This window comes from Dendrobates tinctorius, unplaced genomic scaffold (genome assembly GCF_039654945.1).
Source record: "Dendrobates tinctorius isolate UK_male_01 unplaced genomic scaffold, ASM3965494v1 ptg000028l, whole genome shotgun sequence".
In the NCBI taxonomy this organism is placed as follows: domain Eukaryota; kingdom Metazoa; phylum Chordata; class Amphibia; order Anura; family Dendrobatidae; genus Dendrobates; species Dendrobates tinctorius.
This window is the reverse complement of record NW_027361696.1, coordinates 13,988,878-14,060,966: the sequence shown is the minus strand read 5'-3', so window position 1 is coordinate 14,060,966 and position 72,089 is coordinate 13,988,878. Positions and strand designations below refer to the sequence as shown.

Here is a 72,089-nt window from a genome sequence, read left to right as displayed (position 1 = left end):
AAGCGATCATATTGAAATGGAAGGAGTATCATACCACTGCAAATCTACCAAGACCCGGCCGTCCCTCTAAACTTTCATCTCAAACAAGGAGAAAACTGATCAGAGATGCAGCTAAGAGGCCCATGATCACTCTGGATGAACTTCAGATATTTACAGCTAAGGTGGGACAGTCTGTCCATAGGATAGCAATCAGTCGTACACTGCACAAATCTGTCCTTTATGGAAGAGTGGCAATAAGAAAGCCATTTCTCAAAGATATCCATAATAAGTGTCGTTTAAAGCCACCTGGGAGACACACCAAATATGTGGAAGAAGGTGCTCTGGTCAGATGAAACCAAAATCGAACTTTTTGGCAACAATGCCAAACGATATATTTGGCGTAAAGGCAACACAGCTCAGCACCCTGAACACACCATCCCCACTGTCAAACATGGTGGTGGCAGCATCATGGTTTGGGCCTGCTTTTCTTCAGCAGGGACAGGGAAGATGGTTAAAATTGATGGGAAGATGGATGGAGCCAAATACAGGACCATTCTTGAAGAACACCTGTTGGAGTCTGCAAAAGACCTGAGACTGGGACGGAGATTTGTCTTCCAAGAAGACAATGATCCCAAACATAAAGCAAAATCTACAATGGAATGGATCACAAATAAACATATCCAAGTGTTAGAATGGCCAAATCAAAGTCCAGACCTGAATCCAATCGAGAATCTGTGGAAAGAGCTGAAAACTGCTGTTCACAAACGATCTCCATCAAACCTCACTGAGCTCGAGCTGTTTTCCAATAAAGAATGGGCAAGAATTTCAGTCTCTTGATGGACAAAACTGATAGAGACATACCCCAAGCGACTTGCAGCTGTAATCACAGAAAAAGGTGGCGCCACAAAGTATTAAGTTAAAGGGGCCGAATAATATTGCACGCCCCACTTTTCAGTTTTTTAATTTCCACAAAAATTTTAAATAACCAATACATTTCGTTCAACTTCACAATTGTGTTCCACTTGTTGATTCTTCACCAAACATTTACATTTGGTATCTTTATGTTTGAAGCATGATATGTGGGAAAAGGTTGAAAGTTCCAGGGGGCCGAATACTTTCTTGTACATAGGGGACAATACAATATTATAGTAGTTATATTCTTGTAAGTAGGGGCAGTATTTTAGTAGTTATATTCTAGTACATAGAGGCAGTACTATAGTAATCATATTCTTGTAGGAACAGTATTAGAGTAGCTATATACTTTTACATAGGAGCAGTACTAAACCAGTTATATTCTTGTATATAGGAGTAGTATTATGGTAGTTATATTGTTGTACATAGAGTACAGTACTATAGTAGTTATATTCTTGTACATAGGGGAGAGTATTAGAATAGTTATATTCTTGTACATGGGAGCAGTATTATAGTAGTTATATACTTTGTGATGCAGTGACCCCTGTGACAGCTAGGGGGCGCTGTATGGGCTGCCCAGGACATGCGTGCAGGAGTTTCCTTTATTTTGATGGGAAAATGGTGAGCGGCATGGTTGTAAATGACCGATATGTATCACAGGGGTGGGTGCCCTGTGATGGAAGCCGGAACGTGTATTAATTAGCAGATTTACTGCTGATGGTCTGGTTTTATACTGGGAGGCTTCCAAGTGACTTGGAGAGATGGGAGGGTCCAGTCACCTACAAACCCACCCAGGGGCGTGTGTCTGAACGCCCAAAGTAAAGCCTGTATGTGTGTGGCTGTGTGTGCAAAAGGACCTGCAGTGAGGTCATGACCATGTGATCCATACCTCACCTGTGGGTGTGGTTACAGACCATATAATGTGACCAGGGTGGGTCACATGGGCAGACTGTGTGAACCTGAATGGTTCAGGCTGCAAGGTCCTGTGAAGGTCTGTGTTGGGAGATCCTGGGAGTAGGATTGGATCCCTGGAACACGTGGTGAGACTTTGGACCTGGAGGACGGTGTTTTGGGAGATCCTGGGAGTAGGATCGAATCCCTGGATGGCACCCGGTGAGGCCCTGGACCTGGTGGCCTGGGTGTTGGAAGAATGTGTCCTGAATAGCACCTGGACAGGCCACATGTCTTTGCGGAGTCTGAAGGCATTGCGTTTGGGGGAGCTACCCTCCATCTGAGGATCTGGACTGTCGGTAGTGCATTGGACACAAGGACAGTGATCCCAGTTCGGCAGATTCCCCATGAACCAGGTCTGATGGGAGGTCAGTCTGTGGAGCAGGAGCTCCTGAGAGTTAACCCCGGACAGGGGGAAATAAGTGTGTGCGCTGTCAATGCTCCGTTACTGAACTGTGCGGTCACCCGGTGACTGGAGAAAGTCAGGTGTGACTAGTAAATGCCTAATAAAGCCTCATGCGATAAGTTATGGACTATGAGTTAGGTCTGTGATGTGCAACGTGAACCAACGGCGTGGTTTATGCTGTATAAAATAAACCGTATGGACTGTTTTATGAGAAAAACCCATATTGGACCATATCAATATCGCAGTGAGTGTCCCCCAACACAAACAGGAGGCACTGCCTTACATATGGTGGAGGATGCGGGCAACGGTGCAGGAGGCATGTGTGAGGTGTTTTGCTGTGACTCGGTGGGGTCACAAAGTTTTTTTTTCTCAAGTCGGCTTGCGGTGGCTAGGTATGGTCACAAAGGTGACAAGCGTCTGGCTGTAACTCGGCAGGGTTACAAAGGTTGCTGTGGATTGGCAGATCCACAAAGACAGCACAGCGGAAGCGTGCACGGACTTGTGGCAGCGGGAGCTGCAGTTGCAAGTTGCAGCAAGAGTTTCTGCAGCAGCAGGAGCGGAGCTACATTGATACCAGCAGCTGCTTGTGAGCGGCAGCCGGAGGTGCCGGTTGTTTGTGGCTACAGCAGGAGCTGTGGCAGTGCCAGTAGGAGCTGGTGTGGTACCCTAAGGACATCAGAGGTTCAGAGTGTGCAACCTCTTAAAGGGCCAGGACCAGCCCCAGAAAGTCATAAGGGATTATGTGAACTCGGACCTGAGCGTGCTGTGGGGGAGTCCACGGAGTTACCCCAGAGAGGGGTGGTGTCCCTAAACAGGGTTTTGTCCCAAAAAGGGGGTGGTAACCCAAAACAGTGATGGGTGCCCAAAAAGGGGTGGAGTCCCAAAAGGGGGCAGTATCCCAAAAGGGAATAGTTGTCCAAAAAGGGGTGGAGTCCCAAAAGAGGGTGGTATCCCAAAAGGGAGTAGTTGCCCAAAAAGAGGTGGAGTCCCGGGGAATTGGGGTGGAACAACCTGAAGTTAAAGGTGTGGCGCAGACAGACAATTGCCTGGGGCAAGGGTACTATGTGTGTCCAGTCTGCTATATAAACTACCCACCCGGCAAGAGGCTACGTGGGTGTGCCCTGCAGATGAATCAGAAGGAAATGTGCGGACTGGTCGATTCTGGGAGCTCGGTGACTCTAGTGAGGGTGGTGTCCCAGGGATTTGTAATACCCAATAGGAAGGTCGGGGTCACTTGCATTCATGGGAGCACTAAGGACTATCCAGTGGCCAGGGTGATCCTTGAGACGGTCTGGGACATTACAGAGCAGGATGTCGCTATAGTCCCGAATTTATCTTGTCTTGTAATCATAGGCCAGAACTCTAAGCTGTTCTCAGACATATGGGAGAAGGGAATTCCTCTACAGCAGGAGGATGGAGGACTCACTCCTGATGGAGCTGCGTATGTGAAGGCAGTAACACATCCCAACACTGACGAGTCAGACGTCTGGGTGACCATAGGACAGGGTACATCTGCCCAACTTACGGACATGATGTCACCTGACGGGTACCACAGGGTGACTGATAGTGATGTGGTAATTAAAAAGAGTGGAGCTGACACCCGAACAGAAAGCAACTTGAACGTTTACCATACTGTGGGGTGTAACACAGGCACCGGGGTTGATTGTGACGTGTTATTGGCATTAGCAACCACTAGGGTGGAGGACAATGTTGTGCAGACAGAAGCTCGGACCCAGTGTAATGACAGTGCTCCACAAGGTGAAGGCAGGATGACGCTTGTAGTCATACCAGAATGTGTGACCGTTGAAGATGGGGAAGCTCCGGGAGGGGTGTCCAACACCGTTAGAAATGGGGACCGCTGCTTACAGGATGACCGATCAGGTGGTGGTGACTCCCGTTCAGACGGTGACGACAGTGGAAAGGAGTGCAGTAAGACTGACTCAGGTCTAAATGGCAAGTCTACCTCCTGTCGCCGGAGACGTAAAGGGCAAAAAGGGGCTGAACAAATGACACCCTCTGAGAAGATAGATAAGGAGGAGACGGGGAAGATGTCCAATTTGACCGCTATCACCCGACAACTAGAGAGTCAGGATGACAAACTGACCAAGGAAATGGACACGTGGAAAGAGTGAGTTGACAGTTTTCACCAGGTAGAAGCGCACGTACGAAACTTGGATAGTGGGCGCGAAGAGATCTGTCAACAGCTGGCGAAGGAATGTTTGAAGGTGGCTAGTATGGAAGTCGCCAACTCCGCGTAGTTGGAGCAGCTGCACCACCTGGAGTCTGAGTTTACAGCAGTCAAGGCCCAGTTTGGAGAGAAGGAAGCACAGGAGTTCCAGGACCTCACTAAGAGGTTGTCTTGTGAGAAGGAAAAGGTGGCAAATTTACAGACCAAACTAAAGACAATTAAAGAACATATCGTACAAGAAAAGGCCCTGAGACAAACGGCTGAGCCCAGAGTGGATGAGCTGGAGAAGGAAGTCTCTGAGTTCAGAGGTCACCTGTCAACATGGCATAGTGTGAATAAGGCCTTAAGGGAAGATGTGGAAGTGCTCAGAGAAACAGTAAGAGGTCTTCTGCAGAAGGAGAAGTTGGTGTTTGAAGACTTACAGTGGCCGTGCCCGAGAGATAACAGGGCGGAACTGCCAATGCCCATCTTGGCAAAGGGTCTTGAAAAGTGTAAATCTCAGGAAGATTGTGAGCTAAGAGTTGAACAAGACAGTCACCCAGTCATGACAGATGGCTTGAGGGAAGTGTCCGAGGTAAACTGGGAGCCATCTGTCCATGAAAAGAGTGAGGCTTCGCGCTTTAAGTGTGTGATGGAGGTACCCGAAGACATGCGAGAAGCATGTGCCAGCGAGGTTTTGCATGAGGCCTTTAAAAAGGCAGTAAAAGCCTAAAGTGTGAACTGGGCACCAGAGACGAACCAGTTGGTGGTACTGGCAGAAACAGAAGTCACAGAGAAAAGGGTGGCTGTCCTGAGGGATATGCACCTACAATGCCTCCGCACGAAACAAAAGATCATGTTAAGTAATAAGGAAGCCGCTTGACATCTGGAGCTTGCGAGGGAAGCTCAAAATCGGCTGGGCTTTGTGGAAGACATCATTCCGGTACCCAGAAATCTGGTGGGGAAAGTCATTGGAAGACTTGAAAAGGTGATGCAGGAGATGGTGAATAGATCCGGTGTGAAGAGAGTGAGGATCCCACCTGATGGTGAAGTCCAGGTAGCTGGTGAAGACGGCATGGTTCCATTCGTTGTTGTTGGCTCAGTGGAAAGCCTTAGGAACATCCGAATGCTCCTGGAATATCGAGTGACGTACCTACGAGAGGTAGATCAGCTGAACAGAGAAAAAATACAGGTTAAAGTACAGCTACATGAGTTGGAAAGAAGAGGGAGACTGCTTCCAGCCCAAGAGATGGAGAAACGAGGGGCTTCTCTGGAGAGTGGCAGTACGCCAGGCCGGACTGGGACTGAAAATCAGCCCTGGCACACCAACCAAAGAAGCCCACGTGCTATAATAATATTATAATATATATATATATATATATATATATATATATATATATATGCACACACACACACACACACACACACACACACACACACACACACATTTTTTTTTTTTAAATGGGAGGGTATCTTCAATACAACCTTTTCTCTACAGTTTGTTAAATCAGAAATATCTGGGAATTCTACAGATCCACAGAAACATATTTTACATAGAACAGACGTCTTTAAAGTATGGTCCCACAGGATAAATTCACAATGCTTTTTTTGGTTGCAAGTTTGCGTGTGCTAATTCTGCTTCATATTGCCTTACTATAAAGGTGGATTGCTCTTACTTGAATCACCACAAAGCTACCATTTGTAATTATATTAGCATTGCGGAAAAACAAGTGGTGGAAAACATACATGTACATCAAATAGTTTAGTACTGTAGCTGGAACTTCCCATCATAACACACGTGTAATAAACTTAACAGGAAGAAGTCATGATAAGAACAATTTTTTTTTTTTATTAAGTTATAGTATTTCCACTACAAAAATTAAATATATAGTGAAAACACAATCTCAAAACATTGAGACAAAGAAAAACATTAACCAAAAAAATCTGTGCAATCTTTGAGCAAACTTTGGTCTGCTGATTGAGGTATTTTACGTTATTAATTCACAAGATGAATAAAACATTCATTATTCATAAAAATGCAGCATGTCAGAAAAGATAAATAACATAAGAAAATTGCAATATACAGTGCCTTGCAAAAGTTTTCGGCCCCCTGGAACTTTTCAACCTTTTCCCACATATCATGCTTCAAACATAAAGATACCAAATGTAAATTTTTGGTGAAGAATCAACAATAAGTGGGACACAATTGTGAAGTTGAATGAAATTTATTGCTTATTTTAAATTTTTGTGGAAATGCAAAAACTGAAAAGTGGGGCATGCAATATTATTCGTCCCCTTTACTTTCAGTGCAGCAAACTCACTCCAGAAGTTCACTTTGGACCTCTGAATGATCCAATGTTGTCCCAAATGACTAATGATGATAAATATAATCCACCTGTGTGTAATCAAGTCTCCGTATAAATGCACCTGCTCTGTGATAGTCTCAGGGTTCTGTTTGATGCACAGAGAGCATCATGAAGACCAAGGAACACAATAGGCAGGTCCGTAACCATAATACTGTTGTGGAGAAGTTTAAAGCCGGATTTGGATGCAAAATGATTTTCAAAACTTTAAACATCCCAAGGAGCACTGTGCAAACGATCATATTGAAATGGAAGGAGTATCATACCACTGCAAATCTACCAAGACCCGGCCGTCCCTCTAAACTTTCATCTCAAACAAGGAGAAGACTTATCAGACATGCAGCCAAGAGGCCCATGATCACTCTGGATGAACTGCAGAGATCTACAGCTGAGGTGGGACAGTCTGTCCACTGGACAACAATCAGTCGTACACTGCACAAATCTGACCTTTATGGAAGAGTGGCAAGAAGAAAGCCATTTCTCAAAGATATCCATAAAAAATGTAATTTAAAGTTTGCAACAAGCCACCTGGGAGACACACCAAACATGTGGAAGAAGGTGCTCTGGTCAGATGAAACCAAAATTGAACATTTGACAACAAAGCCTAACGATATGTTTGGCATAAAAGCAACACAGCTCATCACCCTGAACACACCATCCCCACTGTCAAACATGGTGGTGGCAGCATCATGGTTTAGGCCTGCTTTTCTTCAGCAGGGACAGGGAGAATGGTTAAAATTGATGGGAAGATGCCGGATGGAGCCAAATACATGACCATTCTTGAAGAAAACCTGTTGGAGTCTGCAAAAGACCTGAGACTGGGACGGAGATTTGTCTTCCAACAAGACAATGATCCCAAACAAAGCAAAATCTACAATGGAATGGTTCACAAATAAATGTATCCAGGTGTTAGAATGGCCAAGTCACAGTCCAGACCTGAATCCAATCAAGAATCTGTGGAAAGAGCTGAAAACTGCTGTTCACAAACAATCTCCATCAAACCTCACTGAGCTTGAGCTGTTTGCCAAGGAAGAATGGGCAAGAATTTCAGTCTCTCCATGTACAAAACTGATAGAGACATACCCCAAGCGACCTGCAGCTGTAATCGCAGCAAAAGGTGGAGCAACAAAGTATTAAGTTAAAAGGGCCGAATAATATTGCACGCCCCACTTTTCAGTTTTTGAATTTCCACAAAAATTTAAAATAGCCAATAAATTTAGTTCAACTTCACAATTGTGTCCCACTTGTTGTTGATTCTTCACCACAAATTTACATTTGGTATCTTTATGTTTGAAGCATGATATGTGGGAAAAGGTTGAAAAGTTCCAGAGGGGTGAATACTTTCACAAGGCACTGTACTTTCAAGGGTTATCCAATACTCAGACAACCCTTTCTCAATTATTATATCTCACCATGTAAAATAATAACAGTCTACACTCCTCTCTGGTGCTGCTGCTGTTCCAGCAACATCGCTACTGAGTCTCCTGGGGCTTGCATGACATTATGTCGCATGAGCCTTGCAGTTAATAGGCTGCTTCACACTTACCTACTTTAGAGTAAACTGACATCCAGAAGAAGTGAGAACTGCTGCTGCTGCCCTCTCTGAATGTCAGTTACGTTAAAAAGTAAGAGTTCATTTGCCCATTATCAGCTGCTGACTGGTTGCAGGGCTTATGTGACAAAAGTTTGTTGCAAGCCCCAGGAGACCCAGTGCCGATGTTGCCGATTGGAATGTTGCCAACACCAGAGATGAGTTCAGGCTGTTATTATATTACATGGTGGAATATAGTAATTTAGAAGGGGTTATCTACTAGTCGTCAATGCCTTTAAAAACAAAAGTGCAATGCTTAGTCGTAAACACTCAAAATTATTTAGTCACATTCTTTGTAAACCACCGCCTTTCAGGGCTGATATACAGTATACTATAATGCTGTAGATAAGCCCCCCCATCCGACCTGCAAGATAAGACAAATAAGTTTTATTATACTCACTCAGACACCTGTGCAGGAGCGCGATGCCGGGTAGCCACGAACCAAGCAGGATGGCGACATCGCAAGAAGGGAGGCGCCGGACCTGGAGCTGCGACACCCATCGGACCGGACTGCATCGGACCGCCCCCCCAAACTTATTTTTCTTATCTTGCTGCGGCCAAGAATTCCACTCATTCCATCTGATTAGTTTTTTGATTTTAAACGCCTCCAGTTTCCAGTTCAACTGCTATTTGCAATGTCCATTAACAAGGCTCAGGGACAGTCCTTGAAAGTAGTAGGGATCGATTTGCAATCTCCATGCTTTTCTCATGGTCAACTTTACGTGGTCTGTTCAAGAGTTGGAACTGCCAAAAATCTGTTCATCTTTGCACCGAAAGGAAATAAACAAAAATCTTGAATGAGATGAACATAAAACACTATCAATACTTGGGTAATCAATTAGTTAATTTGTGTTACAAATCTGTAGTGTTGAATATATGATGTGAAATGTTTTTATGAGCAATATAATCATTATAATTTGTTATAACTAACCAGAGTTGGTTACTATGCTCAGGCAACGCCGAGCTCTTCAGCTAGTTTTTAAATAAAAAAGTAAAAGTGTTTTGTTTAATTTATAATAAAGGATTTTTATTTCATATGTATATGGAGGTGCTGGGGCTGATATATACAGGTGCTGGAGTCTGGTGTATATACAGGGGGGGCTGGTGTATACACAAGTGCTGGTGGAGATACATTGCTGGGGCTGGGTATATACAGGTGCTGGGACTGTTGTATATACAGGACTTGTATACACATCAGCCCCAACAACGTATATCCACCAGCACCTGTGAATACACACCAGACCCAGCATCTACATCCCCCCAGACCTTGTATATACATACACATCAGCGCAGGCAGATGGCGGCCCCCAAGTCCCTGTATCTACATCCACACTGGCAGATGACAGCCCCCCCAGCCCTGTATATATATATATATATATATATATATATATATATATATATATATATATCCATATCCATCACATCAGTGCACCCCCCTAGCCTCTTTTAACTCACCCCCGGCCCACAACGCTTTGAATGAACTTCAGCCTGCCCTGAGCCCAGCGCGCGGGGGTAGGAGTGGAGTCACGCACAGCAGCTCCCACTGCCCAGACTCCTCTGGTCCCTGGATAAATTCCTGCTTCCTGGCCTGGGTCAGTGAACGCGGCCGCGGCGACGCCATTGATAGGCCAGTGTCTGTGCCTGGCGCAGGCAGCCAATGACGGAAGAGCATAGCAGAGGCGTGCTCTTTCCGGCTCTCCGGTGCTGATCACTCTCCCTGGTTCTGCGCTGCCTCCCTGCTGCTGCAAAGGATGTTTGCTTACCAGCTGCAGGCTGCAGCAGTGACGTCATGTCTATAGTGCTTGTAACTGTTGCAGCCAATCAATAGACAGGGGAAGCAGTGAATAAACTATGTAGTACGTGTTTCAGACCTCTGTAACACAGTCTTATGAGGAGCGGAAGAAAATGTATGAGGAAATGAAGACGTCCGTGAGGCCGTGAGCCCACTGACTGAGAGATGGGTGGGAAACAATATGGCTCCGGAAAGCTTGCCACCCTGCTTTCCCAGACTCCTGCATGGCAATTATGACTATAAATAATCCTAGTACCCTCCTGGAAAAGCAGAGTAATGCGGCCTTTTTGTAGCAGTATTTTTTATGAGTCACTCACATCACATCATGGGTCGCCCTAAGCTTGCCACGCAGCTTTCCCAGACTCCTGCATGGCAATTATTAATTATGATGTGATGTGAGTGACTCATAAAAAATACTGCTACAAAAAGGCTGCATTACTCTGCTCTACCAGGACAGGAGTCCTGGTAGAGCAGTAATGCAGCCTTTTTGTAGCAGTATTTTTTATGAGGCAGACAGAGTCACTCACTCACATCATGGGCCAGGCCAGGCCAAGCCCAGAGCCAGCCCAGGGCAGTATTTTTTATGAGTCAGACAGAGTCACACTCACATCATCATGGTTCATGGGCCAGGCCCAGTGCCAGCCCAGGGCAGTATTTTTTATCAACAGAGTTACATCATCATGGGCCCGCCAGCGCCAGGCAGCCCAGCCCCAGGGCGACTCCTCGCCAAGTCCGACTCGCCCAGACGCCCACCCACACCAAGCGCTGCCTCATTACAAATGGCCGCGGCTGCCAGGTTTCCTCTGGTCCTGCTGCGGTCCGGGGGCGGGGCCTTGTCAGCGTCACCACATCGCGTCATGTTTTTAACCCCCGCTGCCTGCCGCCTTGCCAGAAAATTTAAAGGGCCGGCGGCAGGAAAAGAGAGGCCGATCCGCCGCCGCCGCCAGCGGCCCATCACCTTTTGAAAATGGCGGCCCAGCGGGAAAATGCCCGGTTGGGTAAGTGGCCAATCCGGGCCTGCAGTACGCAGTCTGAAGCAAAGAAGGTTAGAGGTGGTGACTCCTCTGTTAACTCAGAGCTTAGTAGCATAGGCAGGAGACCCGGTAGTGGACATAGCAACAAAGGGTCAGACTCGGACCAGCCAGTTAGCTCAACTGGACGGGGGTTTCATGACTGCAACAAATGTGGGAGGCGGCCATGGAGAGAAAAGGGTCTGGTGACGCAGATGGACTGTGACTTAAGGGCCAAAGCTCAAGGCTGACATAAGGACCACCGGGGACGGGGGAGGCCTGTATGTGTGTGGCTGTGTGTGTAAAGCCTGTATGTATGTAACCGCAGTTAGGTAATGACCATGTGATCCATACCTCACCTGTGGGTGTGGTTACAGACCATATAGTGTAACCAGGGTTGGTCACATGGGCAGAGTATGTGTACCTGAATGGTTCAAGCTGCAAGGTCCTGTGAAGGTCTGTGTTGGGAGATCCTGAGAGTAGGATTGGATCCTTGGAGCATGTGGTGAGACTTTGGACCTGGAGGCTGGTGTGTTGGGAGATCCTGGGAGTAGGATCGGATCCCTTGATGGCACCCGGTGAGGCCCTGGACCTGGTGGGCTGGGTGTTGGACGAATGTGTCCTGAATAGCACCCAGACAGGCCATGTGTCTTTGCAGAGTCTGAAGGCATTGCGTTTGGGGGAGCTACCCTCCGTCTGAGGATCTGAACTATCGGTAGTGCACTGGACACAAGGACGGTGATCCCAGTTCGGCAGCTTCCCCAGGAACCAGGTCTGACAGGAGATCAGTCTGTGGAGCAGGAGCTCCTGAGAGGTAACCCCGGACAGGGGGAAATAACTGTGTGCACTGTCAATGCTCCGTTACTGAACTGTGCGGTCACCCGGTGACTGGAGAAAGTCAAGTGTGACTAGTAAACACCTAATAAAGCCTTATGTGATAAGTTATGGACTATGAGTTAGGTCTGTGATGTGCAACATGACCTACGGTGCGGTTTATGCTGTATAAAATTAACTGTATGTGTGGTGCCCCTGAGGCTCAGTCGCCACAGAGGTACTGCACCTTCTCCTAAGGTGTGGTGCCCCACCATCCAGGTAAGTTGGGGGCTCCTGACCACGCTCCAACACTCGCACCCTACACAATAGAGTAGTTCAGCAAAACCACATTGCGGCTCATTGCCTAGAGAGAGGCAGAGCACCTTTGGTGGTTCCCTGCTTGGAACACTAAACGTGCTGGGAGGTGGGTGGAGTTTAGAACACATAAAAGAGCGGGATGGTTTAGGATTACAGGTCAGTCAGTCAGAAGGAGAGGGGGAGAGAGGAAGCCACTCGGAGAGGAGTGGGGATCCCTGGAAGAGGGATGGAGGAAGGAGTGCTGCAGCTGCCTCAGTGATCTGAGCCAGCTGGCACGAGAAAGGAAAGAAGGAGAAAGACATTGAACTTAAGCTTGAGCTTCCATAGGAGAGAAAGACAAGTATGGAACGTAGGAGTAAAAGGCAACACAGAGGACGTGGGTTAGAGGAAGAACCCTGCCTAGAAGTTCTAAGCGCAAGGCCGGTGCCCGGTCCCCGGTCCCCGAGGTTGTATGGACACTAATGGTTCTGCAGCAGACACCGGTGGCTGTAAATGCACTACTCCCATCTAAAACTTGAGGGCACAACAGCAACACGGATAGAGAGCCGGGACTCAGGAGTAGAGAGTCCCCGAAGCAGGCTACAGCTGTCTGCCGTGCAAGTAGAGTTCTTGGGAACATCTGTCAGGAGGAACTCCAGTGTAACTCAGTACTAGGAGATCTTCACACTTAAAGGCGCTATAGAGGAGACGTTCAGAAAAGGCACATAAGTTGGCGGAGCGTGGAAGGGAGCATTCCATCTTGCCTGGGGGTTGACTGAGTCCCTGACCCGGAGGACACGGCACAGAAGCGGGCACTACAGACTGTGAGTAAAGCTTTGGAACTACATGCCCTGGTGTCATCCATTCCTTCCTGCGTCCGTCCGCCTGGCACTGCTACATCCCCTGCGCCGGACACTACACCATCTAAGTGTCTCCACATCTACACTGCCCTGGGACAACAGCCCTGCCTGTGGAGGGCTATAACATCATTGCTGCACCACACCATCTGTCCCGGAGGATCTGTCTGCAGCGTCGGCTTAACACCTCCCTTGCCGAACACCACAGGTGTTGTCACGAACTATTCCATTAACTACATTCCACCATTCACAACTTCCCCTATTACTTGGGCGCCCAGGGCCACGGTCCAGGTCACCGCTGCTGTGACACATCCAACTGATACCGGCCCGGTACCGAGTACCCCACAGCCCTGGGAGGGCGACCCATATGGACTGTTTTATAGGAAAAACCCGTGTCTGACCAAATCAATATCGCAGCCAAGTGAGTGTCCCCCAACACAAACAGGAGGTGCTGCCTTACATCTTGTACATAGGGGAAGTATAGCAGTTATATTCTTGTACATAGGAGCAGTATTATAGTAGTTATATTCTTGTAAATAGGGGGCAGTATAAGAGTAGTTATATTTTTGTACATAGGGGACAGTATAAGAGTAGTTATATTCTTGTACATGGTGCAATATTATATTAGTAAGGCCGGGGTCACATTGGCGAGGAATACGGCTGAGTGAGAGGTGCTAAAAGCACGCATTACACACGGACAAATGATTCTCTATGGGGTCTCTCGCACCAGCCGTATATTTCTCATCCGTATTCTACGGTCCGTGCCAATCGCAGCATGCTGCGATTGTCAGCGTACTACGGCCGTAGTACGCCAATGCAAGTCTATGGGTGCGCAAAAAATACGGATTACACACGGACCAGACATGTGACCTGCGAGCAATACGCAGGTCTTTTGGCTGGTGACAGGAAATGGGCCAATCCATCATCAGGAAGCCTAGACATGCAAATGAGCTCAAAAAGCGCTCCAGACATCCAGGAAGTACGCCTCCACGGAGTACAGCAGCATCATGGCGTCCACGTACCTTAATGTGGAAATGTTAATAGTCCTGGTGCAGGAGCGTCCCGAACTATGGGACCAACGTGATGCCCATTATTCCAACCGGGCAAGAAAGGAGGCGTCATGGAGGCGCATCTGTCGCCAGATGTTCCATGACTTTGGTGATCGGCCACGTGAGGAGCAGCATAAAATTCGTAAGTACAAGCCAAAACATGAGTAACCTTAGCGCACAACAAAAAAGGAATATAGAATCAGCACCCCCATTCCTGTGCTTGTACTTTTTTCCTCATGAGGCCGTTAGATTTGGATGTGACCCGTGGATTCACACAGCCATAATTTGGGTTAAGGCCACAAGCTCCTCATCCTCCTAGACAAACAAATTATTAAGTGTAGCTATTTGATACATCAACTAAAGAGACCCTGTGTATCTGCCCAATTAGATATGCCACCATGGGTAGAAAGCACACCCCAGAAGGCCCCATGCCAGGACTACTGGTAGCAAATGTGACCTATCAAATATGTGAATTTGACAATATTTCCTGTCACATTGCAGTGGAAGATGTGATGAGAAGCATCCGGGACCAATACCGCCGGTAACGCCAGTAGCGGTCCAGGAGTGGGGATGCTGGCTACGTGAAAAGAAAATATATCTATTACGACCGTCTCTCCTTCCTCGCCCCAATTCTGGATCTGAGATAGTAAGTAGATACCTCACACCACATTACACAGATACTTTACAGGGCCAAAAATAGGTATTTATTTTTGGCTCTGTTCTATTTCTTCACAGAACTCAGTCCAACCTTACGGACAGAGGCACTGGCTCGGAAACCGAACCCATCATCGATCCTGGGTCTGCAGGGGAAGAGGTGGCTGGCCCATCTTCTCCCCCTACTAGGAGCAGGGGTGAGGAATTAAGTCAGGATGTTCCATTGTCTGCACCCCAAAGCCCACCACCAGGACCATCTGGTGCTGCTGCTGCATCAGCACCAGCAGAGGACCAAGGCAATATCAGCAGCAGCCCAACTGGCCACATCCGGGGCTCCCCTCAGCCTGCTGCCACATCTCGGCGAGGAAGAAGCCGAAGACGGCAAATACCTGCCCCTGATACCCGCACTAATGTGGACACTGGGGTCCTGAATTATTTAGCCAGAGTTAACACTGATGATGGGGAGGAGGCATACTCTCGCAGCCTGGCCAATTATCTCCGTTCCCTTCCCCGTGAGGTCAGGCTCCGTATTAGAGGATGCTTTCAGATCCTGCTTGATGCCTGCACATACCCCAATACGCCCTACGAACTATTTGAATACATTGAGAGGTGGCGGCTTTCACCACGAAATCTCATGCGCCTTAGGCACCCCCCACAAATGCAAGCTCAAGCAGGCTCTGAGGATCCTCAAATACGTGGGCCTACACCTCACCCCCTTCCTCCCACTACCCAACCTTCTATTCAGCAGCCACAAATGTCTGCCTCTAGCCAACCACACCAATATGGCCACTTGTTCCCACCCAGTGTTGGAGGCTGGTCCCAACCTGGTTGGGGACGATATGGCTATCTTGGTGGGTATGAGCCACGTGCCTACCACAGCCAACAAGATGCCCCTCCCCATTATTACTCTGGCCAGTACCCCCAACATTCCCAGGAGGCAGGACAATTCCCACATCATGGGCATCAGTATGGCCCCACACAGGGCGATGTTGGCCACAGTGTCCAGCAGCACCCACAGGCTGCTCTTCCACGTTCCCCTTCCCCAACCTATGAGGATTTATAAGTCTGATGGCCGGAGATGTCCAGTGCGGTTTCACTGGTGCTCCAAATACAAAGGAAAAAAACAGGTGGTCTCCATCACCAAACTTTGTTTAAAAATTGAACATTAAAATTTTTTCACAATGTTTTCAAATCATATTAAGAATCCATCATGACAGGCAAGGCTACCTCACACCTTTCAGACAGATATTACATGTCTGTGCAAAAGAGAATATTTAAACGCGCTATACTGTAAAGTCAAAGGATGAAAATACACTACTCACTTGCTAATGCCTAGGAAAGGCGTGCTGGCCTTAGTGAAGTAGTCACCTTTTTTGCAAGCTATCTATAGTAACAAATCAAGGCGACCAGCCTTCATAATATCACGCTCTCTCTGTCTTAACAAGTGAGTTTTGTTTTTTTATCCTTTCCAGTATAGCATGGTTAAATATTCTCTGTTCTACAGACATCTAATATCTGTCTGAAAGGCGTGAGGTAGCCTTGCCTGTCATGGTGGAATATTAATATGATTGGAAAACATTCAGAAGAAATTTGAGTGTTATCTTTTAGCAATAATTTTGGTGCTGGAGAGCACCTCTTTTTTCCTTTGTATTGAAATATTCTCATGCAGCAATGTTGTTATTGCCTAATGTTTTTTGTGTTATGTTATATAATGTTACTATTCAAAAAATTTTTATAATGCAAAAAGGGCAATTTGGCCCATTGCCAAACTTTTCATATGGCAATATTTGCCTTTAAGAAAAAAAAAGCAAAAAGGCAAAACTAAAAATTTGTCTACTACAGTTAACATCTCTGTGTGATTTCTCAAAAATCATGTCAACATACTAACAATACGCTAACCAATGCAATGAAACAGTCATAGAATCAGAAGGGGTTGAGTTATATATATTTAGACACACTTAAAGAAAAAAATTATAACATAGACACAGCATGCTCTTTCCAAGAAGTTGCCCCCTCAGGTGAGATAAAGTAATTAGTGAAAATATCACGCACTTTGAGGTCAGAGAGCGGTCTACGTTGAGGGTTCATAGGTGGTCTCACCCTGCGCACATTGTCCGGCCTACGCACAACACCAGCAGAGGAGGAACAATCATGTATCCTGGTGAAGTTATGAAGAACCACACAGGCTTTCACAACTTCATTAACATTTTGTTCACTCAACTGAATGGCAGACTGGAGTACCCGCCATTTGGCACAAAGAATGCCAAAGGAACACTCCACCAATCGCCTAGCACGTGATAGCCGCAAGATAAAAATTCTGCGCCTGTGGTCAAGGTTGCGCCGGGGATATGGCCTCATGACATTGCGCGATAACTGAAACGCCTCAACTGCCACAAGGACATAAGGGACAGATTCTTCAGTGGAGCCTGGTAGCTGGCGTGGTGGTGGTAGATCCAACTGGTTGGTGCGTAGCCGCTGAGCCATTATGGAAGTATTGAAGACTCTAGAGTCTCCCGTCCTTCCATAGGCCCCAATGTCAACAATTATAAACTTGTATTGAGGGTCTGCCAGAGCCAACAATACAACAGAAAAGTAGTAATTATATTTATAATTGAAGAATTGGGAGCCAGAGTTCGGCGGCTTACGCACCCGGATATGTTTGCCATCCAGGGCCCCAATACAATTAGGAAACTGGCATTCCTCCTCAAAGTCCCTTGATATCCTCCTGGGCTCGGGCATGACGACTTGATGGAGTCTTGTCCAGATTTCAATACATGTTGACCTCACTATGCCAGAAATGGCAGATCTTCCAATGAGAAACTCATGGTGGAGAGCGGCATAAGACAGGCCAGTGGACAGGAAGCTGAAGAACAACAGAAATGGAAAATGTAAGAATGGCTAAAGTCCAAAAACATCAGTTACATGCCGACCAAACTTGGAAGTAATTGAGATAGAATAACACACACATATTTGGTTGCACAATGACTAGGTGATATGCAGTACATATTAGACCTAACATTCTGGTGTGTAAGTTGAACCATATTTGGACTAAGATGAGGGCATTAAACTTAGTCCAAGAAGGCCAAAGAAAAACCTTTCGCCCACACATTATGACCATAGAGAATGTGGTTGTGTAGTACATACCGTATTGTGAGTAGAAGTCGCTCCTCTGCAGATATCGCTTTGCGCATCCTTGTGTCCTGAAAGGTTATCCCAGGGCGCACTGTCTCCAAGAGTCGATCAAATGTGGAAATGCTCATGCGACAGTATTGGAAAAATTTCACTGGATGCTCCCGCAGAGAAGAATAAAGGTGGTGAAAATGACCTCTTGTGAGTCGTTGCCTCAAAAGTGGATGGACCCACATGCATCTCCTCCTCCACGGATCCACTATCACTGGGTATGGTTGCCCAAAGCGCCGTGACAAAAGCCAGTTGAAGAGAACCTGCTCAGTTGTATTGAAACTCAGACCCTCTGCCATGCTGCACATACAACACCAACACATCTAGTGAAGGTAAGGTCACAAATGGACAGAATGGAGGCAGCCACCTGTTCCTGAGCCAATAAATAGGGTGCAGGCTAATGATTTAAATAGTTTGCAGGCCTCAAAACCGTTAAATGTCCATTTTGCAAGGTTGCGAGAAAATCTTGCAATACGGATTGCATACGGATGCCATACGGAGTACATACGGATGCAGACATGCGCAAAATACGCGACTGCACCTTGCTTACGGATGACATACGGATCACTATTTAGGGGTCATTCATCCGTATTACGCCTGTAAACTACGGACCGTATTTTGCGTCGTTTAGTGTGACCCCGGCCTTATATTCTTGTACATGAGGCAATATTATAGTAGTAATATTCTTGTACATAGAGGCAGTATTCTAGTAGTTATATTCTTGTACATAGGGGAGAGTATTATAGTAGTTATATTCCTGTACATAAGAGCATTATTAGTAGTTATATTCTTGTACATAGGGGGCAGTATAAGAGTAGTTATATTCTTGTACATAGGGGGCAAAATTATAGTAGTAATATTCTTGTACATAGGGGCAGTATTATAGTAATTATATTCTTGTACAGAGGGGGCAGTATTTTAGTATTTATATTCTTATACAGAGGGGCAAACTTTTTCTGTTAAAAACAAGTAGTACATATTACTGTACATTTTGACCATACAAGTCAAAAACATTAACCATTCAACAAAAGCAATACAAGTCCAATAAAATAAAATGTTACAATACAATTAGCTCAAGTGCTTTGGAAAGAGGGAGAAAACAACAAAAAAATAATAATAATAACAACCAACACAATGGTAAATCCACATTAATCCTGATGTACATTCCTCCATAATATTTCGTTGTTCCCATTCTTCCTGATCCCTAGAAATTTTATACACCTCAGTTCTCACATTATCAGGTTCACTGCTGTCATATGATGGAAAGGTTCACTACTGATGGAAACTCGGGTTCTCGTATGCCAGTGATAGTACTTTATGACTGTTAAAATCAGATTCAAGGTCCCCGGGTTGATGTTACTTACAGTAGATGGTACACCTGTAGTAGGGGCCCGGATTGGGGGGTGGTCCACCGCTTACCGCAATCAGACGACACAGACATGAGACGGAGGCAGCTTTTAGTTGTAACGAGGTCCGAGTTTATTGGCCGCCCTCCTGACGACCGTAGCCATACACCGCAGCACCTTTACAGCTCTCCGTATCCAGGCCCAGGTACCTTCACCTTTCTTTCAGTCGTAGTGACGTTCCTCGCGGATCCTTCGCTGGGGCTGTCCTAGACCAATCTACCGCCAGCGCTTCACCTGCCGGAGGTCGTCGTCCAATCAGTACCCCCGGGGCCTCGTCTGTCCTGCGGTCCGTTGTGTCAGGGCCACCCCCTGACTGTCTCTTCCTGTCAGTCCCCTGGTCGAGCTCTTCCACCGTTCTCAGTCTTCTGTACTGAGTCTTCTCCTCCTGAGCTCCTCCCGGGACTAGCCTAGCCTGGAACCCTAACCTGTCCTATTTATCCCCTCTCTCACTGGGAATTTCCCTCCTGGGTTCCTATCTCCCCGCCCCCATGTCTAAGCAGTTTCTGTGGCCATAAGCTGATGTCAAGTCCTGAACTACACTCCCCCTGCCATCTTATGGTCAAATCCCGGTACTGCACTCCCTGTCTTTCCCTGCTGTTACCTTTCTGTCATTGCCAATCTCCGTCTGTAGTGCACAAATCGTCCCCTCCTACTTCCAGTCAAGTCTGTCCGTCAAGTCACCTTCCCCACACACAATAGATGATATCTGGGTATTTTAGGGACTGCAATCTTGGGACTTTTAACTTGCAGGATATTTCTTCCCATATTTTCCTCACGCCCCAGCACTCTGTTATAAAATGTGCTATTGTCTCTTCCTGCTGACAACCCAGAGAACACATTCGATCTGACATACTAAGATACTTCAGGTTACTCCAAACGTAAAACTTCCCATGTAATGACAGCCAGGCGTTGTCAAAAAACTTAGCTGGGAGCCTCACTGCATTGAGAAACCTCAGACTTTCCTGCAAGGTGGCAGTCTCTCGGTGCAGGCTGTACACAAAAGAAAGTCTGGCATATCCTAACATACAGGTCCTTCTTGATCTTATTTTCAATAAAACACTTCTCTGCCCTCCCATTTCTTCAGACACCTGAGACCGTACTCCAGATACTTGGGGAGATAGTCACCTGTCCATCTCCTCCTCTTGAGACTGCCGCCTCACACCCAACGCTCTGCAAAAGGCAATATCCAATCCCTGGTACTATTTACCCACAGGGAACTAGAATCCAGGCTGCCAAAATTAACTTTAAGAAACATGAAATCAAAGAAGATCCTTGGATTCAGCATATCTAGCCGACCCTCTGTCCGCTGCAGGTCAGTAATCCCTCTTTTCACAGGGTTCAACCTATTACCCCTCAAGAACTGGAAGAATAGGCTGAGGAGCCTCGCAGAGAAAGATTCTGGCAAAGGAAAAATGACAGAGACATACAAGAAGACAAGAGCCAGGTAAGTCTTCAACATAGTGAACATTTCTCTGTAGGTCAGCCATCAGTTCTTCGATCACTGAACCTTTGAATTTCCGGTTTCCAACTTTTCCTCCCAATTCAGTTTGGCGTTATCCTCCCTCCTGAATTTAACCTCTAGAATTTTAATATGGGTGAAGGCTTTGGCAAACTGTGGCAGATCAAAACCTAGATCAGAAGCTTGACTCTTCTCAAGGTTGACCAGAGACCCAGAGGATTCTGAGTAACTTCTGATGGCTGCCGATAACATCTGCACCTCATTTGGATTAGATATCACCATTATCGACATTTAGAGGCAGGCAATGGAGGACCGGCACCCCCTGAAAGTCACACTCCTGCAGTGACCTAAAAAATGGGTCTATAGCAAAAACGTACATGAGCAGACTCAGCCTTGTCTCACCCCTGCCTCAACTCCAAAAGTATCAACCTGCCAACCATTAATCAGACGACAGCTCACCGTCTTCCTATACAAAGTCTTTAGCCAGTCCACAAATTTTCCCAGAATACCGTACTTTGACAAACTGGCCCACAGATAATCATGATCAACTCTGTCAAAGGCTTTAGTCTGGTCCAGAATGACAACATATCTCCCACACCTCAGAGCTCTACATCTCTCAAACATTTCCTGTATCGAGATAACTGGTTCAGAGATGTTCCGCCCTTTTACTGTGCCAAACTGAGAGCCTGACAACGGTATCGAGGACAGACACACTAACCTAGAAAACAGGGTATTTGCCAGAATCTTCCTGTCAACATTCAAGAGGGCAATTGGCCTCCAGTTCTTGATGTAACTTGGCTCTTTACCTTTACACAGCAGAATTAATGAAGACACTCTCATGGATGGAGGCATCAGGTGATTTTGTAGACAATTTCTGTAAACATCCACAAGAATTGGAGCCAGGAGGTCTCTGAATTTCTTATAGAATTCTGCTGTTATACCATCTGGACCTGGTGCCTTCTTCAGATGTAACTTATCAATGGCCTCCTTAACTTCCTCCACTGTCAATTCTGCTGTCAAAGGAGAAAAGTCCAGATCATTAGCATCAGGAATTGGAGCTGCTTCCAAGAATTGAGCCATCTTGTCTTTATCCTAAACTTCCCTCTGAAATTAGTCAGTATAATAAGATCTCACGACCCCCAGGATGCCCTTCCGAGATTCCTGCAATACACCCTGGGAGTCGGTGAGACCTGTGACCAATTTATTGGCCACCCGCTCCCTGCAATTCTCAAAGGGATCAGGTGCCCCTAAGGCTTCTTTCACACTTCAGTCTTTTGACGTCAGTCCCAAACCGTCAAAATGTGAAAAAAACGGATCCGTTGCAGATTTGCAAAAAACGGATGCATCGGATCCGTTTTTTGGATGGATCCGCCGCAGCTGCCAGTGTATGAAATTTAAAGGAATAGAACTCTGGAAAAGGAAAGAGAGAAGAGTGAGAGAGAGAGATTTTTTTTTTGTCTGTTCTAGAACGGCTTTAAGGGTTAAATTGTATGAATGGAAAAATCTTCCGGGCATGCTCAGTTTAAAAAAGCGGGTCTGCCGCTGAAAAAAAGTTACTTTTTCCGCCTACTCCAGACAGCGAAGGCTTAAATTCCAACGGATCCATCAAAAAACGGATGCAATGGACGACCATCCGTCACAATCCGCTGCTAATGTTAGTCTATGGGGAAAAAAAATGGATTCCGTCAAAAAAACAAACTGGATCAGTTTTTTTCAAAAAGGGCAGATTTCGACTGACGTCAAAAGAATGAAGTGTAAAAGAGGCCTAAGGTTCCATTATCCTGTTCAAAAACCAGGGAGATATACCTGCTGTACTGATACTGCCTTATCTCAGATTTCAGCCAGTCAATCCTCTCTTTGTCATCCCCGCCCGCCGAATAGAGTGACTCCAATTATGTGCTGGCCATACTTAAGCCCCCGTCGCACACAGCGATCTCGCTAGCGAGATCGCTGCTGAGTCACAAATTTTGTGATGCAACAACGATCTCACCAGCGAGATTGCTGTGTGTGACACTTATCAGCAACCGGCCCCCCTGCCGGGTATCGCTGATCGTGCTCGAATGGCCTGGACATTTTTATGATTGTTGGTCTCTCGTTGGCCAGCACGCATCGCTGCGTGTGGCAGGCGGGAGACCAGCGATCAGCGAGCTAGAGCCTGGTAACCAAGGTAAACATCGGGCTTCTAAGCGCCGCGCGGCCCTTAGAAACCCGATGTTTACGTTAGATACCAGCTCGCTGGTGCAGGGAGCTGGTGACCAAGGTAAACATTGGGTTTCTAAGGGCCGCACGGCCCTTAGAAACCCAATGTTTACCTTGGTTACCAGCTCCCTGCACCAGCGCACTGGTATCTTAATGTACACTGCAGGTAACTAAGCGACGTGCGTCGCTTGTTACCTGCGTGTCGCTGTCCTGATCACTGCTGGGATCTGCCTGTTTGGCAGCTCACCAGCGATCATGTAGCGACACACCAGCGATCCTGACAAGTTCATATTGTTGTCGGAATCGCTGGTGAGTCGCTATGTATGACGGGGCCCTTACTCCTAACCTTATTAACTGACAGTCTCTTCAAGAGGGATCTGATATCATCCTTGACATCCTCCCACCAGTCAGCCATGTTGTCGTAGAATTCCACTCTGTAGATGACCCTGGAAAAGGAAGTGGACAAAACTCCGAAAATGCATGTCATCCAAAAGGCGGGAATTTAGCTTCTACAACCCTCTACCTATGTCAGGACGGTTAGCGGTCCCCAGGCAGGAATACAAAGCAATGTGGTCAGAGTAAGGGACAACCTTCTCGCTCATGGCAATGACAGGTTCAGTAGGACTCACAAAAGCCAAATCTATCCTACTGCTTCTGTTGGAACATGAATAAGTGAATTTTGGCTTCTGACCTCCCTGTGTGAAAGAGTCAGTCAGTCCGGCCTGCAAAATTATGCTATTTAAGACTTTGCCATCCCTGGTCACTGTCCTGCCTGAGGAACTGCTACCAGAAGGCATTATGACATTAAAGTCACCAGCCATTACCACCGGGAGAGAGGTGAAGAGATACGGCTTGACATTATTGAACAGCTGGATCCTGTTAGTCACTGTATGTGGGCCATAGATATTAATAAGCCAGAGCCGTCTACCATGAACTGTGACAGCTAGGACCAGACACCTTCCCATAACCACCTCCATCATCCTATGTACAGTCACATTTTTTGTGTTAAATAGGACAGTGACCCCAGCGTAAGGCTCTACAGCCAGTGACCAGAATGATGGACCAGACCTCCATTCCCTCTCAGCCTCTCTCATTGGCACCTGAGTCGTCAGTCATGTTTCCTGTAGGAAGATGACATCTGTGTCCAGGTATCTAAGATGGTCATATACTGCGTGTCTAGTTCTCCTCACCTTAATGCTGTTCACATTAGTTGGTGTAATTTTAAAAGAAAACCCTGCCATAACAATACATAAGAGAAGCAGAGAAGTAGAACCCATCATCATAATTCAGAATTGTTTTGTCCACCACAGGTCTCCATGTCTGATGCTACATTAGTGTCTATGGGTAAGGGCTGCCACTTTGTAGGTGGATGGTCCTATATATCCCCGTCACATTCTGCTTCTATTCTTTTCAGTTCTTGTTCCAAATTTCCATCTGATTCAAAAAGAACTTCATATCTGTTAGACACAACCATCACACCAACACCGCTGCTGAGTTTTTTTCTGGCATTTTGGTCACTGTCATATCGTTCCTCGGGTTTACGGGAGGATGTGGTTTTTTTTCCTCCTTTTGGTCTGCTTGATGTTACCATTATCAAGTTGTAATGGAGAAACAGATGCACAGGCTTCCTGTCGCCGATTGGGGGGCTTGGGGACATGTTAGCATCCGTGCGGGATTTGCTAGCACAGATGGAGGGAGTTAGAGAGCCATCGGCGCATTTAGCTGCCTGGGTAGGATCGACGGAGCGAGGGGCTGGCTCGTCGGGGGCGGCTATCGGGGTTTCGGTGGGCCGAGCGGACCCCGTATCTGTGTCGGTTCAGACGGAAAAAGAGAAGGAATGTCGGGTCCATTTAGATGATAGGGCCCACGGGGAGGTGTACGTATGTTTTGAGGGCCCGCTGGGAGCTCATTTAAAAAAAGAGGTGCGGGAAAAGATCTGGAAGGATGAGTATGTCGAGATTTTTTCCCTGTTACCGCTAGAAAAGTTCAATTTGGATAAGGGAAGGAAGGACGATAGCAAAAAGTAGGAGGAGGAAAAACGGAGATGGCGTTTGATTCCGCAAACGTTTGCTAATTGGCTCCAGGCGTTTGCAATCCTGGCTAGCGTGATTGGTGAGAAGGCGCCTGAGAATTGTTCTCCTCTTTTTTGTTATTTGGATTCAATTGGGGAGGCATATAGGGTATATGGGGGTCAGGCTTGGCTTCGTTACAGCGAGCAATTTAGGCAGAGAAAAGCGATTCGTCCGGCGATTCGGTGGGATCAGAAGGACATAAGTCTGTGGTTGAAGGTCATGACACAGTCTAAATTTGGCCATTCCTTTCTTGGTGGAGAGGGGGCCGGGGGGGCCAGCTCATCAAATGTGCAAAGCGGTGGTCAAGGGGCAGGCGGTCAGTTGGCCATCCAGAAGCAGGGTCTCTGCTACTGGCAATTTAACGATGGGCAATGCAGATTCGGATCGAACTGCAAATTCAAGCACCTGTGCTCCCATTGCAGAAGATCCTCGCATGGGGCATCCAGATGCTTTAAGAAACAGAAAGGAAGGGTTGAGAGTGGTAATTCGAAAGGGGGAGACGCCAGTGAGAATAGCCGCGATGGCCCCTTATCTAAATAGGTTCCCGGATGGTGAAAAGGCGGCAATATTGGTGTCTGGTTTTACGGATGGTTTTAGAATTCCCGACCCTCCTTTTGAAATACCGTGGGGGCGGAAGAATCTCAGGTCAGCTGACCTGTATGGGGCGGTGGTGTCGGAAAAATTGGCAAAGGAAGTGCGGTTGGGACGGATGTCGGGGCCGTTTAAGGATCCTCCGTTTGAGGATCTGGTTGTTTCGCTCCTGGGGGTGGTGCCGAAAAAAGAGCCAAATAAGGTTAGGCTTAGGCTAAGTGCACACGTACCGGAACTCTCGCGGAAATTACCGCGAGAATTCCGGAATTCCAGTCCGCGGGAAAATCGCATTTTAAATTCCCGCGATTTTCCCGCGGAAAAACTAGCATTTTGCAAGCGTATTTAGCTTGCAAAATGCTAGCGTTCTCCAAGCGATCTGTAGCATCGCTTGGAGAACTGATTGACAGGTTGGTCACACTCGTCAAACATAGTGTTTGACATGTGTGACCAACTTTTTACTACTGAGGCCGCCTATGCGGCATCAATAGTAAAAGATAGAATGTAAAAAAAAATAAAAAATAGTGTTATTCTCACCTTCCGACGTCCCGCGCATCCGTTCCCAGTAATCCTTTGCGAAAATGCCCGCGATGACGTCAGTTCTCGCGGGATCGCGACGTCTCGCGGTAATTCGCGATGACGTCGCGCGAATGACCGCGAGACTTCGCGATCCTGCGAGACTTCGCGATCCCGCGAGAACGGACGCCATCGCGGGCATTTTTGCAAAGGACTACTAGGAACGGGAGCGTGGAGAGAAGCGGGAAGGCTGCGTGGGACGTCGGAGGGTGAGAATAACAATATTTTTTATTTTTAAATTCTATTTTACAGGGATATGGTACCCAAAGCCCGGAGGACAGTCTCCTCTCCTCCAGACCGTGGGTACCATCCGCAATTGTTCTGCTTACTTTCCGCATGGTGTGCACAGCCACATGCGGGAAGTAAGCGGAACAATGCATTCCTATGGGTGCGGGATCGCCGTGATTCCGCAAATTAATGAGCATGCTGCGGTTTTTACCGCGAAGCGATTCCGCCGTGGTAAAAACCGCAGCATTAGTACAGCATTGCGGAATCCCATAGGAATGCATGGGATGCTTATTTTTCGCGTTTTCGCGGCAAAATCGCGCGGTTAAAACCGCTGCGGAAACGCGAAAAAAACGCCACGTGTGAACTCAGCCTTATTCATCACCTATCTTTCCCTCGTGGTAGGTCGGTGAATGATGGCATTGATCTGGAACTGTGCTCGGTGGTGTATACGTCTTTTGATGAGGCGGCGAATTTGGTCCGGAGGTGTGGTAAGGGGGCACTGTTGGCGAAAACGGATATCGAGTCGGCGTTTCGATTGCTCCCGGTTCATCCAGAGAGTGTTAGGTTGTTGGGCTGTTATTGGGAGGGGGAATTTTTTGTTGATAGGTGTTTGCCAATGGGTTGTTCGGTTTCTTGTGCGTTTTTTGAGGCGTTCAGCTCTTTTCTTGAATGGGTTGTCCGGGACGTGTCGGGTTTTGATTCAGTGATTCATTACCTGGATGACTTCTTGTGTATCGGTCCGGGTGACTCAGGCTGTTGTGAGAGGTTGCATAGGGCCGTGGTCTGGGTTGCTGAGCGTTTTGGCGTACCGCTTGCTCCAGGAAAAACTGAAGGGGCCATGTACGTGCCTGTCTTTTTTGGGAATTGTGATTGATTCCGTGGCTTGGGAGTTCCGTTTACCGGACGACAAGGTTGAGGCGTTGCGGGTTGAGGTGGCTTGAGCTAGACGAGTGAAGAACTTGTCATTGAGAGAGGTGCAGTCACTACTTGGTAAATTGAATTTTGCCTGTCGGGTCATTCTGATGGGAAGGGTCTTTTCTCGGCGTCTGGCGAGTGCAACGGCGGGAGTGAAGGCCCCACATCATTTTGTTCGACTTACTAGTGATCATAAGGCGGATTTGGAGGTGTGGGACAAGTTTTTGGAGCAATATAACGGAAGATCATTGCTCATGGAGGAGGCAGTTTTAAACGAGGAGTTGGACCTGTTTACGGATGCGTCAGGTGGAGTTGGTTTTGGGGCGTATTTTAAGGGCCAATGGTGTGCGGCTGCGTGGCCTGATGAGTGGGTTCAGCTGGGCCTCGTTAAGAATATCGCTTTGTTGGAGATTTTTCCCATATTGGTGGCGGTGTACCTGTGGAGGGAGGAGTTTCGGAATAAAAAGGTCCGTTTTAATTGTGACAACATGGGAGTGGTGTGCTCCATTAACTGCTTGACTGCGTCCTCTCCTCCGGTGATTCGAGTTCTGTGGCAGCTAGTTTTAACTTGTCTATCGCTCAATGCTCATGTGACGCCTTCTCATGTGCCTGGTGTTAGGAATTCCATTGCTGGTTCTTTGTCTCGTTTGCAGTGGGAGCGCTTTCGGACTTTGGCCCCAGAGGCGGAGGAAATGGGTCTCGAGTGTCCAGCCGGGCTTTGGAAGGTGGTCTCAGGGCTGCAGAACCTTTGATACGGGCATCTTTGTCTGCTGGTACTTGGTCGATCTACGAGTCGGTTTGGAGTTCTTGGGAAAACTGGTTGGGGACACGTTCATATGGCAACTCTGGGGAGGATCATTTGGGCGCGTTGCTGGCGTGGTTGGGTTTTGGGGCGGAGGAAGGGTGGTCGGTGTCTAGGGTGGGGCAGGTGAGGGCTGGTTTAGCTTTCGGATTTAAATTGCGGGGACAGGTTGATTTGACTAAGTGTTTCTTGGTCAGCCAGGCTATTAAGGGGTTCAGACGTCGGGGCAATAGGGAGGATTGCCGGCGTCCGCTGTCATTTGGTATCCTTGAGCGGTTGGGGGCGGTGTTGGACGAGGTCTGTGTGTAACGGTTTGAGTGTTCTCTTTTTCGGGCGGCTTTTTCACTTGCCTTTTTTGGGGCATGGAGGGTGGGGGAGTTGGTATCCCCAGGGCGGTATTCCGGTGAGGGTTTGTTGGACAGGGACGTGTTGGTGGGTGACAGTGGTTTGGAGTTTTGGATAAGGAGGTCGAAAACGGACCAGGAGGGTAGGGGAAAAAGGGTGGTGTTGGGCGCTGTGCCTGGATCTCTGATGTGCCCGGTGCGCTGCTTGCAGGATTATAGGTCATGGCAGCAGAGGGGCGATGGGCCATTGCTGTGGCATGTTGACGGTTCCTTCTTGTCGAGGTTTCAGTTTGTGGCGGTTTTGCGTAAAGGCCTGGACAGGTTGGGTATTGATGGGTCTAGGTTCGCTTCTCACTCTTTCAGGATTGGGGCAGCTACGGAAGCGGCTGTTGGTGGTTTGGGTTCGAAGGTAATACAGCGGATTGGAAGGTGGGAATCGGGCCTTTACAGGTAGTACGTTCGCGCTGGGGCTTTGGGTGCGGAACTACGTTAAGGGGAGGGCGTGGTGTTAGTTGTTTGCGCGGTGGCTAATGGTGTTTTTTTGTCATTGCAGGTTGCACTCCTTTGCTGGTGTGGATCCTGGGCCATTTCTTTGTGTATTGGGGAGCTCGGCGTGCGGATGTTCGGCGAGAACGGCGGCAGCTGGGTTTTTTGTGAAGTGTGGCGGTAGTCAGATGGTTGGGCTTTAGGGGTATGGGTTGGAACAGGGTTTTGCAGGAGGTACATAATAGAACTAGGCTTGACAGGGATCCTGATATTCTAGTTCTGCACGCAGGGGGAAATGATTTGGGGGTCCGTCCTTTCCGGGAATTGGTCAAGGACATTAAGCACGATCTTCTGCGGTTGTGGTTATCGTTTAAAGGGTGTGTGGTCGGAGATGGTGCCGAGGAAGACTTGGCGGCATGCTAGATCGGTGATCAAGTTAAATAGGGCACGGATAAAGGTTAATAATTTTGTAATTAGGAACGGGGGGGTGGTGGTTCGGCACTTTGACCTGGAAGGAGGGAGTGGGGAGTTTTGGCGTGCTGACGGTGTTCATTTAAATGATGTGGGCATGGATTTATGGGCTTTGGGTCTGCAGGACGGGATTGAGAGGGCCATGGCTTTTCGGAATGGGGGGGTCTCAGGCAATCGAGGTCTTCAATTGCCTTCGTTGTGGCGTGTGGGGGAGCGGGTCCTTGAAGTTGGTGCTAAATTGGTTTTGGGGGATCTGTGGTTATATGGATTCCTCAATGTTATTATCCGTGGTTTGGGTCTGGTGATTTGGGGGGACTTCCGGCAGTGGTTGGTCGGATCCCCAGGGATTAAGTAGACAGTGTAACCCCGACGGGGTTTTGGTGCTCCCGAGCCAGTGGGGTAACGGCTGGGAGTAATTTATGGTATGTGTTTGTCCACAAAAAGTATTCTTTACGTTTTGGTCACCAGATTTGGAGCTTCAAGGACCCTCCCCAAGGTTGCGATATATTTACAAAATGTACGTTACTTAAATAAAAGGCTGCTGTGGCCATTATATTCCATTTTGGTGTCCTGGTGTTATTTGGGGCTCAAGTGGGTGGGGAGTTTCCTGGGAGGTTGGTGGTTGGAAGAGGTAATCCAGCTGCGCATCGCCAACTCCAATGTCATGTTGTTTGTATTAATATTTTACTTATTTTCATGGTGTTCTCTTGTAGGATGAGTTGTTATTTGCTTATTGCTGAATAGCTGTTGTTGCCATTTGATATCAGCTCTTGCTCTGTTGATTGTGTGATACCGAAGAAGGACCCCCGTGACAACTGGTGGCAAGCAGTGTGATCAACAGAGTGTAAGGTTTTTACACCAACATAGAAGAGAATTCCTTGCATGAAAAGGTGGTGATGGCGAACTCAGTCGAGGCGTTCAAGAGAGGCCTGGATGTCTTTCTGGAGCGTAACAATATTGTATCTTACAGTTATTAGGTTCTTTAGAAGGACGTAGATCTGGGAATTTATTCTGATGGAATATAGGCTGAACTGGATGGACAAATGTCGTTTTTGGGCCTTGCTAACTATGTTACTATGTAACCCAGGGCTGCCACTAGGAATTTCGGGGCCCCATACTGGCAAATTTTATGGGGCCCACCTTGAGACTCCGCCTAGGCTCCACCCCCAGTTCTGCCTCCATCCTTGCTCCTCCTCCACCACGCGAACCTTCCAAAATGCCTCTGCCCTTTCTTGGAAAAACTCCACTTCTGCAACACGCCCTAACCAATCACACATTAATACCATATCACATACATAGCCATCTGCTTTTGTTTTGCCAAAAGATTTTTTAGGCCTGCCACCACGACAAGGAAGACTCTATTGACCGATTTCCCCCTTTCAAAAATTACAGTGCCATTGACTCGCCCCCAGAGGCCATGGGGTACTCGGTGCCGGGCCCGTTGATTTCAATGGGAGATGTCACAGTCGCAGTGACCCGGTCTGTGGCCTCAGGCGGTCAATGTAAAAGGGGTAGTGTGATGGGGATAAAGTTATTGAGATGATTCGTGACGCCACCTGTGGTTTCTGGTCAGTTTGACCAGCGCTGCAGGGTTGCTTCTCTGGGACAGATGGTGTGGTGCAGCAATGATGTTGTAGCCCTCCACAGGTAGGGCTGTAGTCCCAGGGCAGAGTAGAGGAGGTTGGCAAAGGAGGAGATAGTGAGGAGAAGCAGATGGTGCAGTGTTAGGCACAGAGATGTAGCAGTGCTGAGTGGGTTGGCGCAGGAAGAAGGCAATGAGACAGATGAATGCAGTTCCAGTTCTTTTACTCACGTTCTTGGCACAGACAGGTGCCCGCTTCAATGCTGCGGTCTCCAGATCAGGTGCTCAGCCAACTCCCGGGCAGATGGAATTAACCTTTCCAGCTCTCCCTTTCGTGTGCCTGTTCTGAACGTCTCCTCACTAGCGCTTATACTGAAGTACTTGTAGTTATGTGTTAAACCCAAGTTCCTCCTTTCAGATGTTCCTTTGAACTCTACTCGCATGACAAGTGACTGTAGCCTGCTTTGGGGACTCCATCCGCAATGTCCCGGGTCACACATAGGTTGCCACCGTGTCTTCGAGTCTGTTGTGGGAATAGAGTGGTCACAGCTCCTATTCCTCCGGTGTCTGCTGCTGGAACATTAGTTTCACAAACAGCCTCGGGGACCGGACCCCGGTCATGCGCTTCAAACTTGAGGAAGGGTTCTGCTCTGACTCTAGTCCTTAGTTCTCTTCTCCTTATGTTCCATACTAAACTTTCTTTCTTCTGAAGAATCAGGCTTTCTATTTCTCTTTCCCGTGCCAGCAGCTTCAGGTCAGTGAAGTCTGCTGCAGCACCTCCTTCACTCCATCCCTCTCAGGGGATCTTCTCTCACAGACTGACCTTTTCCTAATATTCTCCCGCTCTCTTGTGCAGTCTAAGCTCCACCCACCTCCCAGCACTCTTCGTGCTCCAAGCAGGGAGCCATGAAGGTTGCTCTGCTACACTACTGTGTTTGTGTGGGATGCAGGTGTTGGAGGCTGGTTAGGTGTTCCCATCTTACCTGGAGAGTGGGATACTACACCTCCGGAGGAGGTGCAGTACCTCTGTGGCGACTGAACCCTCAGGGGTGCCACACCATAATAATAAAGATTTTTCCCAATCATATATACTCACTTGCATCAATAATTCCACCACCTCCCTTCCTAACCCCAAACAAAACTTATAAACTACTGGATTATCCTGAGCACTGCTGCCTGATGTTACAATTGGGCATTTGATTTTCCAGCAGGTCAGGATCATCCAGTAGCTTATATATACATTGCTATTGGGGAGTCGAAAGGGGAGAGGGAAGGAATAATTATACAATCATTCCTTCCCCCTCCCCCTTCGACTCCACAATAGCAATATATATATAAGTACAATCACATAATGAAATGGTGGACAAACGAATACATAGACTTGTTTTTTACTCACACAGCCGGTTTTGTCGCCGCGCCCACCACCCAGTCAGGAAGAAACTAATGGTCGTCTCAGCCTGCCCACCGCTACCGCCTCAACCTGCCCACCAAATAAATAGAAAGTGCATATTATTGCACACTACAAAAAATTATTTATTGGTATTTATTAAAAACTGATAAATTATAGAAAATAAATACACCTCAAAACGTAACTCTAAGTGATTATGTAAAAAACAAAAATAAATAAAATAGGAGTCAATCAAAAGAATAATCACTAGGACAACTTCATGTACAAAACACCAAGTAAAGCAAAACCCCAAAGTTTTACATTCAGTAATCACAGTGAATAGCGACAAGTACATGTAGTGTTATAGTGTAAGCCTTCTGGTCTGTGCCGCCCCATTTATTTAGCTTACTAACTTTTATACAGTAATAATTCCAAAACTCTTTAGGGTATGTTCCCACGGTCTGCAAATGCTACGGTAAAGTAGACCCCTTAAGGAACTTATTTAGATGTGTGGTGAGCACTTTGAACCCCCAAGTGCTTGACATAAGTTTAGAATGTAGAGCCATAAAAATAAAAAATCTTATTTTTTTATTTTTTTCACAAAAATATTTTCACCCCCAATTTTTTATTTTCCCAAGTGTAACATGAGAAATTGGACCCTAACAGTTGTTGTGCAATTTGTCCTGAGTAGGCTGATACCTCATATGTAAGGGGGGACCTCTGTTTGGGCGCATGGCAGAGCTTGGAAGGGAAGGAGCACCGTTTGACTTTTTCAACGCAGAATTGGCTGGAATTGAGATCAGACGCCATGTCACGTTTGGAGAGCCCCTGAAGTGCCTAAATAGTGGAAACACCCCAATTCTAACTCCAACCCTAACCCCAACACAGTCAGCAGCATGCTGGTACTGGTCATCACAGTCTGTGCTGGCTAAAAAGATAGGACTATGGGCTGAGCTGCAGGTGGAGACTGTGGAGACAGTCAACAATGTGCCTAGTAATCATGGACACTGGAGATTTGTCCTCCTGGCTCACCCCATCATCGATCAGCCCCCTGGCTCACCCCATCAGCCCCCTGGCTCACCCCATCAGCCATCATCCACCCTGGCTCAATCCATCATCCCCCTGGCTCACTCCTTCATCCGTCAGCCCCCTGGCTCACCCCATCAGCCCCCTGGCTCACCCCATCATCCATCAACCCCCTGGCTCACCCCATCATCAGCCGGGCCCCCTAGCTCACCCCATCATCAGCCCCCTGGCTCAACCAACCCCATCATCAGCACCCCCTGGCTGGCTCACCCCATCATCAGCGCGGCCGCCACAGAGAGAGAACGAGAGAGAGAGACAAGACAAAGACTACTTACCTTACCCTGCTCACTCGCCGCCGCCTCGTGACTGCCTGGCTGCAGTCTGCACCTCGCCGTCCCACCGGCGCCGCTATCCACTGTCTTCTGCCACCGCTCCCAGTCCCACGTGGTGCACGCACACTGCTCTGCTCCGGAATGAGGAAGTGGAGCAGAGCAGCGTGTGATGTCACATGAGGGGGCGGCGCTGGACCATGGTGCACCGGGGGGGCGACAGGCCTGAGTCATGATTTAATTTGGGGCCAAACCGAGAAGCCTGAACAAAATGTAGGAGGGCCCGGGGCTCGCGCGGACCGGGCTGCCAGCGACAGCGTGCTCAGGCGCTAGCCGGGCCCCCCTAATCACTGGGCCCCATACACTTGAAGGGGCTGTCATGCCCTGATGGTGGCCCTGATGTAACCTAATGGAGAACCACCCACAGAGTGAGGACAGAAATTGGACTGTATCCAGTTTACAGTAGAGAGCCAGAGACCTGGGCCTGATCTACCAGGGACTGACTAAACAGGCTTTAACCCCTTAGTGACAAAGCCATTTTACAGCTAAATGACCGGGCCAATTTTTACAATTCTGACCACTGTCACTTTATGAGGTTATAACTCTGGAACGCTTTAATGGATCCTGCTGATTCTGAGATTGTTTTTTCGTGACATATTGTACTTCATGTTAGTGGTAAAATTTCTTCGATATGTCTTGTGTTTATTTATGAAAAAAAATGGAAATATGGCGAAAATTTTGAAAATTTTGCAATTTTAAAACTTTAAAATTTTATGCCCTTAAATCAGAGAGATGAGTCACATAAATCTAATATATAAAGCTCAAAGTGTGTATGTATGTGTGTGTGTGTGTGTATGTATGTATGTATGTCCGGGATAGGCATCCGCACCGTCGCAGCTACAGCCACAAAATTTGGCACAGTCACACATCTGGACCCCGAGAGCGTCTTAAGCTATGTTGTGAGGCGAAATTTTAACCCCGCGCGTTCCAATTCACCAAACAATTTTGCCCCTGTCTACATAATGGGGAAAAAGTGTGTATGCGTCAAACCCCGCCCCTCATTATGATGTCATAATGCCCCTATCTACATAACGGGGAAACAGTGTGTGCGTATCAAGCCCCGCCCCTCATTATGATGTCATAATGGTTGCCATGGCGACGCTGATGTCATCATAGGTTGCAAGCCCCGCCGCTCATTATGATGTCATAATGGTTGACCATGGGATGGAGGATGTGTGGTGGGTATATGGGCACTGGACTATGGGATGGAGGATATGTATGACGGGTATATGGGCATGGGACTATGGGATGGAGGATATGTATGATGGTATATGGGCACGGGACTATGGGATGGAGGATGTGTGATGGGTATATGGGCACTCGACTATGGGATGGAGGATATGTATGTTGGGTATATGGGCACGGGCCTATGGGATCGTGGATATGTATGATGGGTATATGGGCACGGGACTATGGGATGGAGGATAATTATAATTTGTTATAACTAACCACAGTTAGTTACTATGCCCGGGCAGCGCCGGGCTCTTCAGCTAGTTTCTTAATAAATAACATTTCCCACATGTCTACTTTACATCAGCACAACTTTGGAAACATTTTTTTTTTTGTTAGGAAGTTATAAGGGTTAAAAGTTGACGAGCGATTTCTCATTTTTACAACAAAATTTACAAAACCATTTTTTTAGGGACCACATCATATTTAAAGTCAGTTTGAGGGGTGTACATGACAGAAAATAACCAAAAGTGACACCATTCTAAAAACTAGACCCCTCAAGGTGCTCAAAACCACATTCAAGAAGTTTATTAACCCCTTACATGCTTCACAGGAACTAAAGCAATGTGGAAGGAAAAAATTAACATTTTACTTTTTTTTGCAAAAAATTTACTTCATAACCAATTGTTTTATTTTTACAAGTGGTAAAAGAGAAAATAAACCACAAAATTCGTTGTGCAAGTTCTCCTGAATACGCCAATACCCCTTATGTGGGGGTAAACCACTTTTTCAGCGCCCGGCAGAGCTCACAAGGAAAGGAGCGCCATTTGACTTTTTCAATGCAGAATTGGCTGCAATTGAGATCGGATGCCATGTTGCGTTCGGAGAGCCCCTAAACAGTGGAAACGCCCAACAAGTGACTCAATTTTGGAAACTAGACCCCTTAAGGAACTTATCTAGATGTGTGGTGAGCACTTTGAACCTTCAAGTGCTTCCCAGAAGTTTATAACGTAGAGCCGTGAAAATAAAAAAATCTTTTTTTTTTCCACAAAAATGATCTTTTCGCCCCCAAATGTTTATTTTTAAAAGGGTAACAGGAAAACTCATACCCCCACAGTTGTTGTGCGATTTGTCCTGAGTACGCTGATACCCCATATGTGGAGGTAAATCACTGTTTGGGCGCACGGCAGAGCTCAGAAGAGAAGGAGTACCGTTTGACTTTTTCAATGCAGAATTGGCTGGAATTGAGATTGGACGCCATGTCGCTTTTGGAGAGCCCCTGATGTGCCTAAACAGTGAAAAAAAAACACAAGTGACACCATTTTGGAAACTAGACCCCTGAAGGAACTTATCTAGATGTGTGGTGAGCACTTGGAACCCCCAAGTGCTTCACAGAAGTTTATAATGCAGAGCAGTGAAAATAAAAAATTACTTTTTTTTCCTCAAAAATGATTTTTTAGCCCGCTATGTTTTTTTTTATCAAGGGTAACAGGATAAATTGGACCACAAAAGTTGTTGTGCAATTTGTCCTGAGTACGATGATACCCCATATGTGGGGGGGGGGAAACCACTGTTTGGGTGCATGGGAGAGCTCGAAAGGGAAGGAATGCCATTTTGGAATGCAGACTTTGATGGAATGGTCTGCGGGCGTCATGTTGCGTTTGCAGAGCCACTGATGTGCCTAACAGTATAAAGCCCCACAAGTGACCCCATTTTGGAAACTAGACCCCTGAAGGAGCTTATCTAGATATGTGGTGAGCACTTTGAACCCCCAAGTGCTTCACAGAAGTTTATAAACGCAGAGCCGTGAAAATTTAAAATCTTTTTTTTTCCTCAAAAGTGATTTTTTTAGCCCGCTATGATTTTTTTTAATCAAGGGTAACAGGAGAAATTGGACAGCAAAAGTTGTGTGCAATTTGTCCTGAGTACGCTGATGCCCCATATGTGGGGGGAACCACTGTTTGGGCGCATGGGAGAGCTCGGAAGGGAAGGAGCGCTATTTTGGAACGCAGACTTTGATGGAATGTTCTGTGGGCGTCATGTTGCATTTGCAGAGCCCCTGATGTGCCTAAACAGTATAAACCCCCCACAAGTGACATTTTGGAAGCTAGACCCCCCAAGGAGCTGATCTAGATGTGTGGTGAGCACTTTGAACTCCCAAGTGCTTCACAGAAGTTTATAACGCAGAGCTGTGAAAATAAAAAGTTTTTTTTTTTCCACAAAAGTGATTTTTTTTTAGCCCCCCATTTTTTTATTTTCCCAAGGGTAACAGGAGAAATTAGACCCCCAAAGTTGGTAAATAGTGGAAACTCAATTCTTGCTCCAACCCTAACCCTAATCCCAACGCTAACCCTAATCCCTAATCCTAATTCTAATCCTAATCCTAATTCGCCCTAACCCTAATTCTAACCCTAGCCCTAATCCTAGCCCTAACCCTAATTCCAACCCTAACCCTAATTCTAACCCTAACCCTAGCCCTGCCCTAGCCCTAACCCTAGCCCTAACCCTAGCCCTAATGGAAAAATGAAAAAAAAATATATTTTCTTTATTTCATTATGTTTGCCTATCTAAGGGGTGATAAACGGGGGGCTATTTACAATTTTTTTTTATTTTGATCACTATGATAGTTGGCGGTGCCCACCGGAGGAAGCCGCAGGGACCCAGGACCACCGTTAGGGGACAGAGGACCACCGGGAGGTAGAGGGGGGGATTGGGGACCTTATTTCTCTCTCCTCTGATGTGCGATCACATCAGAGGAAAGAGAAATTAAATGCAAAATCACAGCTTTTTTTTTGCGGTCGCCGTTATAGGGTTAATAACGGCAACGCAAAAGCAGGGTCGGTAAAAACCGACCCGATTCATGTTCTCTGGTGTCTCGGCTACCTCCTGCAGCCGAGACCCCGGAGAAAATCCGATACTGGGGGGGCGCTATTTACTTACTCCACAGCGCCGTGAATTAGTGGCGCTGTGGTTTAATTACCCTTAATTACCGCCATTAAAAGGCGTATTGGCGGTCGTTAAGGGGTTAATTGATCTACTGGTGGGTGCTAGCCAGACCTCCTACTCCCATATGTCTGAAGGTCAAGCGCAGGAGGCGAGGATCTCCACCCCTAAAAGCCAGTGGGTGGTGTGCTATGAAGAAGAGATGGCAGTTCTGGGCCCAGGTGTCTCTCAAGAGTATAAGGAGGAGGCTGCTCGCCGAGCATAGCGGAGACAAGAAGTGATGGAGATTGAAAGAGGGAGTAATGCAATGTGGAGTGTAAACCTAACGATCAAGGAACCAGTATGGATCACTCGGACAGACTTTAAGCCATTTGATGAGGCTTCCGGAGATGTGGAGGGGTTCTTAAAGGACTTTGAGCAGCAGCGTGCTGTAATGGAGGTACCCCACTCTGGCTGGATGCGTTTATTAGTGGGACTCCTGAACGGAAGCGCAGTGGAGGCTTACCAAACCATTGACTCCCAGCGGAACCGGGATTATAACATTGTAAAGCGGACTACCCTGGATTACCATGCTATCACCACATAGGGCCCAGTTCCGAGACGTCCCATGCATCACGGGGGGGGAATCATTTAGGATGTATGCCCATAAGATGTCCCAAGCATGTCAGAGATGGTTGGAAACAGAAAACTCCTTTTCTGTGGAAGATGTTATACCGGCTTTCCTTATAGAATAATTTTTTGCCAAGTGCCCCGCAGAATTACGGGAATGTGTCTGGGAGCGCACGCCATGCACCGTGGATAGAGCTGCAGCCCTGGCCAATGAGGCCCTTACTATTCGACTGCAATGGAGGAAGCTTCTGGACAATAAATCACAGCCTACTTCCTCACCCCGGCCCCCTCAGACTATATCTGCCCTTCTACCCAGCCACAGGCTGATGACAGTCACGCCTCACAATCTTGGGCCCCAACAGTTCTGACCATGACTTGGGGGTATCACCGAGAGGAGATGTTATGGGTGTTGGCAACCTGGGCATTTGCAATTCAGCTGTCCCTCAAGGATTTGGAGGGAACCCCACGCAGTCCCACCTCATCCAGTGCATCTTGTGCACTCCATCCCGCTTGAGGAAGAGTTACCCCCACCCCCACCCGAGAGAACCACCGACCTGAGCACCATTGATACCCCTCCTGGATTGTACGGACTCCGGCCTTTGTCCCTCAGAAATACAGAGCAACGGCAACCCCATCTGCAGGATGTCTTAATTGATGGATACAAAGTGTCGGGATTTAGAAACACAGGGGCATTCCTGACTATCGCTGACCCCCGTGTGGTTCGACCCGAGGCAATTCACCCGGGCACAGGAATTTCAAATGTCATGGTGGGGGGTGTCCGCAAATACATACATTGAGCTTTGGTACGTTTGGACTATGGTTTTGGAGAAAAACTGTGTTGGATTGGGGTTATGGGAGGACTTCCTGCAGATATCCTCCTTGGAAACAAAACTGGGGAGTTACAGTGTCATTTTGTGGGAGCAGTCACCCGACTACAGGCCCTTCAAGCACCACGACATCCCGACCTTACCGGGGAGCAATCTGTTTGGCCAGAAGGTCCATGGGCCTCTCGCTCTTCTGAAAGAACATATGGAGGGAGATATCGCAGACACCGGAATGCCCAACATTCCCTACAATCTAGATTTCAGAGACCATGAATGAACATCAGCGAATGGACCAGTCCAGTCAAAAGTCCTGGTATGACCCTAACACCAAAACCAAGGAATTTATGGAAGGACAACAAGTGCTCATGATTATTGCAACCCCTACCACTGTACAAGGAACTATAAACAGAGGAGCAAAGTGGACTAAAGTGAACAGGCCAGAGGTCTGTGTGATCTGACACTGATATTCCTTGAGCTTGAGGTTCACCTTTAATCTGTTTAGAAGTTTTTCTGGGCTCTTTTGTTACCATTCGTATTATCAGTCTCTTTGATTTGTCATCAATTTTCCTCCTGCGGCCACGTCCAGGGAGGTTGGCTACAGTCCCATGGATCTTAAATTTCTGAATAATATGTGCAACTGTAGTCCCAGGAACATCAAGCTGCTTGGAGATGGTCTTATAACTTTTACCTTTAACATGTTTGTCTATCATTTTCTTTCTAATCTCCTGAGACAACACTTCCCTTTGCTTCCTCTGGTCCATGTTGAGTGTGATACACCTCATGTCACCAAACAGCACAGTGAGTATCTGTAGCCCTCTATACAGGCCCACTCACTGATTCCAAGATTGTAGACACCTGTGATACTAATCAGTGGACACACCGTGATTTAATATGACCCTTTTGTCACATTATTTTCAGGGGCACCATCATTTCTGTCCAGGCCTATTTCTTGAGTTTTATTTTTTTTAATTCTGTGGAAGCATGGTTGAAAAGCAATGTCTGACCTTCATTTGTTCATTTTCATAGATTTTTTATTTATTATTACTTTTTGTCAGATTCAAGTTATTTCTGTCACCATTGTGGGTTTTTCTGTCATTAAACGAGGGTACCAACAATTTTGACCACGTGTGTATATTCTTGTATATAGAGGGCAGTATTATTGTAGAAGATTGTTCTACTTCTTGGATGCCTTTTTAATATTACATTCCATGGTGTTTGGTCACGGATTGCAGTATAATGGCAGCTGCTGTCAGGTGCATCAGATGAAGTCTCGGTTCCTGTCACTCGGCCGCCTGGTGACAGCTGCATTGGATGGCTGCAGCCTGTTGCTGCCGGGGGAAGGAGGCTCCTTTGGAGCAGACATAACATTTATTCCTGGAGGATCAGTGGCCGCTGTCACCTTCGCGGCTTGAGGATGAGGCCGGATCCTTCTTTCCCCAGTTACACGACAAACCCTCCCAAAGAAGAGAGAGGGGCGGAATCTGCAGCCGAGCAACGGAGCTGCTCAACGTGACGCTGATTCCCAACACAATCCGTGCACAGTCTTCCTCCTGGTACTGCCATGTCTGTCAGACCCTCCAAACTGACCCCCTGCCAACCGCAGACAGGAAATCACGCTGCACGGACCAGGTGAAGGCAGTGGCCAAATGTCCCCGACCTCCTGCGACAAGGAGACCCCAGGATCCAAAGAGCCCCTCCGACTTCGTCCTCCATTCACCATGTTGGGATTTGTACATTCGGGGAAAAAATGACCCTTCAGAGCTGACTCTTCACCCGGGGGTCCATGGCACGCAGGTCACCAATATGGGCTCATGTATCTCTAAAGGTAGGTGAGAGAGAAAGGGTTAATGCAGAGTGATGGAGACGTTAACACTTTCACTGCTAGAGCTGATGGTGAATGAGAGCGAGAAGTCAAAGTGACTGTAACCTTCACGTCAGGAGAAAGGGGAACGCGAGCAGAGACCCCTGAGCCTGACACCGAGCAGAGACCCCTCAAGCAAGGGCCCCTGAGCCTCACACACCGAGACATCGAGCAGACACCCCTGAGCCTCCCACCGAGGCACTGAGTAGAGACCCCGAGCCTCACACCAAGACATCGAGCAGAGACCCCCAAGCAAAGACCCCTGAGCCTCACACCGAGACACGGTGCAGAGACCACCAAGCAAAGACCGTCGAGCCTCACACCAAGCAGAGACACCTGAGCAAAGACCCCCGAGCCTCACACCGAGACACTGAGCAGAAACCCCTGAGCAAAGACCCCCGAGCCTCACACTAAGGCCCCGAGCAGAGACCCCCAAACCTCACACCGAGACACCGAGCAGAGACCACCGAGCCTCACTCCAAGGCATTGAGCAGAGACCCCCGAGCCTCACACTGAGACTGGTGGAAATTGAGGACACAACCTGTTGTATGGAGGACAAACATGACAATACAGTGTGTTACATGGGACTGCAGGTGATATCTATTACATTGTCTGTACTCAGAGGGTTATCACTGTGCTATCTGTGGTGTTACATAGGACTGCAGGTGACATCTATTACATTATCTGTACTCAGAGAGCTATCACTGTGCTATCTGTGGTGTTACATAGGACTGCAGGTGACATCTACTACATTATCTGGACTCAGAGAGTTATCACTGTGTTGTCTGTGGTGTTACATAGGACTGCAGGTAACATCTACTATATGATCTGTACTCAGAGAGTTATCACTGCATTATCTGTGGAGTTACATAGAGCTGCAGGTGACCTCTACTACATTTTCAGTACTCAGAGTTATCACTGTGTTATCTGTGGTGTTACATAGGACTGCAGGTGACATCTACTACATTATCTGTACTCAGAGTTATCACTGTATTATCTGTGGTGTTACATGGGACTGCAGGTGGCATCCACTACATTATCTTTACTTAGAGAGATAATAGTGATATTAGTGGTGTTACATAGGACTGCAGGTGACATCTACTACATGTCTGTGGTGTTACATAGGACTGTTGATTTGCAGCGCTGGGGTCCTGGGTTCAAATCTCACCAAGGATGACATCTGCAAAGAGTTTGTATGTTCTTCACGTGTTTTTGTGAGTTTCCTTAATTTCTTCCACATGCCAAAGACTGAGGGAATCTAGATTGTGATCCCCAATGATGACAGCGATTATGATGTCTGTACTGCGCTGCTGTATATGATGGCGCTGTATAAATTACTATAATAAATAAAATAAATTCATGGTTTTCAGATTTCTTCACAAAGTTACCTTGATATTTGGCTCTATGATGTTGGTCACCTCTAGATTCTGTATCTGGGGCTGTAACTGATGAATAATTGAATCTCTGTAATTTCTGAAATGCTCTGCGGGTTGTGTAACTTTTATAATATTGTTCCCATGACAACTTTGAGACTGTGTAATTTGGTGGTTTTGTAGGAAACTAAGGTCACTAGTCATACACAGTCCGACTAAAAAACAGAGCACATACTGTCATAGTGACTCGCAGGTGCCACCAGGGGGAGTTCACTGCAACCACATGAAATTCCCTCCAATTGTGCACTGTGTACTTCCATACAGGTAGTGGCTGCAGACAGGATCTTATCATGTATCTCTGTATACAAGGAGCTCCCCCTAGTGGTGGCTGCAGACAGGATCTTATTGTGTATCTCTGTATACAGGGAGTTCCCCCTAGTGGTGACTGCAGACAGGATCTTATCATGTATCTCTGTATACAAGGAGCTCCCCCTAGTGGTGGCTGCAGACAGGATCTTATCATGTATCTCTGTATACAGGGAGCTCTCCCTAGTGGTGACTGCAGACAGAATCTTATCATGTATCTCTGTACAAAGGGAGCTCCCCCTAGTGGTGGCTGCAGGCAGGATCTTATCATGTATCTCTGTATACAAGGAGCTCCCCCTAGTGGTGGCTGGAGACAGGATCTTATCGTGTATCTCTGTATACAGGGAGCTCCCTCTAGTGGTGGCTGCAGACAGGATCTTATCGTGTATCTCTGTATACAGGGAGCTCCCCCTAGTGGTAACTACAGACAGGATCTTATCATGTATCTCTGTATACAAGGAGCTCCCCCTAGTGGTGGCTGCAGACAGGATCTTATCGTGTATCTCTGTATACAGTGAGCTCTCCCTAGTGGTGGCTGCAGACAGGATCTTATCGTGTATCTCTGTATACAAGAAGCTCCCCCTAGTGGTGACTGCAGACAGGATCTTATCATGTATCTCTGTATACAGTGAGCTCCCCCTAGTGGTGACTGCAGACATCATCTTATCATCTATCTCTGTATACAGTAAGCTCCCCTAGTGGTGACTGCAGACAGGATCTTATAGTGTACCTCTGTATACAGGGAGCTCCCCCTAGTGGTGGCTGCAGACAGGATCTTATCGTGTATCTCTGTCTACCGGGAGCTCCCTCTAGTGGTGACTGCAGACAGAATCTTATCATGTTTCTCTGTATACAGGGAGCTCCCTCTAGTGGTGGCTGCAGACAGGATCTTATCGTGTATCTCTGTATACAGGGAGCTCCCTCTAGTGGTGGCTGCAGACAGGATCTTATCATGTATCTCTGTATACAGGGAGTTCCCCCTAGTGGTGACTGTAGACAGGATCTTATCATGTATCTCTGTATATAGGGAGCTTCCTCTAGTGGTGGCTGCAGACAGGATCTTATTATTATTATACATTTATATAGCACCATTTATTTCATGGCGCTTTACATGTGAAAAGGGAAAATATAGACAAGTACAATAAACATGTGCAAGACAAGGGACACACAAGTACAGAAGGAGAGAGGACCCTGCCCACAGTCTACAGGGATGGGTGAGGATACACTAGGAAAAGGGAGAGCTGGTTGTGCAGCAGTTCAGTAGACTGAGGATCATTGCAGGCTCTAAGCTTGTTGGAACAGGTGGGTCTTTAGGTTCTTCTTGAAGGTTTCCGTTGTTGGTGAGAGTCTGATGTGTTGCGGCAGAGAGTTCCAGAGTATGGGGAAGAACGGGAGAAGTCTTGTATGCGGTTGTGGGAAGAAAAGATGAGGGGAGAGTAGAGGAGATCTTGAGAGGATCGAAGGTTGTGTGCTGGTAGGTACCGGGAGACCATGTTACAGATGTATGGAGGAGACAGGTTGTGGATGGCTTTGTATGTCATGGTTAGGGTTTTGAACTGGAGCCTCTGGACAGTAGGAAGCCAGTGAAGGGCCTCGCATAGGGGGGAGGCTGGGGAATAGCGGGGGAACAGGTGGATTAGTCAGGCAGCAGAGTGTAGGATAGACTGGAGTGGTGCCAGAGTGCTGGAGGGGAGGCCAGAGAGTAGGAGGTTGCAGTAGTCGAGGCGGGAGATGATAAGGGCGTGTACTAGTGTTTTTGTGGTTTCATGGTTGAGGAATGTGCGGATCCGGGAAATATTTTTGAGTTTGAGGTGGCAGGAGGAGGCAAGGGCTTGGATATGTGGTTTGAAAGAGAGGGCAGAGTTGAGGATCACCCCAAGGCACCGAATGTGCGGGACTGGGGAAAGAGAGCAGCCATTGACATTGATGGATAGGTCTGGTGGAGGGGTAGAGTGAGATGGGAGAAAGATGATGAATTCTGTTTTGTCCATGTTCAGTTTGAGAAAGCGAGCAGAAAAGAAGGCTGAAATAGCAGACAGACATTGTGGGATTTTGGTCAGTAAGGATGTGAGGTCAGGTCCAGATATGTAGATCTGCGTGTCATCGGCGTAGAGATGGTACTGTAAGCCGTGGGATTCTATGAGCTGTCCCAGGCCGAAGGTGTAGATGGCGAAGAGTTGGTGTCCGAGGACTGAGCCTTGAGGAACACCGACAGACAGGGGGCGAGGTGAGGAGGTGGCATGTGAGAGGGAGACACTGAATGTTCGGTCTGTTAGGTATGATGAGATCCAGCATAGGGCCAAGTCTGTGATGCCAAGAGATGAGAGAGTCTGTAGCTGAGGGAATGGTCTACGGTGTCAAAGGCAGGGGACAGGTCCAGGAGAAGGAGGACAGAGTAGTGTCGTTTGCTCTTGGCGATTAGTAAGTCGTTAGTGACTTTAGTTAGGGCAGTTTCAGTTGAGTGATGCGGTCGGAAGCCAGATTGTAACCGGTCAAAGAGGGAACAGGAGGAGAGGTGGGAGGACAGTTCAAGATATACATGCTGTTCCAGTAGTTTTGAGGCGTAAGGGAGAAGAGTTATCGGGCGATAGTTAAGGCCCCGTCACACTAAACGATGTCCCAGCAATCCCACCAACGATCCGACATGATGGGATCGCTGGGACATCGTTAGGCTGATCGCTGGTGAGCTCTCACATAAACAGCCCCAGCGATCAGGACCAGCGACGCTGGTTTCTAATGTAAACGTCGGGTATCCAGGAGCCGCGCGACTCCTGGATACCCGCTGTTTACCTTGGAAACCGGCGTACACGCTGGTTTCCAAGGTAAACATCGGGTATCTAGGAGCCGTGCGACTCCTGGATACCCGACGTTTACCTTGGAAACCAGCGTGTACGCCGGTTTCCAAGGTAAACAGCGGTTATCCAGGAGCCGCGGCTCCTGGATACCCGACGTTTACATTAGCAACCAGCGTCCAGCGTTGCTGATCGCTGGTCTCTCGCTGCCACACGCAGCGATGCGCGCTGGGCAGCGGGTGACCAGCGATCGAAAAACGGCCCAGGCCGCTCAAGCACGATCAGCGATTACCGGCAGGGGGGGCGGTCGCTCATCCCGTCACACACAGCGATCTCGCTGGCGAGATCGCTGATGTGTCACAAAATCAGCGATCTTGCTAGCGAGATCGCTTAGTGTGATGGGGCCTTTAGACACCGAGGATGGGTCGAGGGAGGGCTTATCTTATCATGTATCTCTATATACAGGGAGCTCCCCCTAGTGGTGACTGCAGACAGGATCTTATCATGTACAGTATCTCTGTATACAAGGAGCTCCCCCTAGTGGTGCCTGCAGACAGGATCTTATCATGTATCTCTGTATACAAGGAGCTCCCCCTAGTGGTGGCTGCAGACAGGATCTTATTATGTATCTATGTATACAAGGAGCTCCCCCTAGTGGTTGCTGCAGACAGGATCTTATCATGTATCTCCGAATACAGAGAGCTCCCCCTAGTGGTGGCTGCAGACAGATCTTATTATGTATCTCTATACAGGGAGCTCCCCCTAGTGGTGGCTGCAGACAGCTCGTATTATGTATCTCTGTATACAGGGAGCACCCTCTAGTGGTGGCTGCAGACAGATCTTATTATTTATCTCTCTATACAGGGAGCTCCCCCTAGTGGTGACTGCAGACAGGATCTTATCATGTATCTCTATATTCAAGGAGCTCCCCCTAGTGGTGCCTGCAGACAGGATCTTATCATGTATCTCTGTATACAAGGAGCTCCCCCTAGTAGTGGCTGCAGACAGGATCTTATCATGTATCACTGAATACAGGGAGCTCCCCCTAGTGGTTGCTGCAGACAGGATCTTATTATGTATCTCTGTCTACTAGGAGCTCCCCCTAGTGGTTGCTGCAAACAGGATCTTATCATGTATGTCTGAATACAGAGAGCTCCCCCTAGTGGTGGCTGCAGACAGGATCTTATGTATCTCTATATAGGGAACTCTTTACACAGCGTTATATACTCTTATACTTGGCGTGCTGCACTGTATAATGTAAGGTGTATAATGTACCGTGCGGTTTATAATGTAATATCTGTATGCATGGGGTCTCGTCATGTGAGGTTGTTTGTATATTTCATATGTTTTTCTGCAGTGTGCGTGTCTACGTTGCCGTGGAAACCCCCGGCCGTCACCCTGACGCTTCTCTACTGTATTGTGCAGAGGAGCAAAAAAAAACCTGCTGGATATAAGACTGTAATAAACTTATAATAATCCGCTGCAACCATCAGACTCAATATATGGAATTAGCACATAATATAATATGTATGTTATAATACAATATAATCCTCCACTACAGGGCACCACGTAATGCAGATTACATCCGTCACATAATTATGATGTGCTATATATTGTTATAATACTACGGTCTATAATGCTGATATAATACTATGGTCTATAATACTGATATAATACTATGGTCTATAATACTGATATAATGCTGCGGTCTATAATACTGAAATAATGCTGCGGTCTGTAATACTGATATAACGCTACGGTCTATAATACTGATTAGTAGCGTAGCTACCGGGAGGGGGAAGAGGGTAGCCACCTGGAGCTACGCTACTGTAACTGTATGGGCGTGAACAGCACGCCCATACAGTTACATTCAGCGGTAGAGCAGGGAGAATCGATCACCCTGCACTGCTGCCCAGCCACTATGGGGTCCCTGAGCAGATGGGGGGCCCAGTGCCCGTCATTGCAATTTCAGCTGTATCGGCATCCAGCCGATACAGCTGACAGCATTGATGAGAGAAGGAGCTAGCGCTCCTTCTCCTATCATCCCCCTCTCAGCATCTGATGCAGACACTGACAGCGGGCGCGATGATGTCACTGCCCGGCGCCCGCTGTCAGGAGATGAGCGGGAGCTCAGAGCAGCGCAGGAGCCAGGAGGAAGAGAGGTGAGTATTGGATTTATTTATTTATTGTTTATGGGGGTGCCTTATATTACAGCCTGCCTATGGGGGAGTGCTGCCTTACATTACAGTCTGCCTATGGGGGGGGGATGCTGCCTTACATTACAGTCTGCCTATGGGGGAGTGCTGCCTTACATTACAGTATTTCAGTCTGCCTATGGGGGGTGCTGCCTTATATTACAGTCTGCCTATGGGGGAGTGCTGCCTTATATTACAGTCTACCTATGGGGGGGTGCTGCCATACATTACAGTCTGCCTATGGGGGAGTGCTGCCTTATATTACAGTCTGCCTATGGGGGGGTGCTGCCATACATTACAGTCTGCCTATGGGGGCTGCTGCCTTATATTGCAGTCTGCCTATGGGGGGGGTGCTGCCTTATATTACAGTCTTCCTTATGGGAGTGCTGCCATACATTACAGTCTGCCTATGGGGGAGTGCTGCCTTATATTACTGCCTGCCTATGGGGGGTGTTACCTTACATTACAGTCTGCCTATGGGGGGGTGCTGCCTTATATTGCAGTCTGCCTATGGGGGGGGTGCTACCTTATATTACAGTCTGCCTTATGGGAGTGCTGCCATACATTACAGTCTGCCTATGGGGGAGTGCTGCCATACATTACAGTCTGCCTATGGGGGAGTGCTGCCTTATATTACTGCCTGCCGATGGGGGGTGTTACCTTACATTACAGTCTGCCTACGGGGGGGTGCTGCCATACATTACAGTCTGCCTATGGGGGAGTGCTGCCTTATATTACTGCCTGCCTATGGGGGGGTGTTACCTTACATTACAGTCTGCCTATGGGGGGAGTGCTGCCTTATATTGCTGTCTGCCTATGGGGGGGGATGCTGCCTTATATTACAGTCTGCCTATGGGGGTGCTGCCTTACATTACAGTCTGCCTATGGGGGGGTGCTGCCTTATATTGCAGTCTGCCTATGGGGGGGGGATGCTGCCTTATATTACAGTCTGCCTATGGGGGTGCTGCCTTAAATTACAGTATTACAGTCTGCCTATGGGGGGTGCTGCCTTATATTACAGTCTGCCTATGGGGGGTGCTGCCATACATTACAGTCTGCCTATGGGGGCTGCTGCATTATATTACAGTCTGCCTATGGGGGGGGGGGTGCTACCATACATTACAGTCTGCCTATGGGGGGGATGCTGCCTTATATTACAGTCTGCCTATGGGGGTGCTGCCTTATATTACAGTCTGCCTATGGGGGAGTGCTGCCTTACATTACAGTCTGCCTATGGGGGGGTGCTGCCTTATATTGCAGTCTGCCTATGGGAGGGGATGCTGCCTTATATTACAGTCTGCCTATGGGGGGGTGCTGCCTTATATTACAGTCTGCCTATGGGGGGTGCTGCCTTATATTACAGTCTGCTTATGGGGGGGATGCTGCCTTATATTACAGCCTGCCTATGGGGGTGCTGCCTTACATTGCAATTTGCCTATGGGGGCTGCATTATATTAGAGTCTGCCTGGGGGTGCATTATATTACAGTCTGCCTATGGGGGGCTGCATTATATTGCAGTCTGCCTATGGGGGGGTACTTCCTTACATCACAGTATGCTTATGGGGGGCTGCATTATACTGTAGAGTCTGCCTATGGGTGGGCTGCATTATACTATGTAGAGTCTGCCTATGGTGGCTGCATTATGCTGTATTGAGGACTATCTGGTGTATTATACTATATGGAGGCTATCTAGGGGGGCATCATACAGTGGAGATTACAGTGAGGGGGACATCATACAGTTTTAGAGCGATCAAACAGTTTGGGGGATACTAAGGGGTCAGTATGCTGTGTGGATGGTACTGTACAGTGAGGGGACATTGCACTATGTATAAGAGAGCATAATTCTGTGTATAAGGAAGCTGTACGGGGGGGGAGATTCGGGACATTATTAAATGTAAAGTGAGCACTTATTGTTATAGGGGAACTCAGGTTACTGTGACTGTCAAAGGGGCATAGAGAGGGCATTATTACTTTCTAGAGAGCAAAATGTGGGCATTGTTTTCTAGGGCACTTCCACCCGGCATAACTATATTCTAGAGGGATGCTTTAGAATATAGAGGGCACAGAGAACCACATATCAGGTGCATTAATAGGGACACATATGGCAGCAGCGACTGAGCATTGAGGTATCAGCAGGATGAGGGGTTTGTGCAGGTTGGAGATACATGGTGATGGGGCTGGAATATGAGAAGTGAAACTTGTCTTTCTTGTATTCTCTGTAGCTGAGTCCTGGCTGGGGAATTGTCATTGTCGGTCTGGGCCAGATGGAAAAGACGGGAAAAGTGAATGATTCCATCAGAAAGATCGTCAGCGGTAAGTCACCAACTATAACTGTGCACTAATCACTTACTGTATATGTTTTGTAGGACTGGTATTTACCACTGACCATATGGCGGTAATATCCATGTTGGTCTTTATATAGAGATTATTTTCAGCAACAGCACCATCATCTGCTACATCCACTATTAGGGTGCGTCACTGAGTTGTAATCAAGGTTACCTGCTTAGGGGCCCACTCAGAAGTTTCGCCCCCCCCACCCCATTCTGAACCAAAACCCTCTGAATAATACTACGGTCTGTAATACTGAACACCAAAAATTTTGGAGTAATCAACACCACGATAGCAGCAATTATCAATATTAAAGAAGTCTTTAATTCAAGCATATAAATATTAAAATACAGATATATTTACCAGATAGTATATAGTATAATACGAAACATAGAACTATATTTCCAGGCCAGGAATGCCAGATTATAAACAGACACTGCACAGTGAAAAACACATTAATAGGGTCAAAAGTGTGTGGGTCGCCCTCCCAGGGCTGTGGGGTACTTGGTACCGGGCCGGTGTCGGCGGGATGTGTCACAGCAGCGGTGACCCGGTCTGTGGCCCTGGGCGCCCAATTAACAGGGGAAGATTGAATGGTGGAATGTAGTTAATGGAATAGTTCGTGACGCCACCTGTGGTGTTCGGCAAGTGAGATGTTAAGCCGACGCTGCGTGCAGATCCTCTGGGGCTGATGGTGTGTTGCAGCCAAGATGGTGAAGCTCCCCACAGGTGGAGCTGTAGCCCCAGGGCAGTGTAGATGTAGGGGAAGAGGAGAGGCACAAGCGGTGTAGTAGCTGGTACCCAGATGTAGCGGTGCTGGGTGTGTTGGAGCAAGAATCAATGGAGGACACCAGGGCTTGTAGTTCCAAAGCTTTACTCACAGTCTGTAGTACCCACAGGTGCCTGCCTCCGTACTGTGTCCTCTGGGTCAGAGGCTCAATCAACCTCCAGGCCAGATGGAATGCTCCCTTCCAACGCTCCGCCAACATGTACCTTTCTGAACGTCTCCTCTTATAGCGCCTTTAAGTGTGAAGTACTCCCAGTACTGAGTTACACTGGAGTGCCTCCTGACAGATGTTCCCAAGAACTCTACTTGTACGGCAGACAGCTGTAGCCTGCTTCGGTGACTCCTTACTCCTGAGTCCCGGCTCACTATCCAAGTTGCTGTTGTGCCCCCAAGTCTTAGATGTGAGCAGTGCATTTACAGCCCACTACTCCACCGGTATCTGCTGCAGGACCTTTAGCATCCATACAACCTCGGGGACCGGGCCCCGGCCTTGCTCTTAGAACTTCTAGGCAGGGTTCTCTAACCCACGTCCTCTGTTCCCTTTTCCTCTTTCGTTCCGTACTAATCTCTCCTTCTTATGGAAGATCAGGTTTCAGTTCAATTTCTTTCTCCTTCTTTCCTTTCCCGTGCCAGCAGACCCAGGTCACTGAGGTCTGCTACAGCACCTCCTTCCTCCATCCCTCTCCCTGGGATCTCCTTTCCTCACTCCTCTCTGAGTGACTCTAGGACTGACTCTGACCTAAAATCCTAACCCTTCCCGCTCTTTTATGTATTCTAACTCCACCCGCCTCCCAGCATGTTTCGTGTTCCAAGCAGGGAGCCACCAAAGGTGCTCTGCTAAACTCCAAGCAGGGAGCCGCAATGTGGCATTGCTGAACTACTGTGTTGTGTAGGATGCAGATGTTGGAGCATGGTCAGGAGCCTCCAACTTACTTGGAAGGTGAGGCACCACACCTCAGGAGGAGGTGCAGTACCTCTGTGGCGACTGAGCCTCAGGGGCGCCACATGTATAATACACACAATCTCCCAAAGTATCGTCATATTTCTTAGTTCAAGACATCGCGTCATAAGAAAGTCATATAGAGTCTCCTAATGGTAGTTCCCCTTGTAGTAGATCCTGGTAACCATCACCAATATATCCTATCAAAAGGACCCAGGGATAGGAGAACAATTATGATCCAGGAGAAGATTTAGTTAAAAGTTTTCCTTACCCATATCTGTTATCACGTGCAGGAACGCGCCCCTATGCGCGTTTCGCGGTCGCTCCCTCGGGGGGCCGTGCTGTCATATGTGCCCCTCATGGCCATTTAAATACCTCGCACACTGCTGCTATTGGCGGCGCATCCAGTTGGCGTAATGGGTGCCGCATCCGCCCCCCCCCCACGGCGTCATGACAGTGAGGCGCTCCACAGGTGCACATAATGGAAGTCAGTGGAACACACGCGTCATCACAAGATGCCGCGAGAGGCAGCGGAGGCGGAGCCCACACCCAGAGCATGTGCACTGGTCAGCAGTGTGACTTGGGACCATAAGCGCCATTTTGTATGTGGGCAGATGTTCCCTCACCACCCCGGGGTTACCGTCACTAACATCAGAATATCAACAATGTCTTACAGTGATCATAACCCTATCATTGCGGCAGGACACAGACAAGTTTCCCATTACCATACCAAATAGATTAAAGTATAGCTAAATTTAACAGAATTACAGCGGTATACAACACATCAAGAAAATAACCATCATAAAGCCATCCAGAAAAATACGAAATAAATATATCATAACCTAATATAAATAAGTATATAACACATATACATGTCACAGTTAAAAGATTCAATTTCCATGACTGTACAAGAATTTGTCTATGTAGTTGGTTCCTTGCTTCTGTTTTATTCTTATTTTCTCCATAGTGGTACAGAATGGAAATAGCACCACATAAATTCGGCTGATGGTCCATAATAGATGTATAAACAGAGACGGAGCATTCATGGCAGAGAGTCAGGAATAATACCCTAATGTTTCATAGAAAAATAAAAGAGAGACGCACAAAATTAAAAAAACATAAACAAGAGAACATTGGCGCAGAGATGAAGTACCAAATTCATAAGAAAGATATGAAGCTAAGTTGTTCATTTAAGCCCGCAGGAACCATGGTTTCCAATGTTACTATCCAGCGGCATTCTTTTTGTGTAAAAATACGAGTATAGTCACCATCGAATCCCCATCCGAACATGATCTATTCCCCTAATTTTCAATTCGCTCGAATTAGACTTATGTTTTAACCTAAAATGTCTAGGGATAGTCTTGAGGGATCCCACATCGTCAACGTCGCGGGCGGCCTCAATATCCCGAATGTGTTCACGGGTTCGAACACGTAGTTCTCGTGAAGTGAGACCTACAGTATATAGATAAGGTTGCAGCTACATGTCGCATAGCATACCACATGTGTAGTAGAGCATGTGATATACTCCCTTATCTCAAATACCTTGGGGCCGTCTGACGACGCAAACGATGTGGCTCTTACATGGTTCCTGCAGGCAAGGCATTTTCCACGAGGAAAGAATCCAGGCATTCTCCCCCTCCCATTGAACAAAAAACGAGATTTGGAGACATAATGACTAGAGACTAGAGTGTCTCTTAGATTTTTTTTGTAATCTAATATATAAAGCTCAATGTGGGTGTGTATGTATGTATGTGTGTATGTGTGTATGTATGTGTGTGTGTATGTATGTATGTGTGTATGTCCGGGATTGGCATCTGCACCATTGTAGCTACAGCCACAAAATTTGGCACAGTCACACGTCTGGACCCCGAGAGCGTCATAGGCTATGTTGTAAGGTGAAATTTTAACCCCGCGCGTTCCAATTCACCAAACAATTTTGCCCCTATCTACATAATGGGGAAAAAGTGAAAGGAAAAGTGTTGGGGGCAAATTGACAGCTGCCAGATGTGAACAAGGGGGACTTAAAGAATGAGAGCGATGGCGCCAAAGAGTATATACCGTACAGTTGCTAAGGTGGGGCCCTGACATGGGATACTCACCACACACGGGGATATGAACACACACACAAAATGCGCCACACACTACCACGTGCTTCAACACGTATACCACCCTCAGCACACATTTCACCACATATACACCAACCTCACCACATAAAAGTCGAAACCCAAAAGTCGCCACTCAAAACTCGCCACGCTGTCCCAGAGCTGTTTAAAAGATGAAAAATGAGCTGTGATTGGTTGCTATCAGCAACAGTTTTCTTTGTAGACAGTTGTGGTAACTGAGGCCTATTATTCTTATCATTTCTATGGTGTTATCGTCCTTCTGTAAAGCTGGAAATAGCACAATTTATTACCGTGCCAACACAGACCACCCTCTGACACAGACTGCAGGGGGAGCCCAGAATCACACAGGATAGGATTAGATACACGGCTCAGCAGTCAATATCACACAGGATAGGATTAGATACACAGCTCAGCAGTCAGTATCACACAGGATAGGATTAGACACATGGCTCAGCAGTCAGTATCACACAGGATAGGATTAGATACACGGCTCAGCAGTCAGTATCACACAGGATATGATTAGATACACGGCTCAGCAGTCAGTATCACACAGGATAGGATTAGATACATGGCTCAGCAGTCAGTATCACACAGGAGAGAATTACATACATGGCTCTGCAGACAGTATCACACAGGATAGGATTAGATACACGGCTCAGCAGTCAGTATCACACAGGATAGGACTAGATACATGGCTCAGCAGGCAGTATCACACAGGATAGGATTAGATACACAGCTCAGCAGTCAGTATCACACAGGATAGGATTAGATACACGGCTCAGCAGTCAGTATCACACAGGAGAGGATTAGATACACAGCTCAGCACACAGTATCACACAGGAGAGGATTAGATACACGGCTCTGCAGTCAGTATCACACAGGATGGGATTAGACACACGGCTCAGCAGGCAGTATCACACGGAATAGTATTAGATACACGGCTCAGCAGGCAGTATCACACAAAATAGGATTAGATACACGGCTCAGCAGGCAGTATCACACAGGATAGGATTAGATACACAGCTCAGCAGTCAGTATCACACAGGATAGGATTAGATGCACGGTTTTTATGTGCAATATAATCATTATAATTTGTTATAACTAACCACAGTTGGTTACTATGCCCAGGCAACGCCGGGCTCTTCAGCTAGTACTGATATGCTACAGTGTGTAATAATGTTATAATCAAATGTATCCAAACAAAAAACATATTTAAGAAGTAACAAACAGAATAATTACTGCAGAGAGCCGAGTAGGCGACCAGTAAGGAAACTCCACTGACTATGAACCCTATAAGAGACTTGGAGTCAAAAAAGCCTAAAAACCATACATATAAAATGTAACAAAATTTATTTCACATGAAAATACATACAAAGACATAATAATACAAATGTAAAGAATAAATAATACAACAGGAAGAAAGTAATGGCACAGGAAGTCACAAAAACTGCTATCTCACATACAAGAGTGTAGGGCTTGGGAAAGTGAAAAAGACCAAATGTTACTATACATAAGATGTACTGGAAGTCTAATATTTCGCATATAGATCAAAAGCTGACAAATATCGTCACATAATATTAACAACCATTCAGTGGTCTCATAGTAATATTATAAAATATACTCTGCAAATGTAAAATGGTAAAATGGTATATAGTGTAATTTGCATTAACCCAGTACAGAACGATACAATGAAGTAAAAAAAAAAAAAAAGCCACCTGAATAACAATAGGGGTCAAGTCATCTTACCCACAGTGACCCTTGTGAGAGAGCAACAGCAGCCCCAGGTCTGTAATACTGATATGGTCTGTAATACTGATATAATACTATGGTCTATAATACTGGACAACAGGAAAATCAGAACAGAGTACATTATAATCACAAATCAGATAAAAAGTCCTCAGCCTCTATACATAGGACTTGGGGAATACCCATTTGGACACTCCTGAATATCATTATATACAAGAAAACATGGAGTAACAATAAAATTAAGTTTGTGCAAAAACATAAAGTTTTAATAAAATCTGTATCCAGACAAGGCAATCTATATGGAGGGGGATGGATAAACAAACATGTGGGTCACTCAGTCTGTATCACATAAAGAGGTGGGGAGAGCAATCATGAGCAATGTATGTATATCTCATTTCACAAAGTGCAAGTGATTATGATAGCATAAGTGCATTAGTGCAGAGCCAAAAAAGTAGTATGCTGATGGGTTGTAGGTTATCAAGGGACCTCCCACCACCCACACACAAAACAATGGACGGTTTCTGGGACGGGGGCAGTCCCTTCTGGTGCTGAGGACACATATCTTTGAAGTGTCCCACCTGCCTGCAGAGGTGACACAGTCACCGATGTGGAGAGGGAAGCTTGGGTAGATGCCCCCTTGGGCTTGGGGCAGGGAAAGCAGGCACAGCGTTCATCTTCCTCCCTCTCCAGCCGGCTTTCATCTTACTCCCTCTCCTCCCTCTTGGCCTCTGGAGTCCTGTTCGTGGAGTACTCGTCGGCAAGTGTCGTTGTTCCAGAGCCCCCCTTTTGTTTTCGTTCACGGATGAACTGCTGAAGGTCCTCTGGGCAGTTCCACAAAAACTGCTCAGTTGCGATGAGCTCCTTCATCTGCTGGACGGTGGTGAGCTCCAATTCTGTGGTCGATTGGTCAACTGCTCTCAGTAAGGCCGGCATGTGATCGGCTCAACTGTCTGCAGGACCCTGCTGCATTCTCCGGAACTTCTTCCCATATGTCTCAGGAGTCAAACTGTACTGCCGGACCAGAGCCTGCTTGATGTCAAAAAAACCCTAAAATATAAGTATAATATAAAACCCTAAAACCCTAGTCCATGCCCTCATCATCTCTCGCCTTGACTACTGCAACCTCATGCTCTGTGGCCTCCCCTCAAACACTCTCGCTCCCCTCCAATCTATTCTAAACTCTGCTGCCCGACTAATCCACCTGTCCCCCCGCTATTCCCCAGCTTCTCCCCTCTGTCAATCCCTTCACTGGCTCCCAATTGCCCAGAGACTCCATTACAAAACCCTAACCATGACATACAAAGCCATCCACAACCTGTCTCCTCCATACATCTGTGACCTCGTCTCCCGGTACTTTCCCGCACGCAACCTCCGATCCTCACAAGATCTCCTTCTCTACTCCCCTCTTATCTCCTCTTCCCACAATCGCATACAAGATTTCTCTCGCGCATCACCCCTACTCTGGAACTCTCTACCACAACATATCAGACTCTCACCTACCATCGAAACCTTCAAAAAGAGCCTGAAGACCCACCTCTTCCGACAAGCCTACAACCTGCAGTAACCACCGATCGACCAAACCGCTGCACGACCAGCTCTACCCTCGCCTACTGTATTATCACCCATCCCTTGAAGATTGTGAGCCCTCGTGGGCAGGGTCCTCTCTCCTCCTGTACCAGTTATGACTTGTATTGTTTAAGATTATTGTACTTGTTTCTATGTATACCCCTCCTTACATGTAAAGCGCCATGGAATAAATGGCGCTATAACAATAAATAATAATAATAATAATAATAATAATAATAATAATAATGTCCTCCTAGTTAAGGGTGGTCACACTGGGCAGGTACCCAAAGATTTCCAGGGCCTATCCCCTGAGGCGAGGAGTTAAGAACCGGACCCACTGGTCCTCAGGCAGATGGTACTGATGGCAAGTTTTTTCAAATGCCAGCAAGAAAGTGTCCGAGTCCCCTCCTTGGTCCAGCAGAGGGAAGTCCTCTGCCCGTAGCTTCGGAATCCGGATCTCAGGGGACTCGCGACGGGCTGGGGTTTGCAGCTGGTTGGAGCTGAAGCATTTGCTGCTTGTGCTCACACACCCGCTGACGTTCTGCAGGTTCCACAGCCTCACAACATTTTACCATTGCTATTAGAATCTTGTAGGTGGCTTTGTCTCCAGCCCGAAGACTGGCCAGGGCAGCTTGCAGTAGGTCATCTGAGCCTACCTGGCTGGGGGGGATGGGCAGGTGGTAAGCGGCCCACTGCGGGACCGACGGGCTCCTTGAGGATCCTTGGCTGAACTCCCCCCTCTGAGCAACATCAACTTCCACCTTCTCCCCACTGTCCGTGGCATTGGCCCTCTCCCTGGCTTTACCCCTGGTGCCAATGGCCATCCTTGCACTCTTTGGTAACTGACACAGAGCTGTAATCTGATGCCCACACACCTTACAGTATTTGCACTCCGACTATCTGGTGCTGGGCTGATCTTAAGACCCCAGCAGCAAAAAGCTATTGCTGGTAGTCCTTAATATCTCGGAATAGAAGTCCCGCACACACTGTTATCTCAATCCCACAGCTGCCTCCACTTGTGAAGAAACGCTGAGGGAGCCACACCTCGCCACCCTGCTTGACGTCAATATTACGTTAGCGGGATCACGTGGTAAGACCTCCCCACTTATGCCAATGTGACATTCCACACCACCTAGGGACACGTAAGGTCAGCTTGGTACAGTTTTCTCACAGACAGAGATGACCCACGCCGTCACTGATGTGGCGCCACGCTCGTCCACAAACCTAACAGGCTGAGAGGCCCCTTTCACTAGCACCAGTGAAACAGCCCGGTATGACTGCCACCAGTTTCTCGTACGATACACATCTGGTCCATTGACAAGGTTATATCGGACCAGCAACCCGTCCCAGTAGCATGTGAGATTAGGCCGAGAAAAAGATGTTTGGATTTGTGGATCGAGATAAAAGAGCAGCCCAAGGTTAAATTATAATATATATTTAATCACCTTAAGGGCACACTAGACGATACATTATATACACAATGGTTAGTTACACATATATATTGGTCATATATGCAAATACAATAGTGGTGGGACAAAAAGTATAAGCAGAACATATGGCTGATCTCAAATTCCCTCCCCTGGAGGTTTAGAGATATATCTCCTAAAGCCTATGAAAGTTCATAACTCCTTTCTGGGTGGTCCTAAGGCAGCGGTTTCGGTGCCATCGGATCCAACCAGACCCCTGCTACTCATAGAGGCTAAACCCAATTTTTCTAGTGGCTGTTCTATATATCTCCCTTCCCTTCCCATGCGTGTTATATTGGCTCAAGACCCAGGCGGGTGCTTGCCCTGTTCTGGGGATCTCGGAATTATACACGATGTACATCTAGGACGTATAGTATTTCCTTAACTCCTTTATGAATTTCCTAGTTGGCTGAACAAAGGACTCAGGCCGGAGGACTTGGTTCCACAGGGAGTCTTCCTATAGAAGGTTGCATACCAGCTAGCTAGTGGTGGTAGTGGTGGTGGGGGATGAATCCATTTGTTTGAAGCTGGCCAGGTGTCATGTTTCCTCAGCATGTGCTGAAGGATTTGTTTTTAATTCCATGCCCAATAGTATACAGATGATTGACATGGAATTATGTCTCCAATATTCTTCACACTGAAATAATGCTGTGGTCTATAAAACTAATATAATGCTGCGGTCTATACTACTGATATAATGATATGGTCTATAATACTGATATAATGCTACGGTCTATAATACTGATATAATGCTACGGCCTATAATACTGATATAATGCTATGGCCTATAATACTGATATAATACTACACTGTTACACAAAAGCCCATATATAACAAAAAGGAATAACTCATACACTAACTATGAACACCAAAGAAACAACAGAGTATATTTCCAAAATAAAAATCAAATTTATTGAAATGAAAAATCATTTAAAACCATTATAGTGCAGAGTATACACAGCACAATAAGTGGAACACAAAGACTGGGAAATATCATGGTTTTAAATGATTTTTCTTTTCAATAAATTTGATTTTTATTATGGAAATATAATCTGTTGTTTCTTTGGTGTTTATAATACTACACTCTATAATACTGATATGATACTGATATAGTACCGCAGCCTATAATATAAATATAATACTACAGTCTATAATACTGATATAATGCTGCGGTCTATAATACTGATATAATACTACGATCTATACTACTAATATAATGCTTTTCTCTATAATACTGATATAATACTACAGTCTAGAATACTGATATAATACTATGGTCTATAATACTGATGTCTCTAATACTGTTATAATGCTGCGGTCTATAATATTGCTATAATACTACGGTCTATAATGCTGATATAATGCTACGGTCTGTAATACTGATGTAATACTACAGAAAAAATTGGAGACGGACTCAACGACTCAACAGGACTGGATTTTTCTTTTCTTTTTCTTTTTCAAAAGAAAATATAGTGCGTACAAAACAAAATTTTCATGGTCGACATGACCCAGTCAACGCGTTTCGACTGCACTAAACAGTCTTACTCATGACTACGTTGTGTATTACTGATATAATACTACGTTGTGTAATACTGATATAATAGTTTTGTAATACTGATATAATATTACAGACTATAATACTGATATAATCCTACGGTCTGTAATACTGATATAATCCTACGGTCTATAATACTGATATAATACTACGTTGTGAATTACTGATATAATACTACGGTGTGTAATACTGATATAATACTACGGTGTGTAATACTGATATAATACTACGGTCTATGCTCTTCCTAACATTACGCAGCTCTGTTGAGTCTCCATTGGAGCGGCGGCAGTTTCCTGCCATATCTGGAATAAAGGAAGCAGTGGGTTATGGGGGCCGCACTTTTAACTTTTGGAGTTTGGGGTCTCTGTCCTGGTCTCAGTATTTTCCATCTTTTGCAGAGTTTTTCTTCACTGGACACAAAGAATTTCACTTCTCCACCAATAACACAAAACCGAGCTGCCTGCCAGTGGCATCTACAGAGATACCGCCACAGGGCGCTGCACTCACTGACAGCCCAGAGGAGGATGAGGAGGAGGATGTGCTGGGGCAGGTGAGGATGGGGCTCAGTGACCCCTGTGACCATTCCCTGCCTCCGCTGTGATCTGACAACTTTCTTCCCCTACAGAAATGTTATAAGGCGTCCAATGGCTTCATGTGTGACTCCAAGGCGAATTCAGTGAGCTACGAGATTACAGAGTTGGCGACCTCCTCCCTGATCGGTGAGTGGCAGGTGCAGCACAATGTCAACGCCGGGGACATGGTGGTGAATATGGATTTAGAGGGCTACAAATGGCTTTGTCCAGAGGTGCCCCCAGGGTGAGACCCGAAGAAAAGCAAAGCACCCAATAGCGCTTCCTGGCGTATGGCGGTATTATAGAAACCAACTGACGAAATATATGTTATTATATGATGTGAGCGGTGTATGGCGGCATTATTATAGAAACCATCTGCCGTATTATATGTTATTTTATGATGTGATCGGTGTATGGTGGTATTATTATAGAAACCTTCTGCTGTATTATGTGTGATCTTTAATATTAGTCTAGTACTGCAGAATGTTTTCGCTTGGTATGGTGTTATTAGCAGTGCTATGTCTGGCGGTATTACCTGGTCTTACATAGTATTACATATGGTCTGTGTATGGCGGTATTATACGGTTGTTATATATTGTTATCAGTGCATGGTGATATTATATGGTTATTATATGAAGTTCGGTGTATGGCAATATTATACGGTTATTATAATTTCGCCATACACTGATCACTTCATACATGGTTATTATGTGAAGTGATCAGTGAATTATTATTATTATTTATTGTTATAGCGCCATTTATTCCATGGCGCTTTACATGTAAGGAGGGGTATACATAGAAACAAGTACAATAATGTTAAACAATACAAGTCATAACTGGTACAGGAGGAGAGAGGACCCTGCCCGCGAGGGCTCACAATCTACAAGGGATGGGTGATAATACAGTAGGTGAGGGTAGAGCTGGTCATGCAGCGGTTTGGTCGATCGGTGGTTACTGCAGGTTGTAGGCTTGTCGGAAGAGGTGGGTCTTCAGGCTCTTTTTGAAGGTTGCGATGGTAGGTGAGAGTCTGATATGTTGTGGTAGAGAGTTCCAGAGTAGGGGTGATGCGCGAGAGAAATCTTGTATGCGATTGTGGGAAGAGGAGATAAGAGGGGAGTAGAGAAGGAGATCTTGTGAGGATCGGAGGTTGCGTGCGGGAAAGTACCGGGAGACGAGGTCACAGATGTATGGAGGAGACAGGTTGTGGATGGCTTTGTATGTCATGGTTAGGCCGGGGTCACACTGGCGAGGAATACGGGCGCGTGAGAGGCGCAAAAAGCACGCATTAGACACGGACCAATGATTTTCTATGGGGTCCCTCGCACCAGGCGTTTATTTCTCCTCAGTATCCTACGCTCCGTGCCACTCGCAGCATGCTGCGATTGTCAGCGTACTACGCCCGTAGTACGCCAATGCAAGTCTATGGGTGCGCAAAAAATACGGATTACACACGGAACACGTGTGACCTGCGAGAAATACGCACCCGGTGTCTTTTAGCAAAGCCGGCAATTCAGTGCGCTATACAGTAAACTCACACTGACAGTTTTAATAAAGAAATGAAAGAATAGATATAGACACATAGAATAAATATATATATCTACAGTATATGCATTCTATGTGTCTATATCTATTCTTTCATTTCTTTATTAAAACTGTCATAGGGCTCCATTATATGTCCATTTTGCAAGCCTGCGAGAAAATCTCACCATACGGATTACATACGGATGCTGACATGCGCAAAATACGCGACCACACCTTGATTACGGATGACATACGGAGCACTGATTAGGGGTCTGTCATCCGTATTAAGCATGTAAAATACTGACTGTATTTTGCGCAGGTTAGTGTGACCCCGGCCTTAGGGTTTTATATACTGGAGTCTCTGGGCAATTGGGAGCCAGTGAAGGGATTGACAGAGGGGAGAAGCTGGGGAATAGCGGGGGGACAGGTGGATTAGTCGGGCAGCAGAGTTTAGAATAGATTGGAGGGGTGCGAGAGTGTTTGAGGGGAGGCCGCAGAGCATGAGGTTGCAGTAGTCAAGGCGAGAGATGATGAGGGCATGGACTAGGGTTTTTGCAGAGTCTTGGGTGAGGAATGAACGGATTCGTGAAATATTTTTGAGTTGAAGTCGGCAGGAAGTGGAAAGGGCTTGGATATGTGGTTTGAAGGAGAGATCAGCGTCAAGGATTACCCCGAGGCAGCGAGCTTGTGGGACTGGGGAGAGTGGGCAGTCATTTACTGTAATTGATAGGTTCGTAGGGGGGGCGAGTGAATGGTGGTATTATACGGTTATTATATGATGTGATCAGTGTATGGCGCTATTATATGGTTATTATATGAAGTGATCAGTGCATGGTGCTATTATACGGTTATTTGAAGTTATTGTTGTATGGCAGTAATATGTGGTTTATACAGTTATTATATGATCTCATCTGTGAATAGTGCTATGATACGGTATTATGTTATTATTCATTTTTAAAGCACCATTGATTCCTGGTTCTGTACGTGTGAGGAGGTGACATGCAAAATACAAATGCTCATTACAGAGCACAAACTAAGGCTGTGTGCACACGGTGCGGATTAGGTGCGGATTCATCCGCGCGGATTTTGTAAAATCCGCAGGTGAAACCGCAGCCCCTCCTACTTTAACTATTTACAGGCTGAGTATGCGCTCCACCCCCATCTAGTGGCCTAACTGGTATACTACGCTTTCCCTGCAACTATAACAGTAGTAATACATAGCATTAACAGAAATATACATTACACTTTTATCCCTTAAGGTAATACACAGAATAGTGTAGCAGTACCTATGTGACACACACATAATGGTAATACACATGAATGTGTAGCAGTACCAGTAAAATATGAGAAAGAGATAAAAGATAGAACAATAACATTTTCCATTCTCTTTACAATTATACGCTATTATATGATGTGATCAGTGTATGGCGGTATTATATGGTTATTATACAGCTATTATATGATGTGATCAGTGTATGGCAGTATTAAATGGTTATTATATGATGTGATCAGTGTATGGCGGTATTATATGGTTATTATACTGTTATTGTATGATGTGATCAGTGTATGGTGGTTTTACATTGTAATTACACTGTTATATGTTGTGATCTGTGTATGGCAGTATAGTTATTGTATGATTTGACTGGTGTATGGCGGTATTATGCGGTCATCATATGATGTGTTCTGAGTATGGCGGCATTATATGGTTTTATATATATATATATATATATATATATATATTTACAGCGATATGTGCATAACCTATGTAGTATACCATGGCTGCATTTCACTTTACCTTTCGTGTCTCCCCTATTTCCCCATAGATTGTGGCTCACGAGCAGCATGACCCTGCTACTGTATCTGAGTAATGTTTATTCTATAATTTCTTTGTCGTCTGTACAATTCCTTTCTAAAATTGTAAAGTGCTGTGGAATATGTTGGTGCTATAGAAATAAAAAATATTATTATTGTTATATGGTTATTATATGATGTGATCTGTGTATGGCGGTATTATATACGGTTATTATTTGATATTATTTGTGTATGGCGGTATTATACGATTATTATATGATGTGATCTGTGTATGGCGGTATTATATGGTTATTATATGATATGATCTGTGTATGGCGGTATTATACGATTATTATATGATGTGATCTGTGCATGGCGGTATTATACTGTTATTTTATGATGTGATCTGTGCATGATAATATTTTTTGTTTATTACTGTATACGATGTGATCTGTGTATGGCGGTATTATATGCCTATTATATGATGAGATTGGTACTATTGTTTGATAGTATTATAAGGTTATTATATGATGTGATCTGTGTATGGTGGTATTATATGGTTATTATACGGATATGATATGATGTGAGTGTATGACTGTATTATATGATGTCATCTGTGTATGGTGGAATTATATGGTTATTATATGATGTGATTGGTGTATAGCGGTAATATTTTGATACTTTATGGCTGTATAATTTTGCTTGTAGTTGCATATGTTAGTGTCTATCTCTTTAAAGAGCCATCAGGGGCTTTATACCTATTTTTCTTTTTGTCCGTGCCCTGTATTTTTTTGCTGGTGGTCTCGGGCCCCTCTGGTGGTGCTGGATGCAGTTCAGTGATTACTGTGATCAGCATGTCTGTGGACACTGTGTGGATCTGACCCGTATCCTTCTCCAGGACTAGTCCGGTATGGTGGAGGTCTCCCAGAGTCATTTGACAAGGAGACCCTCAATGGTTAGATAATTGGGGGCCCCAGCAGTCAAATGATCCTCAGAGCTCCCTGTTACCTGTGATTTCTGCCTCTAGGTCTGGTACAAACCATAAAAGATCACATCACCAAGCCCACCGCTATGGCCCACGGCCGCGTAGCCCACCTGATCGAGTGGAAAGGTTGGAGCGCCCCCCTATCCGGCTGGGACCCCTCCCTGGCCGATGAGGAGCATTACTCAGACCTGACGGATGAGCTGAAGGAAGCACGATTTGCTGCAGGTGAGGTTGGGGGGGCCACAATGGTGACTACCACTACCATCATCCTCACTCGAGACCAATGCAATGACCGGTGGTTGGGTCCAGGCTTATCTGTGTCTGTCCCTCAGGGGTCGCGGAGCAGTTCGCCATCACTGAAGCCACGCTCAGCGCCTGGTCCTCCCTGGACGATGAGGAGATGCATTATGGACTCGGCTCCCAAGAGGTTCGTCAGCTGCAAGGTCAGTCCCGTCCGTCTGAGAAGCTGGCGCCGCATGCTGACAACATGTCCCAGGGTCTCTCTCACACAGCTGGAGGGTCGTTACAGTGTGTCCGGCCATGACTCTTACCTCCACTGATACATTGTAATAAGCACAGCAGTGAGGACGACATGCAGATGGATTCGTGTCCCAGTGCCGCGGTTAATGGCGGGGTCCCATCAGCTGTGCTGATCCCCCCCGGAGCCCAGACTCTCTGGTGACCGCTCAGCGGCTTCTATTTCTGGCATCCCCCACAGCTCGCTCTCCAGAGGACTGGGGTCTCCCGGACCAGCATCGGGGTCCCGGGGGTACAGGTCACTGCACCCATCAGGGGACATGCAGGTGGCCACAGAATCCTGAGACTCCAGAGCTGAAGTCACAGATCTGCTGCTCTTCTGTCATAGTATAGGCCGCATAAGAACCACAACTCCAAGCATGCTCTGACCACCCCTGTCTGTACGCAGCTCTGGGAGTAACTGGAGGATAGAACACGATGTAATAGCAGAATAGTGAGTGCAGCTCTGGAGGTGACTGGAGAATAAGACATGATGTAACAGCAGAATAGTGACTGCAGCTCTGGAGGATAAGACACAATGTAACAGCAGAATAGTGACTGCAGCTCTGGAGGTGACTGGAGGGTAAGATACGATGTAACAGCAGAATAGTGAGTGCAGCTCTGGGAGTAACTGGAGGATAAGATGTGATGTGACAGCAGAATAGTGACTGCAGCTCTGGAGGTGACTGGAGGATAAGACACGATGTAACAGCAGAATAGTGACTGCAGCTCTGGAGGTGACTGGAGGATAAGACACGATGTCACAGTAGAATAGTGACTGCAGCTCTTGGAGTAACTGGAGGATAAGACACTATGTAACAGCAGAATAGTGACTGCAGCTTTGGAGGTGACTGGAGGATGAGACATGATCTGTGAACATATATTCCTTTAAGAACACTTTTAATATACTTAATTTAAAAACACACACCTACCCAGTGAAAGTGGGCCATTGCCCCAATGAAGAAAAAAGGCCAGAAAAAGACTAGGCACCCCTAAAATAGGCCTATCTGTGATCCTGCCTTGCTGTGGAGGTTGGCACCCTAAGGGAATATTAAATTTGGCACCCCCACGCAATGAAAACAATGTCAAAATAGGATAGAGATGAAGGAAGCAAAAAAACTGGTCATAAAAAATGCCAAAATATATACAAATATCAAGGCCAAAGGGTTTAGATGATAATCAGTGCGCCTAGATCCTAAATAACATATTGAGGCATTACCCATACAAAATAATACAATATAAGCGTGCTGCACCCAAGTCACTAGCACAATACTGATGGTCCCACAATAAAGTCACAGAATTATATGGGGTTAATTAACTCCATAGATAAAATCATAGCGACTTAACACTTGCAGGGAATGCGCCAATAGACAGATATGCTGCATAACACACAGTATAATTGTAATTCGTCCCACAGACGTCACCAAAAGATACCAAATTCAATAAATTCAGCTGTTTAGCCCAATAGTAAATATACACAGTCATGTTGGTGACTTAGGCCTGTTTCACACATCAGTTTTAGTGTTCAGTCAAAATCCGCTAAAATGGCAGATAGCGGATCCGTTCCTGAACTGACCACAACGTTTGTCACCGGATCCGTGGAAGAAAGAGAGAGAGAGAGAGAATTTTCCAGCCACCAGAGCAGAGTTTAGGGTTAAATTTCCGCCTAAGTGAAGTCTTTCAGCCATGCGCAGTGAAAACTGCGGATCCGGCCGCCCGAAAAAACGTTACATGCTCCGTTCGGGCATGTCGGCGGATGTCAAAATTTTGGCGGATCCGCAAAAAAACGGATCCAACGGATGGCCATCCGTCAAGATCCGCCAGTAATACAACTCAATGCGAAAAAAAAACGGATCCGCCAAATAAAATGGCGGATCCGTTTTTTTTGCAAAACGGCGGATTTTGACTGATGGACAAAAACTGATGTGTGAAACAGGCCTTATCGTTTGCAGGACGTGTCCCGACGCGTTTTGCCGTGCTGTTAGCTCATCAGGGGGCCATAATAGCAGCAAAGATGCCAGATGCCTATGATGAGAGAGCATGAGGATGAGACCTGATGTAACAGCAGAATAGTGACTGCAGCTCTGGAGGTGACTGGAGGATAAGACATGATGTAACAGCAGAATAGTGACTGCAGCTCTGGAGGTGACTGGAGGATAAGACCTGATGTAACAGCAGAATAGTGACTGCAGTTCTGGAGGTGGCTGGAGGATTAGACATGATGTAACAGCAGAATAGTGACTGCAGCTCTGGAGGTGACTGGAGGATAAGACCTGATGTAACAGCAGAATAGTGACTGCAGCTCTGGAGGTGACTGGAGGATAAGACACGATGTTACAGCAGAATAGTGACTGCAGCTTTGGAGGTGACTGGAGGATAAGACACGATGTTACAGCAGAATAGTGACTGCAGCTTTGGAGGTGACTGGAGGATAAGACACGATGTTACAGCAGAATAGTGACTGCAGCTCTGGAGGTGACTGGAGGATAAGACACGATGTTACAGCAGAATAGTGACTGCAGCTTTGGAGGTGACTGGAGGATAAGACACGATGTTACAACAGAATAGTGACTGCAGCTTTGGAGGTGAATGGAGGATAAGACACAGTGTAATAGCGTAATATTGACTGCAGCTCTGGTGATGACTGGAGGATAAGACATGATGTATTAGAAGAATAGTGACCGCAGCTCTGGAGGTGACTGGAGGATTAGACACAATGTAACAGACGAATATTAATCGCAGCTCTGGAGGATAAGACATGATGTAATAGCAGAATAGTGACTGCAGCTCTGGAGGTGACTGGAGGATAAGACACGATGTAACAGCAGAATAGTGACTGCAGCTCTGGAGGTGACTGGAGGATAAGACACAATGTAACATTGGAATAGTGACTGCAGCTCTGGAGGTAACTGGAGGATAAGACATGATGTAACAGCGGAATAGTGACAGGAGCTCTTGAGGATAAGACATAATATAATAGCAGAATAGTGAGTGCAGCTCTGGATGTGAATTGAGGATGAGACACAATGTAAAGAGCAGAATAGTGAGTGCAGCCCTGGAGATGACTGGATGATAAGACACGAAGTATTAGGAGCATAGTGACCGCAGCTCTGGAGGTGACAGGAGAATAAGACACAATGTAAAAGGAGAATAGTGACTGCAGCTCTTGAGGTGACTGGAGGAAAAGACTTGATGTAACAGCAGAATAGTGACTGCAGTTCTGGAGGTGACTGGAGTATAAGGCCGGGGTCACACTAGCGAGGAATACGGCCGAGTGAGAGGCGCTAAAAGCACGCATTACACACGGACAAATGATTCTCTATGGGGTCCCTCGCACCAGCCGTATATTTCTCATCTGTATTCTACGCTCCGTGCCAATCGCAGCATGCTGCGATTGTCAGCGTACTACGCCCGTAATACGCCAATGCAAGTCTATGGGTGCGCAAAAAATACGGATTACACATGGACCACACGTGTGACTTGCGAGAAATACGCACCAGGTGTCTTTTAGCAAAGCCGGCAATTCAGTGCGCTATACAGTAAACTCATACTGACAGGTCTAATAAAGAAACGAAAGAATAGATATAGACACATAGAATACATATATATATATACAGTATATGCATTCTATGTGTCTATATCTATTCTTTGGTTTCTGTTAGAAACCCTGTCATAGGGCTCCATTATATGTCCATTTTGCAAGCCTGCGAGAAAATCTCGCCATACGGATTACATACGGAAGCTCACATGCGCAAAATACGCGACCACACCTTGATTACGGATGACATACGGAGCACTATTTAGGGGCCATTCATCCGTATTACGCATGTAAAATACTGACCGTATTTTGCGTCTGTTAGTGTGACCCCGGCCTTAGACACAATGTCACATAGCTGCTTCTCAGCACGTGACTTGAGGTTGCGCCAGCAAGGGCTAATCTCCTCTCACTCAGTCCAGCATTCATCCTCTGTCCTATGCTGCAATGGGAGCATAAATCACACCCCGACACAGACCACTCTACCCCGCTGCATACACGCTGCCACCACTCACGAAGCACACAAGTGATGAGTCCTGGAAATATTACTAATACTGTCTGCCAATCACAAGGAACACACGCTGAGGTTATGGATTTTTTAGAACATACAAGGTTCAGAATTATTAAAGTTTTAAGCTTCAATAGAAAAGGTACAGTGCTTACAATAAAAGGATATAAAAATATGGAAATAAAAAGTGACAAACAAACATGCAAAACAGTGGTAAAATAAAAGTGAAAAACTTACAGAAATGTCTAAACTTTGTAGTCTGGCATCCTTCTACCTGAGGGGGCATGAATATGGAAAGGCTCACACCAGCTTGGCCGCCCCTCAGTCTGGAGATCAGATTTCTAGACCTGCCTCTCATGTTAATATTCTAATCCTTGGTTTGTGACTGGATCATGGCTACTCTACCAATGAATACATTATTTTTTTCTCTACACGCTCTTTGTATGACCTTTCTTTCTCATAGTAAATGAAATTGTCAGGTTTCCATTTGGCATCTCACTACAGAGGCACCAGAAGGTGTGAAATGTTTCCATAATATTTGTGAAAAGCTGCTGCCTAGAGCAGATGCTAAGTTACTGCTGGTGATACATCCATAGTAATACATATTTCACTACACATGATATAACAGCAGAATAGTGAATGCAGCTCTGGAGGTAACTGGAGGATAAGACATGATATAACAGTAGAAAAGTGACTGCAGCTGTGGAAGCAACTGAAGGATTAGACTCGATGTAACAGCAGAGTAGTGACTGCAGCTCTGGAGGTGACTGGAGGGTAAGACCTGATGTAACAGCAGAATAGTGATCGCAGCTCAGTACTGATCTATCAGGAGGGGATGATGGGAGTTGTGGCTCTTCTGAGCTTTTCTCCTGCTCTTTTGGTGGTGTCAGGTGATCAGTGCCAACCCTGCGCTCCCTGGTGGTTGACCCAGTCTCTTGTCTTGGTTTATCTACCCCATCCTCTGTTTTCTTGCAGATCTGGAGGGTCTCTACCTGCAGCGTCAGCTGCTGAGCTACACTCCGGGGGGATGCGGCTCTGATCTGGGTGGGAGCCTTCCCGGACTCTCCTACTCCTCCGCTGTGTCACTGGCGGCAGCTTCCCAACAAGTGCCGCCTATGGAGCGCTGGGACGTGAGCAAGCCACGATCCCACCAGTCCATGTTTTCTGGTCCGTTACTGGGCGGCGCGAGGAGCAGCAGCTCTGACAACTCCAAGGCAGTGGCGCCACCAGAGGGCGAAAGTGCAACCTGCAAACCGCGTCTGAACAGCTCCCTGCATTACGTGGACAGCAGCTCGATATCCGAGGATGAGGTCTTCTACAACTGACTCTGAGCCGCATCGGTCATTGAGCGTCAGCTCCTGGGACCCACAAGATGTCGGCTCCCGGGACTCACTAGCCATCGGCTCCCAGGACCCACAAGACGTCGGCTCCTGGGGCCCACAATGAATCAGATCCTGGGGTCCACATGGTATCCATGGTGACCCGGGGGAGATGCTGTGATGGACAGTGCCAGGCAGAGCAGAACCCTCTTGCCAGCAATATGTTCGTCACTATGAGGGTCTGGACCGTCTCCGGGGTCCGGCCTCCAGCCTTACCTCACAGGAGCGTGTCATGTGGTTGCGTGTCGTCCGTTCTGTGACGTGTCCGTGAATGTATCAGCCTTTTCTGTTCCATCTGATCCACTAATAAACACAATGATCACAGGATCCCGTGCACTTACTCACTGCACCAACCTGCATAAGCCTCAGCTTCTGACCTCACAGCTGAGGCTTTGTCACTGTGTATCAGTCTGAAAAACCCTTCATAAACTAAAGAGAAATCTGTATCCTGTCCTGAGAGTTTGCTACAATGTATGAGTGCAGGTAGCACTTACCAGGACAGGAGAGATTTAGGCTGTGTGCACACGCTGAGGTTTTGGCTGCGGCTCTGCAGACAGTGTACAGTAGCATGTAAGTCTATGTGATTTACATTCTGCTGTGCACATGCTGCGGATTTTTAACTGTGGAAAAGCTGCGGTTTTGAATCCGCAGAAAGAATTGACATGTCATTCTTTTCTGCGGATTCTG

At 46.7% G+C, this 72,089-nt stretch overlaps 1 protein-coding gene and 1 long non-coding RNA gene across 3 annotated transcripts; one reads left to right on the top strand and one right to left on the bottom strand.

Annotated features, from left to right (window-relative positions):
* Positions 1–35,687: 35,687 nt before the first annotated feature.
* LOC141085117 (uncharacterized) lies at positions 35,688–53,142 on the bottom strand. Its single transcript, XR_012231215.1, has 2 exons — positions 52,411–53,142; positions 35,688–41,316 (listed from the first exon to the last, which is right to left on the bottom strand). It is a non-coding gene; the product is annotated as an uncharacterized lncRNA (long non-coding RNA).
* Positions 41,205–71,729, top strand: FAM131C (family with sequence similarity 131 member C). 2 transcript variants are annotated; one of them, XM_073570229.1, is made up of 7 exons: positions 41,205–41,322; positions 50,307–50,397; positions 60,994–61,145; positions 61,221–61,314; positions 65,507–65,689; positions 65,797–65,907; positions 70,999–71,729. In XM_073570229.1, exons 1-7 carry the CDS (start codon positions 41,281–41,283, stop codon positions 71,346–71,348), a joined length of 1,023 nt encoding a protein of 340 aa, XP_073426330.1. In that variant the 5' UTR covers positions 41,205–41,280; the 3' UTR covers positions 71,349–71,729. The 2 variants fall into 2 exon arrangements, with proteins under 2 accessions (XP_073426330.1, XP_073426331.1); XM_073570230.1 differs by lacking the exon at positions 50,307–50,397 and having other exon boundaries at positions 41,211–41,322.
* The last annotated feature ends 360 nt before the right edge of the window (positions 71,730–72,089 follow it).

Excerpts from the sequence above, each read along its gene's own strand:
- FAM131C (XM_073570229.1), top strand. The coding sequence starts at position 41,281 with ATGGCACGCAGGTCACCAATATGGGCTCATGTATCTCTAAAG. Across the intron at positions 50,398-60,993 it reads CATCAGAAAGATCGTCAGCG|AGTTTTTCTTCACTGGACAC; the intron begins GTAAGTCACCAA and ends CATCTTTTGCAG. Across the intron at positions 61,146-61,220 it reads AGGAGGATGTGCTGGGGCAG|AAATGTTATAAGGCGTCCAA; the intron begins GTGAGGATGGGG and ends CTTCCCCTACAG.